The sequence below is a fragment of the Pteropus medius genome, unplaced genomic scaffold (assembly GCF_902729225.1).
Source record: "Pteropus medius unplaced genomic scaffold, Ma_sr-lr_union100, whole genome shotgun sequence".
Classification (NCBI taxonomy): Eukaryota; Metazoa; Chordata; class Mammalia; order Chiroptera; family Pteropodidae; genus Pteropus; species Pteropus medius.
In genome coordinates, this window is record NW_024350319.1 from 21,045,225 (window position 1) to 21,117,313 (window position 72,089).

Consider the following 72,089-nt stretch of genomic DNA (forward strand, 5'->3'; position numbering starts at 1 on the left):
CTATACATACAACACATCTGTCAACTAAGGAAAAGATAAGACTTTCAAAGACTAAAGATAAAAGGGATTCTAAGTTATTGCCTGATGACTGTTTAAAATGTGGTGGGATAATATCTATGTAGTATTAATAGAATTTTTTCTTTGACACTTTCCCATATTTTAGCACTTGCAATTTTTCATTGCCTCAGGGAAGGGGTGTTACAGAAGAAAGCAGATTTAAAACGAGCCTCTTCTTAGCTTTTGAGTTTCAAAATTGTAGGTCCTGAGGTGAACTGAACAAACTCAGAGCAGTTTTTTTTAAAAAGAAGAAAAGAATCAAAGATAAGAATCTGACTTCAGGCCTGGAGGGTGGAAGTAGATGGAAAGAGATAAGACTCGAGGGATGCAATAAGAGCTTAGAAGCTTTGGGTTCTTGAGAAAAGGGCATTAGCACATCTTCATCCCATCCCTTAGGTTGAATTGAGTCCTGAGGGAGTCTATAAAAACTCTGGATAGCTTCAGGAGAGTCAAGAAGAGAGATAAGATCCTGCAGGTGGCCCTGAAGAAAAACCGGCACCTTATACAGCCTCACCCACATGCCCTAGTATGATGCAGGAACCATGAAATGCCTTTGATGTGCTCCAGAGGGCACAGAAGTGATGAATGATCCTAATACTTTACAGGATTTTTAACTATCCAGTATGTCATGGGAGCACATGACTGAACATCAAAATGATTGCTGCTGCCCAAAAGAAGGGACCTGAACCCAAAGAGGGCTTTAGAAATGAGCTTGAGAGGTGACTCAATGACAGCCCACATGGAGCATGGACTAAGGACCTAATGAGGTGACGGTAGCCATGGCCACAGAGAATGTCAGCTTGGCCAGATGACACCAAAGATCTAAGGTCTAACCCCAGCTTCACAGCCTGGCACTCTTAGAACATAGGTACAACCTTGGGAAAGTGAGAAGAAAACCTGATTTAATGTAAATTTTGTTTCTGCCATCCAAGGAGAAGGCTTAAAACAAAACTTAAATTGAGCTAGAAAAAAAAGAAAGGTATTTTTACTTTTCATACATCTGTGTTTACAGATGGAATTTGAACCCAGTACCTCTAGACAAAGATATGCAAGATGGCAGAATTATAGTGGGAAATACTCAGAACAATCGAAGAAGAATACAAAACCAGCACAGCTTTGAATCCAGACCTCCACTCACCCAGTGAAATCAAATAGCTCCCCTGCCCCTCCATTCCTTCCAAAGCCATGTTAATACATACACTCCATTAATGAGTCATTTTGATTCCACTTCCTTGACATCATCCCCTTCTATCTCCACTGCCACCACCTTAGCCCAGGCCCTCATTATTTCTCTTTTGCACTAATATATAATTAAAATAAAAATGATAACAATTAAGAACAACAACAAGCTAAAATTAATTTGGGCCTCATTATGTGGTAGGCATTGAACTGTTTGCTGTATCTCTATTAACTTTTAACTGTCACATCAATCCTATGAGGCAGGTACTATCTTTATCCCCATTTCACAGATGAGAAAACTGAGGCCCAAAGAGGTTAAATAAATCATCCATTGCCATACAGCTAGAAGACAGTGGCCAGAAAACCTGATCCCAGGCATCTGTCTCCAGAGCTCATATTTTAAACCACTACATACACTGTATTGCCTCCTCTTAACTTTGTAACTCTCCCTGACTCTAATGCTTTGCCTTTCCCCTTCATATTAATACTTATGTAATCTTTGTAAACATAAATATGAACAGAATACATATTTCATAAACTTCTTTCATGGTTCCCCATCACTTTGAGGATAAAATTTTAACTTCTTAGAAAGGTATACAAGAACTGACATGACAGCTATGCTTGCCCAACAGAATTTGGATGTCTTTAATGGTATGAGCTAGTCCTGCTAACTATATATATACAAACCCAAATATATACATGTGTTTATACAGATATATATGTATGTATATATTTATATATTATATATAGATATATATCTGTGTGTACATATGTGTATAAAACAGAGTCTCTAAATTTAACTAGATCTCACTGTTATAAAAATCAGCCTTTCAGTATGGAGATGTTCTGTTTCTTAACTATTATTTCTACACATAGTTTCTGTAATACCATCATGACTTAGGCTAACATAACCTAGATACCTAAAATAGATACCAAATTTAACCCTATGAATTTCATGCAGATGATATTATATTACCCATAAATCAACTTAAAGAAAAAAGAGCTGACATGATTCATCTCCTGCCTATTTGTTCAGTCTTATTGCATGGGCATATTTTATTCTCGCCCCTAGATGAATCGACAGGACAATACACACACACACACACACACACACACACACACACACACGAGATTCCCACTTGCTTCTTTTAAAAGTTTACTTATGCACTTCTTGGCTTTGGAAGCATATTTTTTAGCACCCTAATCCTAAAATATATAGTATTTAATTTTGATCAGTAACATTTTTGTCTGATCAGTGACTTTTTTTCTGTCTCTTCCACTATACTGTGAGAATCCTAAAGTCAAGGCTATATTCTGATTCTGTTGCACTGGGCCAGAATGTAGCAGGCCCTAATACAATTGCCAAATAAAATAATCAATCAAAATATCTTTCTTCTCTTCATCTTTCTTGTCTGATTCAACAATAATTTCACGAATATAAATTGGGGACCTGCTAAATGCCAGGCACTTTGCTATATACTTTTAAATTCAATTCTCCCAGCAATATTATAAATATTATTCTAGTTTTAAAGATAAAGAAAACTGAAGCTGAGAAGTATATAAACAAGATAGTAATATATTGTCTTGCAGTATTTTTTTGAGAATTAAAGATAACATAAATATGTATCAAGCACCGGATCCTGAACATAACAGGCACACAATAACTGGTGATTCTTACAATTATTGATCAGTGGTTAAGTGCCAGGGCTTATTAGTGTCTCCTAACATTATGTCAGTGCTGGTCCAGATACACCACAGCTGCTCATAATTTAAAATTAATGGCTCATCTTCTTTTTTTTAAGACAATTACTTCCTCCCTTCAGTGCGCACCCTAATCCTTGGTGCTATCCTTTAGCTCCCACAAGGTCCACATTTCTAATTTCTAGAGATCATTTTATAAAATGAGACACAGCTCCCTTCTCGGGACTTCCTGACCCCACTTTGGGGAACACATTTTTACATATTTCCCAGCATTGTACAAGTATTTCTTTCCTGGCTTTAAAAAACAGAATACTGCCCACTTGTCATTTTTAGCATTGATGAGTTGCAGCCTTGCCTAAGCACAGCTATGGAGGACTGCGAGCCAACCAGCTGGCTCTACTCAGATGAATCAAGCAAAATTCCCTTAAACTTCAATTTCACTTTCCAGCCTTTCTCAACTGGCACCTGGAAATGCTCATGCTCTCAAACGCTAATGCAGTACTATAAAATATTTACGTCCCACCATAGGGTGGGGTTGGCACTGCCCAACGTAAATGAGCATTCTCTTCTATGATGTCAGTCCCAGTTATGCCCCAACTCTGACTGCATTCTTCTCTTCCTTGGGGATTTTGGTAAGAAAAGAGAAGAAGAGAGAAAAAGTGAAAAGGGAAGAAAAGAAAAGCCAGGAGGGGGTCCCAAATGAGCTCATACTCACTCAGAAAAGCGGATCTAAATGTGAAGATCCTAATATTAGAGAAATATAGTAGAAATGGACCTTGAAGCCAACTAGTTCACTGATAAGTAAATTTTGTGTGTGGGTCAATTCAGGAAAAATGAAAATGTTTACAGATGTGGCAGGAATAGATCTTTGCAATTTAATAGACATTTTTTATTCCACATTTTCTCATAACCTTATAACCCTTCTCTTTACACAGTTGGCAGGTAAAATATGAGGTATGCACTGCCTCAAATATAAGATGACACAGCAGGCTGCAGATAATAATTCTTGGCTTATGAATTTCAAAAGCCTAGGCCTAGGCTTAATAATAATACTGTATCAAACCAAGCATTTTACATGTATTCTCTTATTTAATTCTCACGATAATCCTATTATGTGATATGGTAGACAGAACAATGGCCTCTCTTAAAGAGCTCCATGTCTTAATCCCTAAAACTTGTGAATATGTTATCTTTACCGCAAAAGAAACTTGTGATTAAGATGTGATTAAGTTAAGAGTCTAGAGATGGTAGATGTGATTAAGTTAAGAGTCTAGAGATGGTATATTAGCCTAGATTATCCAGGTGAGTCTAATGTAGTCATAAAAGTTTTTATGAGAGGGAGGCAAAAGAGTCAATGAAGGAGATGTGATGATGGAAGCAGAAGTGAGAGGAAGGGAGTGGGGAGGGACAAGAGAAGAAAAGAGGGAAAAGGGAGGGGTGAGGAGGGAGGGGAGTTCAAGCAGTCACTCATTTGATTATTTTTGTGATTTAGACAAGGTTCACATTTTGTTCTGATAAAAGTGGAGTGGTTTTGTTTTTACCTTGATCCATCCCAGTTGCAGAGTGGCCTTGTCTAATGTTGCTATTTTGTGAAATTGTTTATGTTCAACAGGAAAATGGTGAGGCCTAGCTAATAGTATCAGGCCAGCCCTCTGATGTCAGGGGATGATTTTTTCTTTCTCACCCATTACATAGTTTCTATAATTGCTCATATTTGAGGTTTCACTCTTTAACTATTCTCCTTCTGTTGAACATATAGGTTTTTTCCTGTAAATTTAAACCTGTAAATTTAGGCCTCAAATTTCCTTAAACAATAAAGGAACTCATATGTCAAGAAAATGAAAAGGCCAGTCAAAGACTGGTAGAAAATGTTTGCAAATTAAATATCTGATAAAAGCCTTTGTGTTCAAAATACATGAAGAACTCTCAAAACTCAATAATAAGAAAACAACCTAATTTTTAAAAATGAACAAAAGCTTTACACAAACACTTTACAAAAGAAGATATACATTTGGCAAAAACAAACAAACAAACATGAAACTCTGCTCAAGGTCTTCGGCCATTAGGGAAATGCACAGTGCAATAGTATTATACACTTATTAGAATGGCTAAAATGAAAAACATTAATCATACTAAGTGCTGGTGAGGATGTAGAGTAACTGAAACTCTCATAATTGTGGGTGGGATGTAAAATAGTATAACCACTTTGGAAAAGCGTTTGGTAAGTTTTTTTAAAGTTGAATATATACCTACCATGTTACCCAGCCATTCTACTCCTAGGTATCTATCTAAGAAAAAAAGAACGTATGTTCATACAAAGACTTAGATACAAATGATCATAGCAGTTTTATTTATAATAGTCTAAAACTAGAAACAACCCAAATATCCACTAACAGATAAATGGATAAACAAATAGTGGTACATCCATACAATGGCATACTACTCAACAATAAAAAAATGAAAGAACTTGTTATAGAAACACCACAAATAGATTTCAAAATAATTATGCTCAGTGAAAGAAGCCTGATCAAGAAAAGTATATCTATATAATTCTGTTTATATAAAATTCTGAAAATTCAACTAATCTATAGTGAAAGAAAACACATCAGATATTCCCATCAGGAATGGGAAGTGATTACAAAGGGGCAGGAGGAAATTTCTGGAGGTGATGAATAGGTTCCCTATCTTGTTTGTGGTAATGGTTTTACGGGATGTACATATGTCAAAACTCATCCAATTATACACTAAATAGATGCAGTATACTGTATGTCATTATACCTCAATAAAGCTGTTTTAAAAAGTAGGGTAAAAGTAGGGTTTCAGTGGGGCCAGAGACTGTCATTAGAGATTTAATTTCTTCACCTTTCTTTACTGTGCCTCCTGGTTTGGAAGACAGAGAGCTTGGGACTAATAGGAGATTTCCAAGCAAGAGACCTGAGGCCTGAAATTCACTCTGATTGTATATGCTTAGGTCACGTGGCTACTTTCGAAACAATTACTACAGCCAGAGGAGCAGAATATAGTGACCAGGGCCCACCTCTGGGGTCGTAAATCTTTGTAGCTCTGAATAGAGGTAGAATTTCTGTGCAAAGAAAAAGTATGAAAAATTTTAAGGCTAAATGTCCTAGGAAAAATCAAAAAGTACAGTCAAAAGGGTAATTGAAGAGAATTTAATGAAGGACTATTTACAAAGGCATGAGTAGAATAAAGGGCTAATGAAACTGCTGGGGACTAATAGCAGCAGGAGAGATGGGGTGAGGGGACAAGAAACTTTTCTATTTTTTGGACCATAAGGGTGAATGGAGGAACTATTCTTGGAACCTGGTAAGAATGAAAATTGTGGGAGAAGAGCTATATTGGGAGCTGTGGCCTTAGGAACACAGCCCAGCCAATTTGGGTCCCTGAAGGAAGGGAACTGGAGAAATAAAACTCCAATCTCTCTCTCCCCGTCTTCACCTTTCCCCTGCCAGGCAAACAAATTTATCCAGAGTATGAAGAGTAAGGGAGCCTGGGTGATGTGGTCCAATTAATATAGGGAGGAGGCAATAGAACTAAAAGTTAAATCAAGCTATATTCAGAGGCTGCAATGCGCTGATCAGCTCTATAGCCAGGCCACGAGGAAACCTGCAGAACAAAGGAAGATTTCTGCTGGGATTACTAACAAACAATTCCCCCACACTGTGAAGGAAAAACAGGAAAACAGAGTCTTTAAATCATGCCCTACACAAAATAAACACTTATTCCTTATGGCTAAAACCATGGGGAACCTTTGAATCAAAGATGGGATTGTGGCAGTCTTTTCACACTACATACTCATCTTTCATGCTGTATTCCCATACCATCAAAGGAAAATGGGTAAACAAAGTCTTTAAACTATAATTCACAGAAACTAAGAATGACATATACACTAAATTCCTTGAACACTCAGAGTCCCTCTCAATGTCTTTTTCCCTTTCCCTCTCATTGTCTCTGTCTCTCTGTCCCTCTGAGTCTCTCTCAGGCTCTCTCTCTCTGCCTCTGAAAGGAGACCATGCTCTGTCTATGGAGCATTACTCCTTCTCTAACAAACTTTCTTTTTAACTCTAATTCTGGCATGCATTTGAATTTCCTATGCTCAGTCAAAGAACCATTTCTCTCTGGTGCAGGGCTTGAGCTCCCTCCAACTTAGGGAAATTTGCCCTGTCCTGTATCACAGTCAGTAGAGATCAGCCTCCCAGAGCACAAAGCAGGGTGGAGAAGGGTGGAGAGTAGATGTGGAATAAAGAAAATATTCAGCACAATACTTCTTGCTCAATTGCTTCCACAATGCTACTGTCTATAAGTTTGTATTTTTCTTTCTTAAAATATTGCTGGGAGGTGATTAATGAGGAACTGCCATGCTCTGCTAAGGAACAGCCTCCTGTACTAACCCTGCTCTTACATTGTTTGCTAAATGTTTGATGTTGTCCTACAAAAACTGAAGTTCTCTGAAAGGCAGTACAGCTAGGTATCTGGCAGGCTAATGAAAAATGGCTTTTTAAAAGAATGTCTTAGTAGCCCCAAAGGCAAAAAGCACCTTAAGTCAAAAGAAAATCTAGATAATCTTTCCTGTAGGATTCCTTCCTCTCCCCACACTCATAAGTGGGACAGTTCTAATTGGATAAAAATATAAAATAGTAGTCCCCTCAATTTGTCATAAAAATATAAATACGTTGGAAGTGCCACCGAATGAAAAAGAGATAGGATGTTCTACTTGAGAAAAAGCCATGTTAGGAAATAGGAAAGCAACTGAGAAAAGATAGTGACTCCCTCTTATTATAAAACAAAGAAATTTCTACTCTTAGTTTCCAAGATTTGGTATCTATTATAAAGTCATGTTGTTTTTTACTGGAGTAGTAGGGGGAGCAGTCCAAGCAATAAGTCCCTCTGCAGATCAGACTTGTCTGGGTGTGTTTGCAAATTACTTGGGCCAAATCCTATCAAAGAGGACTATGGAGCCTTCAAGTGGAGAACAAATCCTATAAGGCAGGGTTTCTCAAACTTCAGTGTGCACAGGAATCATGTAAGATCTCTTAAAATGTAGATTCCGATTCAGTAGACCTGGAGTGGGGCCTAAGAACCTACCTTTCTAACCAGTTAGTTCTCGGGTGATGCTGAGGCTGCTGATACCTGGAGCACATATTGAACATATTGAGCAAGACTGTAAAACAAGTTGGAGTCCAAGCCAGTAGCAGATGTGTAATGTAGGATGTAAGCGAAAGAGAACCAGGAACACTGAAGCCCAAGTGCAGGAGAAGATGGATATCTCAGCTCAAGCAGAGAGCACAAATTCACCCTTCTTCCACCTTTTCATTCTACTCTTTGTTCAATGGATTGAATAATACCCACCTAATTTGATGAGGATGATTTTCACTTAGTCTACTGATTTAAATGCTAATCATTTCTGATAATTAGATACACCAGAAATAATGTTTTACCAGCTATCTGCCCATCCTTTAGCCTAATCAAGTTAACACATAAAATTAACCATCACACTAAGTTAGAAAAAAAGAAAAGAAAAGTAAAACCTACTTTATTATCAGCCTAACAGGATTATGAAATAGTACACTAAAAACATTTATGTAGGAAAAAAACAAACAAACACAATGCCTTGTTCATAATAGGCATGTTAGTTTTCTTTCTTCTTTTTTACACTGTTTCCCTGATGAATGCCCCTATGTACATAAAATCTCTTTTCATCAATCATAGGAAGTTGTTTTTAATTACTCTCTCTTTTTTTCCTGCTGTTGCAACTTGTTCCAAGTAGACCTCAACTAATTTTGTGCAGAAGCAATTTAATGGTACCCTTGCTTCAACCTGTGAAGTATCCCCCTAGCTGTCTGCTCTGGTGAACCTCTGACATCCCCGTGTGGAACACCCATAAGAACCCACTCGGTAAGTACTCTAACATGTGCCACCTGGAAGGGTAGAGGGAGTTGATCAATGAGGAACAGTATTTAGCAATGGATAAATACTTGCTGCTTCTTCTAAACCCAGGTAGAAGGTTCTACAACACATTTCAAAAGCACCCTCAGAAGATTCTACAGGGTCACATTCCAATTACCCATAGGATGGCCAACTCCATCACATTCTTGTCTTGGCTTCTCCTCATTCTTGCCTTGTATGCCTGCTCCCTGGAGTCTCAATGTTTAAGAAATATTACCAGCCTTCAGGAGGACCCAGGAAAAGACTTCATGCCTTGGCTTTAGTAAATGTTATTTTATCATAAGTTAATGTACAGAATATTTGAATAGTTATTATTATATCGGTCTTGGGTCTAAGCTGTTTAGTACAAAGAGGCTGGGATCCTGGGTTTCAACAGAATACCAATGCTTTTCAGGTGCCCAACTAGAGTATTTAGTCCCTCTGTTAATTTCTTTCATAGGGCCTCCTAACCTCATTGAAAAAAAACAAATATAAAATGATAGCAAGGTGGCATGGAAGAGGGAAGTGGGCATATCCCGTGAACACATTCATTTCTGTAACTGCCTACTCAAAGTTTACTTAAAAAAAAAAGAAAAAGGGATAAATTTGGAAGGCTGGTTGTTAGACCAATTTTGCAATAAACTACTCACTTTGTTTCAGCAAAATGCAAAGTTTAAGGAAACTTATTCTTCATTTTCAATATTTATGGTGACTATCCATGGGTAAACTACAGTGGAAATGTGGTGGAAAGAACGCGTTGGCCAGGGGTCTTGCTACAAGGAACTATCTTGTAAAGTTAACTCGCTTTGACAAGTTCCAGATGTGCTACATCTGACCAGAAATATTGATAGTGGAACCTAGATCACAGAGATGTGATTTCTTGCTATATAGAAGATAAATGTTTATAGAATCAATTGTTTTCTGCTTATAGTATCTAAAATTTTAATATATTGGTTTTTTTATTTGTATATTTGTTGGTAAGACTGCTATTTATTTGCAATGTTATGCTTTATCATGGCACATGTAAGAAGGCACCAACCATCCTTATTTCTGGGCCTCTATTTTCTCCTTTTTTAAATTTTTGATTGTCACCCTCAGCCACTCTCTTAGCTCTTTGATGACTGAAAGAGATGGTGACTACATACTCTTAAAACATATAGCACGACCTCTGTAGAAATGGCTAGTAGGCAAGGGGTCCTCTTTAGCTCCCTATAACATATTCTGAAATCCTAGTTACCCTCTTTTTGAGGGAAGGCTAAAGGAGATATTTGTAGACAGTGAGGATATAACCCTAGTATTATAATGAACAGAGGCACTTCTGGCTTCCTAAAGAGGTATCATAAAAACTCTCAAAAAAAGTTTATGATGTGACTTATTTTAATTTGCTCCAAATTGTAAGACACATATGCTCCTCTAACCTTTTCATGGAGCTAGTGAGAGAGAATGTTTTAGAATTGATGAATAATAACATAAGTAGGACTTGAACTGATAAGAAAGATTACAATTGTTGTTATTGAAAGATGTCAAACTAATTTTACTGGCTCACTCCAACCCATTCTCAGCTATATAAGCATAGGAAGGAAAGACTCAATGAATTTTTGCCTTTACGTCAAAAAAGGCACTGGGTATTTGCTGGCCTCTCCCTCCTCATATCAAAATTAAACACAAAGTCTCTGTCCATGCATTTTCATGCTGTTAGCAAAGACTTCAGCATATGGATTTATGCCATATTTCCTCCAACTCTGTCTTCTGTATTTTTTTCCCATGGAGAGGGTGGATTGGAGATCGCTTGTCAAGGAAAACAAAAACAAAAAACAAAAACCTCCCATTAGAAAGCACTAGTGGCAATTCTTAACTGTCATAATTAACAATGCTAAAATATTTGTGTCCTTTCTTTCTCCATATTAAATAGCTGATTTAATGTACGGTAAAAATTTATTCTGCACTCCTTAGTGACATTTGTTTAATTTGTATGTTCATGCCACAATGCAAGCTGCCTTTATGATGATCCAGAAGTTGGCCAACTTTTTCCTTAAAGGGGGAGGTAGTAAATATTTTAGCTTTTGGGGCCACACATCTTGATGGCAACCACTCAACCCTGCCATGGTAGGGCAAAAGCAGCTATAAACAACATATAAACATATGAGCATGGCTGTGTTTCAATAAAATTTTATTTATGGACACTAATGTCTGGTTTCATGTAAACTTCATGTGTCACAAAATATTCTTAAAAGATTTTTTCCAATAATTTAAAAATGTAAAATCTACTCTTAGCCTCCTCTATGTACAAAGTTAGGCAGCAAGCTAGATTTGGCCTACAATATCTAGTTCACAGATCCCTGATGTACCGATATCAAATTTTTGAGAGTTAAATTTTCCATTGTGTTTAAAGCTTCAGAGTAAATTGTGCCTGTGCCTCCATTTTAAATCTTAGTTTGTTATTTTGGGGGAGGAGCAGGGATTCACAATGTAACTGTAAAATTCTTCTTTGGGATAAAATTTGGTATTTAAAACCTAAAACAGAGAAGACAGTTCTGAATCTGAAAAAATTTGGTATTTAAAACCTAAAACAGAGAAGACAGTTCTGAATCTGAAAAATAACTAGTTAATTGAACTCCAATTAACATTGCTATATTAAACTACATTTTGATAAATTGTCTTTAAAATTATGGACATTTACATTTTTAAGTTTTTAAAGTAAAAGTTGACTAATAATAATCTTAAAATTCACTCTCCAGCTTGTTTCTTTTCCAGCAAAAGGGCCTCAAGACAAAGGCCATGAACTTGGAATTTCTAGGGATTTTTCAAAATCTTAAATCATTTTATTTAAAGATAACGAGCAATTGGAAGTCAAATCATTATGACTTCATTATTATGGATATTTTCCCCACTAATGGCTGAACTGAAGTTGTCAGCCCATTTCAGAGTGGTACCAGATGCTAGCAAGTCTCAGTCCCTGGAGATAAAACTTGACACATCACAGCATTTGCTTTTTGACCTCCCAGTCCTAATAGTGTTTTACTTTATATTGGAGCCCTGTGAATGTAAAGAATATCTCAGCTTTCAGAAGTTTGTGTTTAAATTTTAAAAATATGACTTTGGTTGTGTGAGTGTCTCTAAATTTTAGTAATGAGAACAAGATTTATTCCAGAGTGTTTGAAGTTTGTATGTTTGAGAGGAAAAATATGATATTTGTTATCTTTGTAAGTTGCAATCATTGCAAGTATAGAATGTTTATTTCATCATATACATATCTTTCTCCCTTGGTAGATTTCCATAGATTTCTTACAGAGTTTCCCACCCTTCATGTTTTTAATTTTGAAACTGGGCTACAATTACCCTACAAGTACCACAAAATACATTGATGAACAGATAGGTAAGACAACAAGATAGATATATAATTATTATACTAAATAGCTTGGCTTCCATTTCTGTTTGCTTTTACTTAATCCTGAGAATTTTGTATCTCTTTAAACTATGCTATAAAACAATAGAAGAAAAATCAGTATCTTCTTTCCACTAATAGCACATGCAATTACTTATACTTTCGAGTTGAATTTCAAATTAAATTTAATCTGAGCCATTTATTTGCTAGATATGTTGAACAAAACTTTTTTAAAAATATAGTTGAGGTCTACTGGAAAAACTGGATATCCACATGCAAGAGTGAAGCTGGGATGCTTGACTAACATCATTTACAAAAATTAACTCAAAATGGATCAAAAACCTAAACATATAATCTAAAACTATGTGTATCTTAGAAGAAAAACAAAGTCAAAATTTTCACGACATTAGATTTGGCAATAATTTCTTGTATACAACACCAAAGGCATAGGCAACAAAAGCTACAGTAGATAAGTTGGATTTCATGAAAATGAAAAACTTTTATGCATCAAAAGATACTCTCAACAGAATAAAAAGGTAGCCTACAGAATAGAAGAAAATATTTGTAAATCATATATCTGATAAGGGGTTATATCCAGAATGTATAGAGAATTCCTAAAACCCAATGACAAAATCCAATCTAAAAATGGGCAAAGGGCTTGAATGACATTTTTTCAAAGAAAATGAACAAATGGCCAACAAGAACTTGAAAAGATGATCAAGGTTGCTAATTATTTGGAAAATGCAAATCTAAATGACAATGATGCCACTTTATCCCATTAGGATAGCTTCTTTTAAAAAAAAGAAAAAGAAAAGAAAGAAAGAAAGAAAGAAAGAAAGAAAAAAAGAAAAGAAAAAAGAGTGAAAGAAAAGAAAGAAAGAAAAAAGAAAAAAAAAAGAAAAAAAAAGAAAGAAAAAGAAGGAAAGAAAAAAAGAGAAAGGAAGGAAGGAGGAAGGAAGGAAGGAAGGAAAAGGAAGGAAGAAGAAGGAAGGAAGGAAGGAAGGAAGGAAGGAAGAAAAGAAAGAAAGAAAAAGAAAATAATAGATGTTAGCAAGCTGTGGTGAAATTAGAACCCTTCTGCACTGTTGGTGGGAATGTAAAATGACACAGCTTCTGTGGATAACTGTATGAGGATTCCTCAAAAAATTAAAAATAGAATTACTATATGATGCAGCAATTTCATTTATGGGTATACACCTCTAAAGAATTGAAAGAAGGGTCTGAGAGAAATATTTATACACCCATGTTCATAGCAGCATTATGTGCAATAGCTAAAATGTGGAAGCAACCTAAGTATCCACCGACAGATGAATGGAGGATGAAAATGTGGTATATGCATAAAATGACATACAGTAGTCCCCCCTTATCTGCCATTTGGCTTTCTGCGGTTTCAGTTGCTCTTAGTCAACTGCAGTCTAGAAATATTAAATGAAAAATTTTAGAAGTAAATAATTTATAAGTTTTAAATTGTGTGCCTTTCTGAGTAGCATGCTGAAATCTCATGCCATCCAGCTCCATCCCACCCAGGACACCAATCATCCATTTGTCCAGCATATCTGCACTGTATATGCTGCCTGCCTGTTAGTCACTTAGTAGCCATCTCGGTTATCAGATCGACTGTCACAGTATCATAGTGCTTGTGTTCAAGTAACTTTTATTTACTTAGTAATGGTCCCAAAGTGCAAGAATAGTGATGCTGGCAATGGGGATGTGCTGGAGAGGAGTCATAAAGTGTATGTATGTATAGAAAAAAACATAGTATACTTGTATATAGGGTTTGATATTATCTGCAGTTTCAGGCATCCACTGGGGTTCTTGGAATGTATCTCCCATGAATAAGGGGAACTGCTGTATAATTCAGCCTCAAAAAGGAAGGAAATTCTGGCATATGTCCAACATAGATAAACCTTGAGGTCATTATGTAAATAAAATAAGACAGGCACAAGCAAACAAATACTATATGATTCCACTTACATATGGTACCTAGAGTCAAATTCATAGCAGCATAAAATAGAATGGTGATTGCCAGGGGCTGGCGTAGCAGGGAATATGGAATTATTATTTAATAGGGAGTTTCTGTTTTACAAGATGAAAAGAGTTCTAGAGATGGAGGTGATGACTGCTGTACAACAATGTGAATGTACTTAATACTACACACTTAGAAATAATTAAGGTAGTTAAAGTTATGTGTATTTTACCACGATAAACATTTTTTACAAAATATATAAATATGATATAAATTTTAAAATATAAATTTAGAAGGTCTAATATAAAACAAGACCTTTGTAATCAAAGAGTCCTGGATTCAAATTCTAGTTCCACCATTTACTGGCTTGTTTTTGTCAACAACTTACTTAAGCTCATTTTCTAAATGAGCTTTTCTAAAGCTCATTTTCTTGGTTTATAAAATAGGTCTAATATTTAAAAGTGTTAATGAGATAACACATAAAGATCTTATTACAGTACCCAAGTCAATGCCTATGGCAGTGTCCATTAAATGTATCCCCTTCTCTTCTCATTATACCAATAATTCAAAATTTACATCAAATGGGATTGAGAGGGAATTCTTGGAGGCTTTCCCTTATAGCACTGCTATTGAACTTTCCAAATTTCTGTTCAGAATGCCAGGATAGGAGGAAAGTCCCCTGTTTGGCCACTAGAATTTACATCCCACAGTGGCAGTACTGTGTTCTTTTACCTATAAATGCTCATTTCCCTCACTATTCTAATGCAAGACTAAGCTTAAATATTATCCACTTACCTCAATTACAGCTGAACCCTGAGGAAAAGATTGGAACCACTTACTCTTATTCTCTCTCAACCATCCACCATATTCTTAGAAACAAACAGGCCTATTTATTCAAAGAACAGTCAAAAAAAAAAAAAAGTAGTGCCACCTGTTGTCAGACTCTTGTTGTGAGCCTACACCTTGTATACAGGGACTATCTCTTCTGTTCATACTCCCACTGTTAACCCCAGAGCAGCACACTCTCTCGTTTTGGGTGTTTTCTCATAAGAGAGATGTGTCTAGAGGCAACTACAATGTTAATACCCTTTTTGGACCCTGACTTTGCTGCTGACTCTCATCTTTGGGGAAGCCAAAAAAGGCAGAATCAAGTCTCAATCCATCACCTACACAAGGAAGATACACATAGGAATCTCCTCCTGTGTCCAGGGTTCAGGCTGTTCCATTCCCCACTCCGCTATCCCCTACAAAGACCCACTACTCGCTAATTCACCTCTCCTAATAATGGCTACACCAGAAGAAGAGATGTATTCTTCATTGACTAATTTGTTCCTACACACACTCATTACAATCACTGACCTAGTTATGATTGCTTCAGCTGTTTTCTCTTGCAAAGGAGACCATGTTTGGCAATACTAGAAGCTACATTCTTGTGGTCACATCAGCAATGATGAAAGCAGGGTTTCAGGGAAAAAAAAAAACTACTTTTGCTTTCTTGTAAACCTTTTAGTTTATAAACAAACTAGATGCTTGCTCTCCTTTCAGCATCTATCTAGGAGATATAAACGCAAAATAGAAATGGTTTGTATGTGGCATAAAGCCCCATGTAGAAGTAAACTCAAAAAAATTGAAGCCTTTCCAAAAAAAGACCATTTCAGGTCACCTATTTCAAGTTCTCACTCTCATTTGCTCTCTAAACATTTATTGAAAAGCTCATCCAGGTTATAGCCTCTTCTTCCTATAGTTTATTTTCTATACTCTTCCCAAAGTGATTTCAATAAAACTCAAGTTTATTTTCTCTCTCCCTCATTTAACACTGTTTTTTAGCTCTCTATCACGCTCATTTTTAGAACATCATAAACAGAGGGTTTATGATGAGAAGCCTGTTTACTCCCTAGCTCATTTTCTACCAACCTTTCTCTATTTGTGCAGAAAACAACTTATATTTTCCTGAACACATTTGTCTGTTTCAGCCCTCTTAGAATACCTAAGGGCATGCTTCTTCTTTCACCTGGTGAATTCCTATTAATTTTTCAAAACCCAGCTTGGACTTCAATTTTTTCCAGAAAAAGTTCCCTGACTCAGAGTTAATAACTCCCCTTCCTGTGCACTTATTTCATTTTACTCATTCATTTATTTGACAAATTCGATAACATTCAACAAACAGTTACTGACCTAGTTAATACAAGTCAAGTGCTATGCTAGGGAATCTCCTCATCAGTGCTGTCATCCTAACATTCACATGTACCAGGCACTGTTCTGAACGATATACATTTATTAATTTATTGACCTGAATAACAACTCTGTGAAGTAGATACTCATACTATCGTCATTGTATCAATGAAATAACTGAATCCATAGAGAATAAGTATCTTGCCTGTGGTCACCCTGGCAGTCCACTTTCACAGTGCATGTTCCAGACAGACTCTGTCCATACTGTAATAGAGATAACAAGTCTAAGGAAGAAGATCGACATTAACAAGCAATTATAACAAAATGTGCTAAAAGAAGGAATATAGGATGCTATGGAAATGTTTACCTGGAGACGTAACCTATTCATTTGGTGAGGCTTACCTGAGAAAGATAGGCTTAGAGATAGGTTGTGGAAGATGAATATAAAAACTGTCCATTTCAACACCTAGATAGACTTCAGTCTACTTAAAGGAGGAATCCTCTTCTTAGTCATTGCCATATGACGGGACCTATCCTATTGCTAGGTACACCAAGTGTGAGAAGCTTTTTATTAAATGAACAAATCAATTTAAATAAATAAATCTATTAAAGCTTCTGAGCTCTACCAGAAGCTTTAAATATTTTATTATTTAATCTGTATATAATAACCCTGCATGGCAGCTATTTTTATCTCCCACATTACTGATAGAGAAGCTGAACTTCATTCACAGACATTTGTGTATTTCAAAATCCCTTGCTGTTTCATTGCAGTTTCAAAATTTATTCATGAAGCGCTTTTTGACTTTTAAATAATTTATATTTTTATTTTTAAAATAAATGTTATCCACCATGAAGCTCTAAATGTTTTGGCCTATGCATATTTTACAACGAATGTCTAGGATTTTGTTTTATAATGTGAGAGTTTATTTCATTTACCTGACTATTTCTGCTTTAGTTCATTCAGGCAGGTGTTGTGGCCACCAGCCCCCGAAAGACACACGGACCACCAGAAATCAGTGAGTTATAGGAAACACACTCTTTATTCAGCCAGCTGGGTCTGCCAGAAGTACACAGACCCCAAATTAAGCAGCCCCGAAATGTAGAGGTACAGGGTTTTTAAGCCCTAACTCCCATTCCTCATTCTGTCTTAACACAAAAGTCTATTTTTCTTCTCTTTACTAACTGTCAACCCACAGGTAGGTTGTGCAAGCGGGGGTACAGAAGCAGAAAGCTTATTGTTAGAATGTTATGTTCCCATGGGCGATAGCCAAGCAGTAATTTTCCAGCCAGCACAAAAAGGTATAACAAAAATACCATAGATCAAGTGACTTAAAAAACAAACATTTATTTTTCACAGTTCTGGAGGCTGAAAAGTTCAAGATCAAAGCAGACACAGATTGGGTGTCTGGTGAGAACATGCTTCCTGGTGCATACATGGCTATCTTCTTGCTGTATCCTGACCTGGCAGAAGGGGTGAGGCAGCTCTTTGGGGTCTCTTTTATAAAGGCACTAATCCTATTCATGAGGCTACAACCTCATGACTTAATCAAATCCCAAAGGCCCCCACCTCCTAATACCATCACATTGGCATTAGTATTTCAACATCATGTGAATTTAGGGAGGTGGGGATATAATCATTCAGCCTACAGTAATTGCCCTAAGATAAATTTTCTGTTTATATTCAAAAATCTATGTATTTGCTTTATCTTTATCCTAGGTTGTCTCTCTTGAGAGAGTGTCTAAGAGAATGCCTCAGCTTAATAGTGGAGGTAAAAATAAAAAGTGGGGAGGGAAAAAGACTTCCAACAAATTTTCTTTTTGTACATAGACATTCTTTCCTCTCTTCTTTCCTTCCTTCTTTACTGCCTTCCTTTTTTCGTTCCTTCTTTCCATCCATGAGCAGGTGCCTCCACAGAGAGAGAGAGATGAACAGAATTATTTGAAAGTTGTACTGAGAACTTATTCTGCGTTGTTTATACAACCAACCAGGGACTCCCTGCTTTTCCTAGAGAGACAGGCTATACCCAACTCAAACTTCCACAGGCCCAAGGTCTGTACTTGCTAAGCACCTGGTTTTCCCAAGATGAGTTGTCTGTAATCACTTAGCACATAAATACAGATCACCTGGTGCCCAAGTAGCTTGAACCCTACCAATAAAATTGTTTTCATGAGTTCCCAATATAGCAGTCCCCAACTTTTTTGGCACCAGGGACTGGTGCTCCTACAGGAGTCTAATGCTTGATGATCTGAGGTGGAGCTGAGGCGGTGATGCTAGTGCTAGGGAGTAGGTACAAATACAGATGAAGCTTCACACACTCCCTCACCGCTTACCTCCTGCTGTGTTGTCCATTCCTGACAGGCCATGGGACAGTACTGGTCTGTGGCCCAGGGGTTGGGGACCCCAGCATACGAAAGAACAATAGGACAGCAGGAAAACCTTTGCTGCAGCACAGACCCACAATCTCACTGGCAACAGCACGTTCATGGCTTCTTTTGCTAACTTTTAGTTAATAATATCTCCCAATAAAGCTTTTTCTTTCACCCAGACTATGTGATTCTGCCACTGTAGAATTCACTTCTAGCCACTTTGGAGAACAACACTAAATAATTCTTTATTTGTCAAATGAAAATTTCTGCTGTCGTAGGCAATTAGGAATAAAAGATTTTTAGAGAGCGCTGCGTTAAAGGGTAGAGGGGTGTGAAGAGTTCTGCTGACAACGGCTTCAGGACAAGTTAGGGATTTTTAACAAGAGGACTTGGGGCCATATGGTACATCAGGCCCCATCCAGGTAGAGAATGGCTAATTGTCTCTTTAACTCACTCATTTCATCAGAAAGTGCACAAGTTTGAAGACATAAAAAGTATAATTGAAAGTCCTAACTTGTCTACAATTGTGTGAACTTGTCAAGCAAGTTTAACAACCAACCCAGCTGTTTTTTTGTTGTTGTGTGTTTTTTTTTAAACCACTATTTATCTGAATCAATTTAATTTACCTCTGAGCCACCATTCTGCTGAGATGGTAGCAAATGCATTCTCTGCATCCCCTCTAACCCTTGCAGGATCATGCAAAGGTCCACAGATGTGTCTTATGTAGCACCAAAGCACTAAGAAGGCCATTTGTTAGTGACAAGGTACTCATGGGTCCCTGCAACAGTGCCGACAGTGATGGGCATCTTGCCAAGACTGGGAGCCAGTCTTCCAATAAGCACTGCTCAGTCTTATCTCCACTTGTCTTCCACTTCTCCGTCCAGTGGACAGGACCTACCAACCTCTGTCTTCATCCCCATTTGAAGGACTCTATCCCCTCCCTCATCTACTTTTTCCCTTCCCCACAGAACATCTAGGATAATAAGACTGAAGTGAGCAAAGTGGTCTGTATTTCACATTTCGATTCCATTTTCTTCTTCTACTTTCTCTTTTTTTTATTGCCCTTCCATCTCTTTCTTTTGAAGATGAAGATTCAAAATCATTACTTTACATATTCATTATCTTTTCTATGGCATTGCTTGAGACCACAGAAGGCTCTAATACCGCCCTGTTCTGATATCAGTGTCTAAAACCATTGCAGAGCTTTCTTATTTTTTTAAAATAAGACTACTTTCAGATTCCTTCACCCATTGGTTTCTGCTTCTGTCTTTTGTCAGTCTCCAAATCTTTTTCCCCTTCTTGGTAATCTGTAATTGTCTCCTTTGGAAGTAGAAGAAAGAGACAACAGTCTATTGAATGAACAACTCCCCCCCTCCTCAAAAAATTAATCAACTAGATAGAATAAAAAATTCTGTACATGTCGATGAGTGCAAAAAGATACTAAGCATTAATAAAACACTTATTCGATGCCTAGCACTGAACTAAGTACTATGAAGAATAAAAGAAATCTTTAAAGAACAAGGTCTTTCTCCACAAGATTACAGTCTAGTTTAATGTAAAATGCACAGAAGTGCAGTTGTAGTGTTCATTGTCAAAGAACATGACAATATATTTAATAAGAAACTAAATTGTTCAATACGGTTAATTAGACAACAAAACAGCAAGTGATAAAATTACTTGTAGTTGGTCTCTAAGGAGTTAACCATGAATTAGGGGAGGGATAGGCTCCTGGGCTGAGATATTTAGAGAAATGGAAACTTTACTGACCTCAGAGGATGCATAGATAGAAACAAAAGACAAAAACAAGAAACACACACACACACACACCCATAGAGGCAGAATAAGCATCCTGTGAAGGAAAAATAGTGAAGGCATTGGCCTGACCCTAAGAAAAACTTAGTGTTATGTAGTTATCACCATCCCTAAGTAACAATTATTAATTCAACAATCAACCCATCTCCAATCTGCTCCTGGAGATATAAGTGCAGCTAATCATTTAAAACCTAAATTCTCATTATTCATTAATCCCATAGCCATTTATTGACTCTCTAGGGATAGTACATAGGGAAAGGAAAAAAATGCCTTCTATAAATTAAATGAGCTAAGAATATCAAGTCTACTAGGCTAAGCACTTTAGGTCTCTCATCTCACTTTACCAAGTTCAATTCCCCAGCACAATTAAGCAAGCATTTTGTTGATTTTAGATTTTTGAAATAGATTGTCAGAGGTATTGAATAACTCATCCAGGTTACATAGCTAGTATAAATCTTATAAACGATTTGGGAAACAAGATTCAGTCATTCAAATAAGTAGTTACTATGCACTTAATATAAAAGATACAAAGAAAAAGTTAACTATACAAGTAAATATATGGTTAAATGGAGGAAAATAACTATGGCAAGAATTATGATAACATGCTTTATAGATGAATGTGACCAACTTCTAAATCAGTGTTTTTCACCCCTGTTGCACATTAGAGTCATATGAAGGAGTTTTAAAAGAATCTGATCCTTGGATCTCACCCCCAGAAATTCTGATGTAATATTTCTGAAGTACACTCTGGGCTTCAGGATTTGTGACAGCTTCTTGAGTAATTCTAATATGCAAGCGAGGTTGAGAACCAATGTTCTAGAATAGTGCTTCAGAAGCTTTAAAATTGGAGTCAGAATAGTCTGCTCTTTTCATACCAAAACAGATCTTTCTTCCAACAAATTTAACTACCCTCTGGATTGTTCTAATCTCTGAAATCCCAGTTCTCACTACTCCATGCACCATCTACTACCTCTGTCCTTCTAACTCAGCCTAATACCTCCATTACGCCAATTCTTAGATTACAGAGAGAGTTCTAATTCATCATTTCCAGCACTTTTTATCTATCAATTGATCAATTTATCACCTTCCTAAACCCTTTCCTTCTTACCTCCCAAATAATCCATGGTGCATCATTACAATCACTTTGAGGACTTATAAGAACTTTAATTTCATAATTTGTGACCCGATATTTGGATTTTTACAGCTTGAGCTCTGAAGCTGCTTGCAGAGCATAACTTCACCCTTTTGGGCTCCAGAACTGCCTGCAGAGCCAGCAGCCCCACTCTTGCTGATTGTACTGTTTGATAAATTTTATTCCTTTTGTTGTTTTTAAATAATACTCCCTATACCATGATTGCATGATCAATGACAGCTTTTTTGTTCTACAGGCTTGGGCTGAAACTAGGACTTGATAAATAATCATATAGTACCCACTGTTCTCACCTACAACCCCATTTGCTTGATCACTAAGTCAGCCAACCATTGAAAGTCCAGTTGCCCCCACCAATCAGAAAACAAATGATGTAATTTATAGTCTCGTTTCCCCTAGCAACCCATCTCTTTGATCTACAGCTCCTTGCAACTCTTGCCTTTATAAACCCTACTCTATCCCCTCCATTTTGGAACATATTCTAGGTTCATACTCAAGGGCTATGTTTCCTGGTTTGCAAATCATTATCTGAATAAACTCTCTTTAAATTTCTTTTTAAAGACGGTATCTCTGGACTTTTGTTTACAACTGCCTTACATCATGTTCAGACATGATTACAAAGTGATTTTAGTTTTGTCTTGATCCACCGTGGTCACAAAGTGGCCTTGCCTGATGTCGATGTTCTCTGAAAGTTTTCGCCCTTTAAACATACCAAGCTTATTCCTAACTCTGCACTTGTTCTATCCTTTACTTGGTAATCTTTATCCCTATAGGCTCTCATCATGGTGCCTTCTTCCTACTATCACCTACTTCCTTCGGAGCACTAATGAATATCTGAAAGACTGTCCATTTATTTGTTTGTTGATTGTCATTGCCTCACTGGAATTTAGCTTCATTGTGTGTGTGTGTGTGTGTGTGTGTGTGTTTCTGTTGTGTTCACCTCTGTAAGCCCAGTCTCCAGAAACCTAACTTTTAGCCAAGGGCTCAATAAATACAGACTGATTGACTAAATGCCACTGGGCTCATTTCTGCGAATAAAACCACAGCCAACCAGAAATTGCATTTTTTCCTCGTTTTTAAGGGAGAAGTAGGGCACTCGACAAAATGAAGTAAAAATAGGGAGTCAAAGTGAGTCTTTAAACAAGAGTGCTCAATGTCTTTTGTGGCCAGAATACATCGGGATGTATTAAGACTCCAAGATCTGAGACTTCTTGTTTCTGAATTATCTTCTTTCCTGAAAATTGTGTTGGATCCTTAACCTTATGGTTCATTCTTTTTCCTAGTGAAAGATTATTCCCGGGCTTTATTTCTGTAACCGCTTGGAGCAGCCAAGGCCTTGGGGGAGAAACCCAACGTCCTTGCGCAAGCGCCCAAGAGAGTATTCCGCTGCGCCGACGGCTTTACAGTGCGCATGAGCAACTAGAAGCAGCGAGGCGGGAAGTGTTGCGCAGGCGCGTTTGGCAGACTCGGTAGGTGGGCCGCTCTTGGAGTCGGCCGACCCAGGCATCTCGGGAGCCACAGAAGTCGTTTTCCCTTAAACCGTGAGTTTCCGACGGTTTGTTCCATGGCGCGGGATTGTGAGGGATTAGAAACGAATTCTGGATCGTGACTTCGGTCTTGTCTCAGCGTAATACTGCCGACCCTTTTAAGATCCCGCCGGCCTACGGCGGGAAAGTCGTGCGCCTGCGCACTAATCATCCCGTTCGGTCTCGGATCTGAGGGAGGAAGGGCCTTCCCCACTTAGCTCGCGGCCCGCGCTCCCCAAGGGATCCCATTCATTCCCTCTTCCCTTTTTCCTTCCGGCCCTCGCGGCCAATATGGTATCAATTCTCCAGCAACTTGCGTGGGGCCTTGGACGAGCTTCCTGGCGCTCCCTCTCACTAGTCAAGCGATTTCTTCAAGTCCTCTTTCTCAGGTCAAACTGCTCTCCTCACTGAGGTCTCCCTCCCACTCCCCATTCGCCAGATGTCTGACCCCGGGGCAAGGTCGGTCCCGGGGCACCGTGCCCTGCACCCTGACTAGGAATTTACCTCCAGCTTACTGCCCATATTTCTGGAAGGTGAAAGTGAAGCAAATGGAATCCTTAGAAATGGCCCACCGTTTTCCTCCTTTGGGGATTTGAGCATACGGTGCGTTTTAAAATGTTTGCCCCTTTGAGGGCAGTGGCATATTTTAATGCTTGGTTCAGTGAGTGATTTAAATTTCTCATCTTCTCCAGTATTCTAATTTTCACAGCTGCCTTGCTCCTCTGTGGACATGACCCCTTAGCTGGCATTTTGCATCCCAGTTGTTTTGTGATGGAGGCGTCTTTAGGAATTCAGGTGGACGAACCTATGGCATTTCCTCCCCTGCGTGAGGGGTTGCAGACCGATGGCTCGTTAAAAAAACATGAGCAGAATTTTAAACCACCAGGTATGTGTTTAATTCCAAAGATGTACATGCAACAGTTCTGTAATTTCTATTATTTAAAAAAATTTACTGAATCTTAAAGTGAGTTGTATGTATAAATAAAAGCACGTTTACAAATCAGTAAAGCTTCCTAAGATCTAGATTTAGGACTGGATTGCATTTTAGGAGGATTGTAGTCCAACATGCCATTTTACAGATGAAGTTGCTAAGGTCTAAATATTAGTGATTGTTTAAGAACACAGTTTGTTGATACCCAGACCAGAAGTTCTGTACTCCTGCACCTATGTTCTTATGTCTCCTCACCATATTACATTAAGCTTGGATTTAGAAATTGACATGGGAGAGATTTTCACTTAAGTATCCAAAGGCAGTATTCAGTGACAAAATAAATGAAATGTTTATAGCAGTAATACAACACTATGTTACAGTGTACATCATGAACTGTTGTTTGACCCTAAAAGTGAGAAGGAGAGGGTCAAACAGTACCTGACCTTGTACACTAAAATGTGCACTGTCTAGCACAGTCCCCGGTATATAGTAGGCATTTGATAAATATTGGTTAGAGGAGTTCCAATTGACTATTTTTTCTTAAAAGGTAGCTAAATCGTTTTCATCGTTGTCTTAATAAACATATGTAGTGCTTGCCCAAAGGATATTAATTTTGACCTTTTGTCTGTAATATATACTTAATATACCACAAAATAAACTTTAACCCCACTCTAGAAAAATATGACACATGCTTTTGCTTTCTAACTAAAATTAAACTCATCTTTGGTGTCAAAATGAGTACTCTTCCTGATATCCCTATTTTTGGTAATAAAAGCCACTATTATTACATTTACCTATACTTAAAACTTCAGAGTTGTTTTCAATTTATGCTTTGTATTTGCTTTCCATATCCTGTCAAGCAACCTTTTCTTTTTTTCAATGTGTGGCTTTGCCTCTTCCTCTCATTCCCACTTCCACCACATTAATTCATTCCCTTACACTTTGCTTCTGAATTACAAGTTTCTTACCTAAACTAAACTGCCTGCTTTCACTTTTTTCTTCCTCCTGTTAATCTTGTACACTGCTACTAGAATAATCTTATTTTATTTTAATTTTTTTTAGTTAAACTTATTGGGATGACATTGGTAAATCGTACGGATTTCACATGTACAGTTCAATACGTCCTGTGTGTATTGCATTGTGTGTTCACAAATGCAAAGTTAAAATGCCACTTTTCTTACGATGCCACCTTCATCCAATTTCATGGATGCTGTTTCTCTTCCCTTTCATTTTTCTTGTAGTTACCTATTTCTCATGGTCATTGGACACGTAATACAGTAACACAGTCATTGTATTATTCTTGTATTGTTTAGTACTCTGTGTATTTTGTCTCTTCAGTTATACCAAGAGCTCCTTAAAGGCAGTATCTCATATAGGTCTTGATGTATGTTGTGCATTAGGCACAGTATAAATGGATGAATCTGACTTGATTCTGGCATTATGTTCAAGTGAAAGCTACTATTTTAATGTGCCTCTGAAAATCTGGGAAATAGAGTGGGGTGAACTTTAAACTTCTAAAGTTTTATGGCTTTTATGTACTGGAACATTGAACATTATAAACAGTACCTTTGATAATTTATAAAACATATTGAGATATTGTCTCTTTCATTCCCCGAATAAAAGCTAAGGTTATATTAAAAACGTAACTTCAGTAAGGAGAGTAAAGCTGATGAGGTCCAAGCACATAACTGTCTTATGACCCAATGTAATTTACTTTCCCTTGGTGGAATAACTGTTGAATGATGGGACTTTTTCTATATCTTTGTATTCCCAGAACTTAACAGTGTCCAGCACATAGTAGGTGCTTGAAAATATTGAATGAATGGTTTAATGCAAGCATATAAAGTAAAATAGTGTAATAGATGAACAGCATGGCCCTTTGGGGTACTTATCAGCTTTTTATAACTTTTTTTTTTTCTGATAAAAATTACACATGCTTATTGAAGAAAATTTAGAAAGTATAAAAGGCCAAAATAAGAATATATTATCCAAGCATCACCATGGTGACATTTTGTTATATATTCCTTTAGTCTTCCTGTTCATACAGATAAATACAATTTTGTTTCAAAATTTATCAGTTTCAGTGTACAGTATAGTGATTAGACATTTATATAACTTATGAAGTGAACACTCCAATGAGTCTAGTGCTCACGTAACCCCATACATAGTTATTACATTATTATTGACTATATTCCCTGTGTTGTACTTTATATTCCCATGACTATGTTTATAACTGGCAATTTGTACTTCATAATGTCCTCACCTTTTTCACCTATCCCTCCAACTTCCTTGCTGTCTGATAACCATCAGTTTGTTCTCTGGAGATACGTTTTTTTCAAAAAAACTAAATTGGGATCATAGCTTACTTATTTCTAGTCTCCATTTTTTACTTAGCAATATATATCGAGCATTTTGTATGTTAAATATTCTACAGCTTGATTTAAGATGACTGCCTAATGTTTCATTGATAATATGCCATAATTTATTTAATTTCCTTTTCTTATTGAACTGATTGTTTTCCTAATAAGAAAAAGTTAAGAAAAATGCTGCAATAAAAAGTACTTGGCATAATATTGGACCAAATGTTTACTCTTTCAGCAAGTCTTTTTTTTTTTTTCTTTTTTTAAGTACCTACTATATGCCAGGTTTAGCAAGGGATAAAGATCTATTCAATAAAAGAAAATATAAACTATATATACACTGAATGTCTTATCCATACTGTTGAACTGAACTGGAAGGTTTGCTTTCAGTGTATTATATGGATGCTCTTAGCCCATGATTTTAAAATGGGTTATAGATACCATCTTGATTTGCCTGGAACAAATCTATTTTATACCTGTTGTCACTCTTACTCTCAAGAGTGCCCCATTTTAGGTTAAATTATATGGTCTCCCTAGTTATAGACAGTGAAAATCAGGCAATACATGTAGCCCCAGAATAGGCATGATATATATTCCTGGACTGTCAGTTTTACTCCATGGTAAGTAATTGAAAGTATTTCATTTATTTGACTATTTATTAAATGTCTGTTATGCCCATTCACTTTTTTGGGTGCTAGGGATAAATTATGTATAAAACAGACAAAAATCAATCCCTTAATCTATTGGAAAGAGATAGACAAAAGAAATGTTCAAAAGTGATTAATGCTGTAAAGAAAATGTAGAAGAGTAGGGGAAATAGGACGTATTAGGGGAAGGGATTGTAATAATCAGTTATTGGTCAGAGAAGGCTTCAGTGTAGCAACATTCAAACTAAGACTTGAAGGTGGTAAAGGATTGAACTTTGCTCTTATCTGGGAAGGAGATAACACTCCCTGAGATGGGAGGGAGTGTGCCTAGCATTTAGGAATAAGCAAGGATGTCATTGTGACTGGAAGTGGGAGGGTGATGTGAGTCAAGTCAGAGAAGTGTGAGGAGAGGAGGTAGATCTTTGGCTTTTCTGTGGAGCAAGTTCTGAAACTATTAGTAGATTTGAGCAAAATAGTGATATCGTGACTTAGCTTTAATAGAATCACTCCGGCTGCTGTGTTACAGATAGACTATAGGCCAGCAAGGGTGAAAGCAGGGAGCATGGTTAAGGAGGCTATTGCTTGTTTAAAGCCAACTGTATAAAATGGGGACATTTAAATAATTTTTTAGCTTGTGGACATTTCAGGGTCTTCCCCCAATCGTCAAGATATGTATATTGGTCTCTGCCTTCAGGAATATTTCCCAGCTTTTGATATGAATGCTCTCGTGTGCTGGTTACTCTCATCTCTCACTTCAGAATTTGAGGGTTTTGCATTCATTTTGGTTGTCAGGAAGTTTTACTGTTGTTTAAAAATGTCATAATTGTTCTGTAGTGACAGGAAACCTTAATATAAACATATTTAGAGATTCGTAAAGATAGGTAAGTACATAGTGAGTAATGGTGTGGAAGCATATGAAGCTTACATAGTCATTCACATGGCTTGTGTATTATAGTATTTTATTAGATATATTTTCTTTCTGGTGATTTCTAACAGCTAACCAGCATCTCTACTACTAACTGCCAGCTCATACTTAATACAAAGGGAAGTTCCAAAGTGTGCAACTCATGGGAAAACCATAGATTATTATAGTTGGAAGGTAAAGTTCATCTAATCCAACCCCTTTTCAATTTTACAGATTAAGAAACTGAACACTGTATGGTTTAATGATAGGATTAGAATCTAAATCTTTATAGATTCCAAGCTTTATCTATATTAGCACTGTCCAATAGAACTTTCTGTGATAACAGAAATTTTTCTTTGTTGTCATGTGTGGCTAGTGTGACTGAGGAAATTAATTTTTTAATTTAAATTAAATTTAAGTAGGCGCACAAAACTAGTGGACAGCACAACTCTACTACAAGGCTTTTGGTATTATTAATCACATACACAACAAAAATATGTACATACATACTTCATCAATACATTAAATAATAAAAAACTACAAAGAAGGTTCCTAGACTGTTTCATCCTTTCTAACCACCATTGATTGTAAGATACACCATTTTATGGAAGATACACCATTTTATATACTATTCAGAAATGCTGCCCTTCATACTATGATTCAGTGCTTTATCACCTAGAATTTTTTTATTTTATACTTATTGAAAGATTTTTTAGACCTATTAGACAAATAATTGTATGTCTCTGGAACATACTTAAAAAATAAAATAAATGTTTCAGATCTCTTTCTAAATCACTTTTTATTCTCAGTCATTGATGTTCTATTTTCCCTCTCACAATATTGACATTAGTGATCCAGAATTTCTTTGAGAAATCCATTTTTTTAAAAGCCATTGTTAATGGGTCCTCAAGAAGAGCCCAATTAGGTAGAGTTGGCCCACATTTGATTTCTTCTCCACTACCTGTACTCTTCCTCTCTACCACCATTTGGTACTTATGGATTAAATGTGAATGCTTCTCTGTGGTTTCTTGGATTTGCAAGTCACTGACACCTGTTCTTTAAGTTTTGATGCTAGCGGACAACTGTAAGTTGCATCCCAATTTTAGAGTCATTAAAATGTATCTCAGAATCAGATGAACTATTGAATATAGCATTTTAGTATCCATTCATGGTGCCTTTCCTGTGACGCTGGAATTTGAAGCTGGTTGGAATTGACACTCATTAGGAAAGGTTCTAATGGACTGTGGCAACTGTGACTATTAGAAAGCCTGCCTTTCCCCCAGGCCTTGGTTTTTATTTCTAGAGTGAAGTAGTGGGGTAGCTGATAGTGAAATAGCTGCAGCTGTCTTTGGCTTCACTCTAACTCTTAAACTTTTGCTTTTTTTTTTTTTTCCTACAGCTATCTTTGAGAGGCCATAATGATGGTAATATTTCATTCATTCAACAAACGTGCCAGGCACTGTCTTAACGTAGAGTTGAATATACTGTGCTGAATTATATAGATAGGGAACTTGTATTGGTGGAATTTATATTTTAGTGGGGGAGGGCACACAGCAAACAAATAAACAGGATAATTTTATAGTAGATAAGTATTCTGAAGACAATAAACAGGATGCTGTGAATAATGAGAGGTACGCTAATTTAAATAGAATGTCAGAGGGGACTGTGACAGCTAAGCCAGCCACATGAAGTTCAGAAGGAAGAGGATTTCAAGCAGAGAGAATAAGAACAAAAACGTTAAGGAAATAATGTTAATAACAATAAGAATTACCACTATTATTTAATATTTACTATGTCCCAGGAATTGTGTTAAAAGCTTCTCTTACATTATATTATTTCATTGCATCCTCACAGTATCTCAGTGGCATGGGTACTCTTATTACCCTATTATCCCCTTTTCTATAGATGGGGACACTAAGCTTACAGAGATAAACTGTATGCCCAAGGAAGGTCATACTGGCTGGTTAACAGCAGGCTGGGATTCTCCCATCTCCAAAACTGGTACATGTAATTACTGTTGTATTGCCTCTTGTTTTGAAATGAGGAAGCTTCTCCAGTTCACTTATGAAGTAGACAGACACGTGAGGGTAATTTAAGTAAGTCTTCCTATTTCCTTAAATGAGCCGATATAGTGGAAAGAATACTGGACTAAACCTCTTGTTTATTCTCCAGCTCTTAATATTCTTCTCTCTCAAATTACCCACTTGTCATCTTCCTGCTGAAAAAATTCTATGGCTTTCACTTGCATTCTCTGCCTTTCCATTCCTTTACTACATTGAATTTCATTATCTCCCCACCCTACGCTCTCCCTTTTCCATGTCTTTGCATATATAGTTCCTTCTTCCTAAAATGCCTTCTTGTACTTTTTATACTTGGTGAGTGCTTCAAAATACAGCTTTAACTGTCACTTGAAGCTTCTTGGCACCTTCAGTAGTATTCATTTCCCTCCCCACTTCTACCCGGTAATATATGCATTCCTCTATGATTACAATTATTGTATTATATTAATAGTGAGATTTTAACATCTGTCTCTTCCACTATACTAAGGTCTTAAAAGTAACAGGGGCTGCACCAAATCTGTTCATTTTTTTTAATATGGCCATTCCTGAGGATTTGTTAAAACAGTGTTTGTTAAATGAATGAGTCTATAGACTTATCGGCAATACCTCTGTGAAATTGGGCAAATGATTTAACTTCTCTAACTAGGGTTTCCTTATTTTAAAAAATCGGCGCAATAATTCCTGTTCTGCCAATATCACTGAGCTATTGTGAAGATCTGAAAAGATAATCTATGTGAAAGTGCTTTGAAAATGTCTTAAAGTGTTATACTATGCAGCGTATTATGATAACTTAAAAAGTAGCTGATGTTTGGCCTAGATATCAAAATAAAATCTGATGACTCAAGTACGTAGTTCTCTTTTGTATTCAGTAGTTTATTGCATTTTGTATAATTGCCTCTTTTTATTTTAACAATGTATGTTTTTGTAGAGTTTACATTTAGTCAAAAGTGACAATTTATCTGCTGTCAGGGAGAAAGAATGCTATTGTTAATGGGGACAATTTTTTAAAAATATTTTTAACATGCCTGAGAGCATTAGTAGACCTTCTCTTTGAAGAAATATTGTGAATATGCAATACGTAAAACTTTCCCAAGCCTGTAAGATTTTATATCTTTGGGGGAAGGAAATAGTTTTAAAGAAGATTGCACTGTGTCCTTTTCATGCCATCTAGTGATCGTAGCACAAATTGTTTAGTTATTTTTTAAGTTTAAATTCTTGATTGTGTGGTACTGTGGGCAATGACAATGTATCTGTTAGTATGTAGTAATTCCAGAGTAGTAGAAATTAGGTGTGTGATTCTGGGACTTATCAGTTTTTTCTCTTAGTTCAAGAGATGTGAATGAGTTATAGCAGCTTGATGGGGTTTTAATTATTCTTATGTCTTTAAGGCATATTATACCTGTTTATTTGTAACTTATTCATGTTTTAGAATTTATTTCATTAAATTTTTTAATTTAAGAAAGTATAAAATATACTCTCATAAATTGTAATTATAAATTGCTTTTTCCTTGATAGGTGTTAAAAAAGATATTGAGAAGCTTTATGAAGCTGTACCACAGCTCAGTAATGTGTTTAAGATTAAGGACAAAATTGGAGAAGGTAATTTGGGGATATACTTTATTATCTTTTTAAGTTTTTTTTTTCCTTTTCTGTTTTCTTTGTTTCATCTTGATGTTCATTATTATTATTAAAAAATACACTCTTTTTTAAAACATTAAGACTGTGTTTATATTACTAATTATGGTAACAGCTTTTCTTTTTTCCCTGGAAAGAATGACAGAATAAATATTTAAGTAAAATGAACTATTTTACTCTTTATACTTGTATGCTATTAGAACTATTAATATATCAGTAATGTTATTAATGATAATTATTAAAAGTAAAAAATTTAAGATTCAGCTGGGGAGATTTGATCAAGAGAAGCCAAATCTTTTTCCCCTTTTTCTATTACAGTTAGGTAGAATTGTACTTTGAAACATATGTGAAACCTAAGATTGCAAAATGATGAAAATGAAGTTGTACGATATTTATAGGATGGTAAATATTAACAAATACTATTGAAAAGACTGACGATCATTTTAATTGAAAGATGAATTTGGCAGACAAATGTGAAGGGAATGAGAAGACAAAGGTTAATAGAATTTTTTGGTGGCTATGTTGAGAAATGCTTAAATAGTAAAAAAAACTTCCATATACTTCGTTGCTTGCTTTTCACAATCAGAAGGATCAAATGAGAAAAGTCTTGATGATTGGGGGCAGAGAAGTTAGAAGATGAGAGATTTGGGATATAAGAAGCAGATCTTTACATCTTATTCCTTACCTTTTTTAAACACACTTAGCGTTCAAAACTTTGTTCTGGAAAACAGTGAGGTCCTCACAAATTGATAACTGTTTCTGAAGGAGGAAGGGGATGAGTGTGTTCTAAGACTTAAATAAGTTTGGGAAATGTAGCGTGTATAACTCCCTTTTGGTTATCCATGATGAACACATTAAAGGCTCTGCAAAATTTTGTAGTAAAAAAAATACTGTTTTAACTCAGTATTTCTCAATTTAATTGACCACCAGATCTTTTATTTTTTCTTTCTCTTCAGTTCATTGCTAAATTTAAAGATCCAGGTGTTTTTGTAGACTATTATTTCTACTTTTTTAAGAGACCTGTATCCAAATCTTAAAGTAATTTTAAATGACAGTATTATAGAAAAATACTTATTAGAATGGCAATATATTATACTAACCTAGTTAAATAGATTTACTATAGAGCTTTGGTTAAATTAATATAGTATCCCCTGAAGAACTAAGGACAGATAAGAATTTATTAAAAATTGAAAAAAGTTGTATTCACGGATGTTCGCTCTTCGTGTTTATTATTAAAATATTAATGATAGATTCTAGTTTTATGTGTTCTAAACAGTTTTTATGACCAGTTTTAGCATTGTTTTATTAACATTTCTAAAAACCAGTTATTAAGAAATCTAATAAATTGTCTTACAGGCACTTTCAGCTCTGTTTATTTGGCCACAGCACAATTACAAGTAGGACCCGAAGAGAAAATTGCTTTAAAACACTTAATTCCAACAAGTCATCCTATGAGAATTGCCGCTGAACTTCAGTGCCTAACAGTAGCTGGGTAGGTAATTTAAAGACTTTAATTGAACTAGCTGTATATAATTTTTAAGATTTTTAATGATGAGATTGTCCATTAATTAAACATAGTTGTATACAGTTTACTAGTACTTTACCTCTAACCTTGAAATGGTTATATTTATATTAATTTTTCTAGTAGATTTCCCTCGAGGCTAAACTTGACTTCCTGTTTTTTTTACCATTTCTTTTCCTTTTATTGCCAAATCATAAACCTTGGCATCCATGGTCTAGATTTTTTTTTAAATGTGGGAAACTCATATTTCACTTCTCCCCCAGCGATGGACGGGCTCATCTCATTTTTATTTTGAACAACAGAATCCTCTGGCAGGTCTTTCTCATTGGTTTCTCTCTGCTAGATCATTCCTATTGTGATCCGGACATGATCTAGTATCTCTTATCTCCCATGTACTGCCATCCCACTTCCAACTGTTCCATCATTTCTTTGCTTCCCTTCACAGTCAGACTCCTCAAAAATTATCTACACATGCTGTTTTCACTTCCACACACCCCCTTTCACTATACATATATTATGGCCACTCTTCTCTCTGGTAAACTAAAACTTCTTGACTTCATTTTGCCACTTCCTTTTTTTGTTCACAGGAACTCTGGGCACTGTTTAACGTAATTGATTTGAATCATTATATTCTGACTTCTTTCCTGCCACATACTCCTTGTTTTCTTCCTGCTTTTTGGTGTTTCATTTTCAGTTCTTCCTCTTCTACCTGACACCTAAGTGTTGGAATTTTTCAGAGCTCGATCCTGGGCTTTTTTTCTCTAGACTTTTGCCTAAGCAGGGTCATGTATTTTCCACATGACTTTAAATACCTGCCTATTTGACATTTCCACTTGGGTACCTAATAAACATCTCAAATGTTAGTATGCCAAAAACTAAATTTTAATCTTTCTGTTTTGCCTACCAAAAGAAAAAAAAAAACAAAAAACCCTATTTCAGCAACCTGTTTTCATCTACTCATCTCTGCAGATAGTACTATCTAACCAGTTGCTCAAGCCAGAATCATCCTCAAACCTAGTAATCATCTTTAATTTCTCCATTTCTCTCCTAAACCACATCCATCACCAAGTCTTGCCCATTTTACCTCCAAAATGTCTAAAAACTCATCACTGTCTTTCTTCTCAACCACTATGTTAGTCCAAGCCTAGATCACTTTAACTCTTTTCCTGTTTAGAAAAAGAAAAGTGCAGCTAGCTGCCAGCATTCATTTAACATCACATGTGAGAATGCTACATTTTCTAGGATCTGACATTTTCAGCGATCGAACTACTAAAAGCAGAACGCTGTAAATAGAATGATGTCATTTGTTTCCAAAGACTATCAATATACTAGAGCAATGCGAAAATAATAATAAAAGCAAGCTATTTCATGGCAAACTTTGGGGGTAAGGTTAGGATTGTAATCCTCAAGTTACTTCAGGGTGAATGCTGCATCCAAAAGCACTGCGGGCAAGTATTCTCGGAGCAGACAGGAGAAGGGTTGGTATCCATGTTGTTTTGCTCACTTAGGCTCAAAACCATGGAAATCAACTTTACCCTATTTTTATCTTTTGTGAGATGCAGTATAACATAGTGGCATTAAGAGTGTAGATCTGGAGCAAACTGCCTGGCTTCAAATCCTGGCTCCGTGACTTCCTAGTTTAATGGGGATCTTCCTTAACCTCTCTGTGCCTCAATTTCCTTATGTGTAGGAAAGGGGTAGGAAGTAATAGCACCATTCTCATAGAGTCATTATAAAGATTAAGTGACTTCGTTAATAGATGTGAAGTGCTTAGATCAGAGCTTGGCATATAGTTAATGCTCAATTTTTTAATTCATTCATCACTATTACTATTTTATCTGCTACTAAATCTTGTTAATTCATTCTTGTTATTCATCTTTTCATTCTTACTCTGTCACCTTTCCAGTTAAAACTATAATTATCTCGTGTGAACTGTTACAATCTCATAACTGGTGCTATTTTTGTTTTTTTGTTTTTTAAAAAGCTTTATCTTGTACAAGTCAGTTAAATGTGTATACTATCCTATATGATGACAGTTTTAAGTTAGTCTTCTAGCATTGTTTATTCATTGCTAAATTGCATTAAAAAAATAAGCATAAAGTTTCAGTTTATTTGACCTTTCCTCTAAAGTTCACTGTGCATTTTTCCACTAGGGGGCAAGACAATGTCATGGGAGTTAAATACTGCTTTAGAAAAAATGATCATGTGGTTATTGCTATGCCATATTTGGAACATGAGTCTTTTTTGGTAGGTTTTGATATTTCTTGAATCTTTATTAACTGAATATTTAATTGAAAAAAATTATGACCTTACTCATAACTTCATTTTAGGACATCTTGCATTCTCTTTCCTTTCAAGAAGTACGGGAATATATGTTTAATCTGTTCAAAGCTTTGAAACGCATTCATCAATTTGGTATTGTTCACCGTGATGTAAAGCCCAGCAATTTTTTATATAATAGGCTCCTGAAAAAGTAAGTATAGAAAGTTCAGAAAATATTTACACTTAATTGAATTTATGCTATGAGATCCATCTCTTAGACATAGAACATACTGTAGCAGCCATGCACAGGTTTTTTTCTGTTTCAGATTTTCATTGTGATTGAGGAAAGAAAATACATTATAGGAGAAGATAAAATTGTATTAGTACATCCTTAGATGTTTTTCATGGATCAGTGGAAATGGCACTTAGCCAAAAGAAACTTAGGAAGGGTCTAGTCTTTTTTGACCTTACACATTTTTCTTATCTCTGGCCCTCATTTTTTTTTTCTAGCAAATGAGGGGATTAGATCACGTGATAGCCAATTTTCTGTTTCAACACTGTTTTGTGTTTGTATTTTTTATGCTGATTATATGCATGGAGGCATTGAAAGCTTAAATACTGCTGTTTATACAATGGATCATATAAGTGTGGTAAGAAGAATAGTACTCTAACTTCTTTCCTTAGGCCTTCCTACTCCTGACTTTCCTCTTTAGCTTTAATTAAATCATATTTTAAAATTGATTTTTAATTTCTTTTAAATTAAAAATTATCTTATTTAATTAAAAATTATCTGCTATGATGACATCTGTCACAATTAGAGAAGAAAGGATTTTGTTTATTCTGCATTTCTTGTCTGCTTTGTCAGTATAGGCCAATGGAAAAAGGAGATAAAGATTTTGTGTGTGTGTGTGAGAGATACCTATTTTCTTAATTTTCAATTCTAGTTAGGTATTAAATACTTACCTTGTCCATAGAACTTAACTTTTCTTTTTTTAAGAATGTTATAAATCAATTCTTAATTGATCCCGAAAGAATTGCAGTTTCTATATGAATATAGTTTGAACATATTGTGATATTACCAAGCTTCAATTGTTATAGAGAAGTAAAAAATGCTTTCTTTTGTTTCTTAGGTATGCCTTGGTAGACTTTGGTTTGGCTCAAGGAACTCATGATACGAAAATAGAGCTTCTCAAATTTGTCCACTCTGAAACTCAGCATGAAAGTTGTTTACAAAATAAATCCCATCTAATCACCGGAAACAAGTTTTCATTAAGCAGCCCAGCAGCACCTAAGGAGCTGGATCAGCAGCCCACCACAAAAACTTCTGTTAAAAGGCCCTACACAAATACACAAATTCAGATTAAACAAGGAAAAGATGGAAAGGTTCTACCTTTTTTATTTCTTAAGTACTAACACATAAGTACTAACACAGTTTTAGAAATGTACTCCTTTGTCCAACAGAGGGAGGTATAATACTAGGATAATACTTGCAATTTAAAATATTTTTTGTTTACATCTGTTATATAGTCAATTGATTCGATTTTAACTAAGTTTTGTAATGGATTGTGTTACTGTTTCAAAACTGAAATTTACTTGGTAGATTTATAATGTCTTTGTCATTATAAATTACATTATATACGAAATGGAAAATAATAAATTTTCCCTGCATGTTATAAAGTTAAGATTAATTATCCTTTTTAAAAGAAAGCATTAGTTTCAGGGGAAAAATTCTGAAGTGTCTATCTCCATTTTAGCTGCACAGCAAAATGTAACATCCATGCAGGTGGATTTTGAATTTTTTTAGTTACACATATTTGTGGACTACGATAACATTGTATGGGTGTTAAGAGTTGTGTGTAGACTATTTTCTCCTTTCACAGAAGTGTTTTGGTGCCTGAGAATGACTCGGATGCAGCTGTTTTTGTTTCATGTCACTTAACTCTTTCAAAACTATGGCAGAGTACAGCTGGCAGAAAGTGTTACAGATATAATCCTTATTTTCCTTGTTTTTGTTGGTATTGTAGGAGGGATCTGTAGGCCTTTCTGTCCAGCGCTCTGTTTTTGGAGAAAGAAATTTCAATATACACAGCTCCATTTCACATGAGAGCCCTGCAGTGAAAGTAAGTAATGTAGCTTAATAAAGTGCATTCATTAGTCATACACTGAAGAGAATTTAGAGAATGGCTAAATTAGCATTTATTATCAGTAAGTTTTTAAAAGTAGAGTTTTGTTTTGGCAGAAGGTATAACTGCTTTGAACATCTAGTCAACACTTTTATTTTCTCCAGCTTTTTTTCTTGAACTTTCCTGATAGAATTTTTCATTAGCTATTGTTACTCTTTCTCTAAATGGAATGTTTGGAACATTAAGGCCTTTTCTCTCATTGACTAGAATGTGAATTCTCAACAACTGACACATTTCTGTCACACAGTTGATAGTTTAGAAATGTTTATAAAATTGTCATCAATGTTAAATGGTTTTAAATCAACTTAAGATATCCTGAAACAGATAAGTAGCATGAGCAACAAATTAAATCTCTAATTTTAGCCAATGTACTTGTGCAGTTTACAGTTCTGAAATGGAGTTAGACACTAGAACGTAACTAATTTTTTTGTAACATATTAAGAAAAGTTCTAATAAAGTGTAAGTCAAATATTTACCAAACTAGGATTATTTAGTATATTTTAATATGTGTATTCAACAGAAAAACCTAAAAAGACCTTAAATGTTTTCATAGACAACTATTTGTTTACAGTCAAGTAGTATATTTTGCAATTTTTAAAGTTATGCATCCACTATTCAATTGCCATATTAGCAATTGAAGGCATCATGTTAAATGTCATGAAAATTGAAAATGAGACTTTTCTTTTATAGCTTATGAAGCAGTCAAAGACTGTGGATGTACTATCTAGAAAGTTAGCAACAAAAAAGAAGGCCGTTTCTACAAAAGTTATGACTAGCGGTGTGATGAAGAAAACTACCAGTTCCTGCCCAGCTAACCTGACCTGTGACTGTTATGCAACAGATAAAGTTTGCAGTATTTGCCTTTCAAGGTAATGTGTTTTGATGGTGCTATAAAATCACCAGCATGATGCCAGACAAGATTAGAAATTGCGTCGATTTGAGTGGACAGTTGTTTGAGTGAAAATAAATAATACAGTTCTGTGAACTACATAGGCACTGATGCCAAGCGATAACTTCAAGAGCAAGTGATAACTAATGTCACATATTATTCATTTGATGTGCATATGCTCTGGAAAATACACTCATGCAAATAATTTTGGTGGAGGAATAGCTTATCAGGAATCTTAGACTTGCACATGTTGCTTGCTGATTTAATCTTTTGGTTTTTTTCTTTATTTTTGCCAATGTAGAATAACCAGAAAGATTGTCATCTACTCTCATCATCTACTACCTCTTTTTTTTTTTTTGCCTGAAAGTTACCTTAAAACCTATCTGGAATAAGGCCTGGGAACGAGTTGAGGGGGTGGAGAGGGATCCATAGAAGCAAAAATCATTTGCTTTAAAATAACATAGATATCAAGGCAGAATTTCTTATGAACTAAATTGATAAATGTTATGTTTTGGTCTTAACTAATTAAACTTTTAACATAACTAGAAAAATCTTATTTCATCATCTTAAGGCGGCAACAAGTTGCCCCTCGGGCAGGTACCCCAGGATTCAGAGCACCAGAGGTCTTGACAAAGTGCCCCAATCAAACTACAGGTATGTTGCACTAGAAATACAGAACTCAAGTAAAATTGATTGACCCAGGTGTATTTTATGTATTTTATTTTATGATCTTTATCTGTTTATGACTAATATTTGAGCTTTTCTGCATTTAAGTTCTAGCAATGTGGTATTGCCATTTTTAAAGATAATACTGTTTATTAAAGTTTCTAATCCTTGTGTTACTTTTTTTAAAAAACTGTTTTAATAGATCACATTGTGGTTGTCCATTTACAAGATGATTTTACCAGAGATTTTGTTAACATCACCTTTGTGGGGGAAGAACTTGTGTTTAGTAGTCTTTGCTAACTTAAAACTTACAGCATTTTTTCTGTTTGCCTAATACCTCAGATGTTTTCTGTGATGTCATGTGATTGTGTGTTTCATTAAAATTATTTTTTGTTGTTGTGAAAACAATATAGTGTTAAAAAGATTTTCGAAAAAGGAAAAAGTTGTCATGGAGCTGGGACCCAGGAAACATCGAATAGGCGAATTCTATCATTCACTTGGATTATGGACTTTAAAGAAACACATTTATTCATTATGTGTATTCTGTATTGCTAACAATACAAAAAAAATGAAACTATCTGCTTACACTCTAGTTAGGACACACTCTCAAATAATTATTAAATAATCCATTGAGTATAGATATTTAGGGATTTCTAACTATCCTTACATGAAGGGATTTGGAAGAAAGTTTATGAAGAGAGACCCTCTGAGAAGGGGGTTGGGAGGTTGATATTGAGTCATGAGCAGAAAAACCACATGGTCTAGTCATACAGGAAACAATAAAAGTTTAATGTAGCTAGAATATAAGACAGAAGTCAAAGACTGATGAGAAATAAACCTATAAAGAGGTAGACAAGGTCAGATCACACTTGTTAAATAGCTTGGACTATATCCTATGGGTTTTAGAAAGTTATCAAGGGAAAAAGATCGTAATAATTTTTTGTTCTAGATGTATTCTGGCAGGTGTGCAGAGAGTATAGATTTTGGAGAGAGGTGGCCCACAGTGGTCCAGGTGAGAGAGGATAGCCTGAGTGAGGGCATTAGTAATAGGACTGAAAAGAAAAGCAAAGGATTGGAAAGGCAGAGCTTAGATAATTGGATGCAGGATTTGGGTGTGAGGTGGTAAGGGAAAAGGCATCTTGAATGTTTATCAGATTCCTAGCCTGGGAGACTTAGATGGGTTCCAGTCACCAAGGTGGAGAATAAAGAAGAAGCAACTGGTTTAAAGGAAAAGATAAGATTGGGGGCATAATTAGTTTGAGATATTTTAGGGATATCCAGATAGAGATGTCCAACAGAATAAAAATAAGTCAGAAGCTCAGGGACACCTGGTTTGGAAGTTAAGTGTTATTGTGATACAAATGATAGTCGAAGCCAAGAAGTGGATGAGCCAATCAGGGAGAGTGTTAAGGGGAAGAGGTTGGAATTCTGGAGACACTCAGCACTTGAGGCTCTGAGAAAGCTTTGAAGAAGCAGACAGAGGTACAAAGGGAACCAAGAAAGGCAGATGGTGATACAGTGGCCAAGGAAATAGGGAGCAAATCTGGTGATACTTGGAGGTCAACAATTGGGACAAAGATGCCCATAAAAGAAAAAAAAAAATGTTTTTTTAACACGAGGCTGAGCTGGTCTTAATCTTAACTGTCAGAATTCTGGATATTAAAGTTTCTATAGCAGAAGTTAGGGTTAGCACCTATTTGAAAGAGCTTCTGATGTTAAATACTTTTCACTAAAATGAACCATTTTTACTACTATGGTGTATAATTTTTGAGGAGCATATAGATTTTTTCCCTACATAGCTATTTTAAGAGTTTTTTGATCTTATAAAATATGCATTTATTTAGTGTTTTCTAATAATGAAATAGTAGGCCTGGTCATCAGAATTTTTTTAAAGCTCAGGATGATTTGAATGTACAGTAAAGGTTGAAAACTACTGATGTAGATGATAAAATTATAGATTTGGGATTTTTTTTTAAAGTTTGTTTTCCATTACAGCAATTGACATGTGGTCTGCAGGTGTCATATTCCTTTCTTTGCTTAGTGGACGATATCCATTTTATAAAGCAAGTGATGATTTAACTGCTTTGGCTCAAATTATGACAGTTCGTGGATCCAAAGAAACTATCCAAGCTGCTAAAACTTTTGGTAAACAGTTTTATATTATAGAACAAAACAAATGTCTTTGATTATATCTGACAAATTACTTTATAAATTATTATGAAATTCTCTTTACAAACATTCTATTTCATAAAGTTCTCTGGTATTAGAAAATTTCTCAGTTGTTTAAAAATTAATTGCATTATATAAGAAAATAATTTTCATCACTTCTACATATAATTATTTAATCTTATCAAGCACAAAGTGCTACACTTCTCCAATGGTTAAAGTTTAACTTTATAATCTTAAAAGAACAAGGGATAAAATCTTAACTCCCTATAGTTGTAGTTTGACTTTATTACATAAATACTAATAATAATATGTTTTAATTTGTTAATTGATTATTTATTAAGCATCAGGTGCTCTTGGGCCGGCTTTAAATGGTTTTAGTCTATTGTAACAAGTAAAGAGTTCATTATAATACAGAGTAATAAGGACGACAGTAACAAAGATAATAGAATGTGTGTTGTCAGATGCCTTAGGGTTCGGGCAGCAGAGAAGAGATGAACAGAACACCTGTACTGATGTAGTATTACTATAAGCATATATTGGACGTGGGAAGTCATCTCCTTAGCTCCACAAAGTTCTTCTAGTTCAAGACTGGGATATACCGTGTACTTTGTGAGGCACTTGAGAATTACCTCAGCCTTGCTTTAGCCAACAGCTTGAACTCAAATGCCCACCTTGTGTTTATTCTCCATGCGCAATTATGGTTAGTACTTTCCAAAGTGCATGGGTATGATTGTGTCAGTGTGCTACCACACAATATAGAACACCCCTTTGGGACAAAATTTCAGTCAGCCCACCTCAAAAGTAGCTTAGCTGCCTTGAGCCCAATCCCAAGATCAATGGGTCTTAATCAGAGATGCAATTGGAATTATCTGAGGAACTTCAAGAAATATATATATGCTTGTCTCACCCCCACCCCTTCCTGGACAACATGATTCAGAAAAATATGTGTATATGGTCCAGAATTGTTAGTTTAAAAAAACAAGTGATTTTATATATGCTAGGTACTATTATAGAGTCTCTGTCCTTATAGAGCTTAAATTCTAATGAGGAAGACAAAATAAAATATATAGAATCAGTAGTATTGAGAAAAAGGGGAAAGGAAGTGAAGAGGGCTCAGCTATTTCAGATAAGTTGGTCAAGAAAAGCATCTGTCAGGATGTGATAGTTGAATAGTTACGTGAGATGCCGAATAATGCCTTTGTCCAGTCCAGCAGACGTTAATTGAGAACCCAGTATGTACCAAACATTGTCTTGGTTTTGGGGATTCAAAGGTAAATAAGTTGGTCCCTATCTTTAAAGAGCTCATAGTCTAGTAGGCGAGACAGACATATGTTTTATCAGTTATAGTATAGGATAGCAAAAGTAATAGAAATCTTCATTGGATACAACAGAAGTTTAGAATAATCAGGTCTCTGAGAGTGTTAAACCTCACAGAGGCAATTTTTGAGCTAAGTGTAGTATCCTGGGCACATGCGGGAATGTGAGGCATCCTAGGCAAAGACAGAAACCATGAAGTCAAAAGCATATAGAAGCTTAGTATGGGGAGAGGGAATGGAAGCTGCAGTTGATTAAGGATTACAGAAGGATACAATGAAGCTAAAGAAGTTGGCAGAGTGAAATGAGTCCTTACTTTAGTAAGTCACTGGTTTGTACTTACTGTCTCTCACTTTATGATTTGACCTTCAACTATGTAGTGCAAAACAACTTAAAATAGCATATGGTGCTCTATCTCATCTTCAGTGTAAATACATCCACAAAGTACATGCTTGGACTTGGATGTTTCTCGTGAGAGAGGCTTCTGATTTATTCAAATAATATAAAATATGTGTATTTTTTCTCTTTTAGGCAAGTCAATATTGTGTAGCAAAGAAGTCCCAGCACAAGACTTGAGAAAGCTCTGTGAGAAGCTCAGAGGTAAAGAATCTAACACTCCTAAATTAGCAAGTGATATACAAGGGCCTGCTTCTCATGACCCAACTTGTTCGGAGAAGACTGACCATAAAGCTTCTCACCTCACACAGACACCTCAAGCACAGCAGTCGGGGAATTCATTGTGTAAAGGGAACAGAAATGCCTGTGGGGGTCGTTTTGATGTGCATACTACCAATCTAGAAGGCTGGGACGAGGTACCTGATGAAGCTTATGACCTGCTGGATAAACTTCTAGATCTAAATCCAGCTTCAAGAATAACGGCAGAAGCAGCTTTGTTGCATCCTTTTTTTAAAGATATGAGTTTGTGATTATTGTTCTTCGTTTAATGTTTGCTGTTGTGTATTGTGAGGTGGGGTGAAAGAGTTCTTTGTATAGCCATAAGTTCTTGATTAGAGACCAGGGCAGGATGAATAATTTATTTTAAAATTTTAGTTTTTCTTCTCTTGGCAGATTCTAAAATATGGATTAAGATTACTTAAGATGCCTGGAGTAGTTCTTTGGACTAACAACATGATCTTTGAGTTAGAGTTGCGCAAGGAGAATCAGCTCTTAGTTTCCCTAATTACTTGTCACTGCCATATGCAGAAAAAGGAGCATTTTTGGACTAGTACGTAGGAGTTCAGAGTGCAAGTCTTACAATTAATGGGTGTTTTAGAGATTCAGTGAGTCAAAAAGCTTTCTTTATTGGTTTATTTGAACTATGAGCTGTGTGTACTTTTGGAAGATTCAACCTGGTGCTGGTGCTCTAACCATTCTGTATGTTAAGAAAATAATGTCCACTTCAAGAGGCATAATTTCTTCCTTTTATGAACACTAAAACAATTAATGAGAAAATGTTTGGGGGGATATCACTTAAAGTTAAATTTAATTTATTCATTTTTTAAAGTATTTTGTGAATTTATTGTGAGAATTGCCATGTTTTTCTTAATGGTCTCTCTTGATTTTTCTGCCTTCTCTACCTCCACTTTACAAATTACATGGTGCTTTCCACAAGGTTTCTGGGTGCTTTGTTAAATATTGTGTGTTTACAGTTGAAAACTTAAAATAATGCGTACATTGGTTGATAAAGGGAAGCCACAGGACCAAAGTGATGATTGATAGTCCAAAATTTTTTGTTATTCTCTGAATGTTTTTTTTCACACCACCTTCAGTATAATTAGGTAGCTGCTAAAAGGAAAAGTGAACACAGAATTGAGACTACTATTGGAGATTTTTCCTCTGCCTAGAGCCATCCAGATCTCTATATTCTATTTTGACTAAGTTGGTCTTGTCCAGAGAGGTTAATTACCAGAGTCTTGGTTGAGGTGGGAAGAGAGAGAATGAAGTAGGCAAAGTAGGAAAGGACAAAAGAGAGAGGTTTATGTATTATTATATTCCAAAATGATATGTATCAATGACAGCATATCACACTTCCTATGAGAAATAAGTCTGAGAATATTGACCTGAGAAGTTTCTCATTTAGTAGTCATAGAGTATAAAAACAGCTTAATGATATATAACATTTATTTGGTTATTTTGAACATGGAAGTCCGTACATCTACCTGCTCTGTTTGGTAAGTACAGTATATATATGAACCATTACCATTGATCTACTCTCTCATCTTATGCTGTGGTCTTTTAAAAAAACAAACTTCAATGTTCTTGAATTTATATGTTTAATAAAGTTATCTTTTTATATTTTTTATGTCAGGCTACTCATTTGAAAAAGACCTTTTAAAATAAGTATTGACCACTGGAAGTATTTTCCTGGTGAGATTGATGAATGTTCTCTCTTCAGCAAATAGTAGGTAGTAGATTTTTTAAAAATTCTCTTGCTCAAGTAATATATAGAAGATAGAAGTAGATTTTTTTTTTTAATAGAAGAGGAGATTGTTGACTTCATTTATAGGATGTTTGTTACGCGTAATAAAGCAGTAAACCTTCTCAGTAACTAAAATGAAGTCTTAGCTAAACAAAATTTTCTAAATGTGACTCACAATCAAGTTAACATTCTTAAAAAATTAACATGAAGAAAAATTTAACTACCCAAAGGAAGTGCAAGGAAGGAGAAATTCTCTAAGAAAAATTAATATTCAGGGCTGGCTATTTTTCAAATTCTCATTAATGTCACTTTTAGACTAGCACTTGGTTGATACACAAGGAGAGGTAAAGGAGGCTAATGTTTTTAAAAAATATATCCAGTATTACAAATTAGTTCTCAGGTAATTTTAGTCCCACTAGAGAATATTGCCTCAGTTTGGGGTTCTATCTAGGTAAAATTATCAAGGAACTTCCATACACATATCATTTAGATTTTTTTGGCCTTCCAAATACCATTTTATAATGACAGATATTTCCCTAAAAGATTTTAATTAGGTAAAATGGTCATTTTAAGGGAAAGATTAAGAAGGTAAATAGTTAATACCATTTTCTTTTATGGAGGTTACCAGAATATTCAGCTATTTTTCAATGTCAGCTTTTTAAAATTCTTATGGTACAGATTCTTGAAATTAAACTGTTAAGGGTGTTTTCATTTAATCCTAGACATTTAGAACTATTACTATAACAAGTTACAAGAATTGGTTTTCAAAACAGGCTTCAACTCTATAGCATTTTTAATGAAATGTTTCCTTATAAGGAGATGATTATGGTTGTCTTAATGACCTGAATAAAAATATGGCTCAAGAATGGTTATTCCAGAGAAGTAAACTTAGTTTATTTCAAAATCTGAACAAAAGTCATCAAGTGATGTTAATCTCATGTTTCTGGCATCTGCATTTTGGAAACAAAATGGTGTTATAGATGTCAGAATATTGATTGCATAAAATCTTGAAACCCACAAAACTCATAGGCTTAGGACTTAGTAATTTCTGCTGTTTATGTAATTTCAGCCCTGCACGTCACCGAAAAGTTATTTATCTTAAGAAACTGTGGCCAAATTTGGCGGATAATGCTGTCTGCCAGTGTCTGTAGATGTATTGTTTCCGCCTACAATTGTGTGTGCTGCCTGTGGTCTTTAAAGAACACTAGCTAATAGAAACGTCAATTCTATTCAGATTTTTAACTGTGTTCTTAGAACTGAGGTTGCCTCCATCCTAATTTTGTCAGATTATGTGTTTGAACTGTCTGCTTTTCTGAAAGGTAGATATCACCTATGTACTAGATAAGTAATCATAAGTAGTTAATGCTGTGTCAAATTAGAGCAAGATTTTCAACAGAGTTACTACAGAGGTCAGTGCTAAGGCAAATATTTAGTAAATAATGACACTTTAGATGTTTAGAGTAAAAAGACATCTTAGGAAAGCAAAGGCAAGTTGGGCGAGAAAATTATAAAAATAAGGTTCAGAAAAGTGATTACAGAATAATTTGAGCTTAATTTGACCTGCAAACTTTTTTTTCTCAGAAGAAAATGAACTAAAAGAATGCATTGTCCTTGACCTCCGTTTTGAGTGTTTTAAAAATTTAACAATAATATATGGAAAATAATTCAAAAGGATAAGCAAAAATTTATTTGGAAATTGTGTACATAGCTATTATAAGACAAGAAAGATGACTAGAAAACAGATGTCAGTGGTTTAGAATTTCGATTTAAACTTATACCATGCATAAAATGCCCTTTTAAATTTAACACATTATGCTGTGCCCTAGCTCTTAAGCAGATTCTATCTTGGGCCCTACTGAAGTAATTCTTTGAGGAAGGTAACAGGTTTCACACAAGAAAATTTAATGCTACTTTGTGAAAGCAAATAGAGAATAGTTTCTAGATTCATTTCTAGTTCTAGATTTAGAGAAGGCCAATATCACTCTAGTAGGGAACCAGGGACAAATCAAGGGATGGACTTATGACATCCTGAAATTTACAGTAATAACATTGTCAGCTGGTGGGGTGAGTAGCACAAATAGCAAAATAAAAGAGTCATTGGTAATTTCTTTCTAATCAGAATTTTTGTACATGTTCCTTATCTATATTCTGTTGGTGTGTTTTTATATGTGTGTATTTAATTATGTATTCACCCTTTGTGTAAATTCCTTCTATAACTTTCTGAAGTCTGTAGCATATGATCTAGAAATGACTCCAACTAGGACAAGACCAAGACAGTAAATCAGAAACAGATGCATGGTTTTGTAGCCTCACATTGTTGTTTTAGCTCTGTCCATAAGCAAAAGGAGCAGGGCCTGGTGAATCCTGCCACCTACGTATTTCTCTAAACATTCTTAGTTCCTTTTACTTGGTAGAAGTTTCTTCTAGCATGTTGCTAGTCTTCCTACACTCAAAAGTTCTGATTAAAAACAAAACCAGTTCCACTGTATTTGTATGTGTATGAGTAATCTTTAGACAAGTATTAGCAGTGCTGCTTTACACTTTTCTCAAGCTCGTGATAGAAGTCTGATATTCTGTGAGTGTTCTTTTTGTCATTTTAATGTTTTACTTTAAAACTTCATAAATGTCCATATTAAATTTGTTATCACTTCTTTGTATGAAAATAAACAGCGTCTTAAATCTCTTGTGTATTATGAGGAAGCATCTTTCATGTTTGTCCCTATACAGCGTGACTAGACTAGTACCTGGAATTATTGAGTGGGTGTTCAATGATTATTTGTTGAGTAAATGCATTTAAGATACATTTAATTAATTTTCTTTCTTGGCAAAATATTAAGCCGCAAACCTTAGTAAGGGTGCCTATTTGCCTAACTTTGGTGCAGTTATTTGATAGGGAGTAACACCAAATGGTAAGAAAAATGAAATGACTCATACCTCTTTATATAATCTCTTTCCAATAAATATGTAATTTAAATGAAGGCAAGAGTTTGATGCCAGGTTTTAGGTTCAGAAAAGCCTTAAAGGGGTCTTTGGACTTTGAGTTGCCACTCACTACAATGCCTTTCCCTCGTCTCTATGTATTCTAAATGTATTTGTTTTTATTAGGTTATCAAGAAATCCAGTCCTCCCTCTACAAAATCTTCCCTGATCACACCAATCCAAATGATCATTTCCTTGATTTCCTATACCCAGATTATAAATTTCTGGAAGGTAGAGACTACTTTATGTCTCTCCACCGCCCGTCTTGCCCCGACATTTCATAGCACCACATTAGAGACTCAAGTATTCAGTCAAAACTTTGGTGTTGACTAGGAACCTGACACCAGGGTGTATTTTCAAACCTCATCTAGATTAATCTAAGATTTCCCAGCTCCCACCCCCATCCCAGCCATATTAGTTCTAATTTCTCTCCATTCCAATTTGTCAATGCCCCTTTCTCATTGCTTTGACCTCAGTGGAGAGAGAACAGCTGGTGGACATTTTGTCTGTAATAACCCCTCATATCCTTGTATAAGAGGCAAGTGAGCAAAAATTTCATGATGATCATATTCATGTTTTTAGCTCCTACTCTGTGCCAAGCATCATAATCAAAAAAATCAATTTGTTTTAAGGACTCGTAAGTATGTATAAAGTACTATGGGAAAGGATTACACTTGACTGTGCTTTGCCAACACCATTCATCTTCATACATGCAGGACCCTATTCATCTTGGATTTTTCTGACACAGCTTCAATTCCCAAATGTCAGTTCTCGTTGATGTGTTCTGAGAATTCCAACATTTCTGCATCCAAATTGCATTTTGAAGAATTTCTCAATTAGAAGTGTGAAATTGTTAGAAATGCATTCCAATTTTTTAGCTCTGCAAATATGTCCATTATAACGTGGCATTTGAGGCTCTCTGTGCTTTGGGAACCAGCTGATACGTATGTTATTGAATAAAATGGAGAGTCTTCCAATGTCCTTTGAGCCCTGAATGGGGCCTTATGCATTTTCATTGCGATTCTCACACTTAAAAGTATAAACATAACAACTGGGGAATTAATGCCCCTTACTCATCCTTTGTCGATTAAAAATAAACCCCAATTACAGGCAGCATAACATGAAGGAGTCAGCCCAGGTTGGCTCTTCCCTGTACTGTGAGCCTCGGTTTCCTCAACTACAAAATGAGTTTTGTATGCCTGCCTCATCGTTTGGAGGAATAAATGAGAGCATGCTCCCTAACTATGGTGTTAACACAGTACTAATTATTTTTCTTCCCTTCTTCCTCTAGTTTCCATTCATCTCCCCCCCCCCATAGGGGAGCATGGCCTGAGAATACTCATACATATTTCTTCCTTAACTTTTTTTTTAAGCACATCAGGGATTTTAAACTGTTGAATGGAAAATTGCCAAAATCTGGGATGCTATCACCCTTAGAGTAGCAATGCCAGTTTTCTACACATTTTGATGTCCTATCTGTCCACCAGATGGCAGGGGTTCCTTTGGCATGTTCTATCACCTGTCCAAACACGTTTGGACTAGTGTATCAGTAAGAAAAGAAACAGAAAAGAAGGCACACAAAAATACTGGTCCTTAAAACAATTTTACCAGGGGAGCTAGTGATCATCTACCACACCTACCACACCCTCATCTTTTCCAGTCATAAACTCATGTTCTGCTCTTTCTCCCCTGAGCTTTTGCATATCCTGCCTGTATATCTTGCATATTCCCTTGCCTATAACACTTCGTCACCAAACCTCAGCATCCGTCACCTAGATTACTCTTCAACCTTCAGGGCTCAGTTCAGAAACCACTGCCTTTGGGAAGATTTCTTTGACTTCTCATTTTGATTTCAGTGCAACACACCCTTCCTCTCCGACTCCCAGATCCTCCTCATCGTTCAGTACCGGGCTCAACTGTTGCCTCCTCATACAGGCTTCCCAGTTTACTTATTTATCATCTCTTCCTCTAAAATCTAGAACAGCACTGGGACAATGAGACACTCAAAACTCTGTGGTAAAGAATGACTGCTCCCACAGCACCCTGCAGCCTCATCTTTCCTATGTAACAGCATATATTCTCTTAATCTGTATCACTTACTAGACTGTAAACTTAATGACAACCAGAATCATGTCTATTTTATGCACCATTGTATGTCCAGTGCCTGGCCGATAATCAGGCCTCTAAATATTTGTTGAAAAATAAGCAGACGTAATAATAATATATGCATATGCACGTACTATGACTATAGTGAAGTGAATGATTTTGTTTGTGTTTTCTAAGGAGATCAGTGAAATAAAGGAAGAATGGTAGCAGGGATTTATACATACTAAGGCTTTTTTTTTGCTACAACAGCATCTGTACATTCAGTCAGCCAGGTGGGCTTTTGATAGCAGCTGCACTAAATAAATAGGTATTATGTTGGCCTGAATTCTTGAATAAATTTAGAATTAATGTCAAACTTCGTAGGCAGTTAAACAGTTTGCAGAGAGGGGTTTGAGAGGCCACAGAAGATTGGAATAGGTAGAAAAGATATTTGTGAGCAGCTGTCTGATGACCAAACAGATACGGTGATAAAAAAAAAATATGCAACAGGAGAACCAATGTGGATTTAGACAGTTAGCTATGAGAAATGAGGCTGAAGTATAACATTGAGGGAAAAGACACTCACTTGAACATGAGAAGCATTTCTAAAGATGTGCTCTGGGTTTTGAGCAGCACTTGATGCTCATATAGATGTGTGACAGAGACCTCTTCTGTGAGATCCCAAGATAAAGATAGAACCAAGCTTTAGCCAGAGTCAAGAAAGGCCTAGGTCAGTTCAATTTTTTTTTTTTAAAAGATACCAATATTTTAAAAAGAATGACAAGATGACAAAGGTTCATAAAAATGGTCATTTTTAAATATTTCATCTAAGTAATATCTTTTAACATATATAATTTAGAATGTATATTATATGTTGTTAAGCCACATGAAATTAGTATTCCACCATTTTTTTACCTAGAAAAACAACTATCTCATGTAGTTCAGCCTAATGCAACCTCACCTGGAAATAAATGTCAGCAATGTACATCTGAGGCCCTGCCTTTCCTTTTCATGACTGTGAGGACTGACCTAAGTACATCCCTGCCCACCTTGACTGCCCCAATACTGCCTGTGGCTTTAAGATTGAAGGTGTCTCATCTGTGTGTGAGTGGCAACTCTCAAGCTCCAAACAAAAGCATTCTAAGCTTTCAGACCCAGGGGTGGAGGCTGAACACCTGACTTAAAGCTACATTCTAAAGACGAAGCCTATGTATGTTTGAAAGGTAAAGAGGTGTCTGCTATATCTTTGTAAGTACAAATGCTGGGGGCTTCTCTGTCCCTAAGTAAGTTCCCACATCAAAGAAAATTCAGTGCCTGACACACAGTGTCTACAGAAATATTAATTCACTAGTTAATTTTCTCTCTCAACTGATTACCTCCTCGCTCTCTATTACTAAGTATGATTCCGTTTCACTTCCCCTCCCACTTCGATAGTGAAAACCATGCTAAACAACTTGAGTCTTTCCATTCCCTTTCCCGTGTTCTCAAATATATGTACTCTCCTCCTTAATCTTCCTGCTCCCTGCTTCCTTTCCTTCCTCTGCATCCCTTTTGCCCCTGCCTCCTCCTGTAACCGCCTACTAAAAAGCCAAAAGAATTGGTCATGTGTGAAGAAGCCATTACATTTCCCACCCCTATATCAGATCCTAAGTGGATCTTTCCTGACTCAGAGGTACACCTGGTGTTCTCAATAACACCAGGTTGTTTTGATAATCCCAGTGGGACCAAGATGTTTAAACTCTTCTCACTCTCACCACCACAACCTGAGATGGAGCCAAATATGTTGTGACGCCATGGCCTCGGGCCTGCAACCCTTGAGTTAGGAAACTTGTAGCAAACTCTCGTTGTACAGCAGCAGTGTTATCAGCAAAGGACGCTGCCCTTAACCCTCTGAGAACTCTAGAGGGCTTTTTCCTTGTCTGTGCTCATAGATTTTCAGAAGTGCTTCCCTGATGGAACAAACATCTGAAATCTTCACAGGAGTGTAGGCAGGACTCCTCCGGCAATTCCCTTTTTCCTTCCAACATACCATGTTTATACAGTCCATCTAAGTGGGGTCTTGGCAATGGCACATGAGCCCCCTGAACCTGATGCTTCCCTAAATGAACATTTAAGGGGTGACAGATGTTTGACTTGGCAGCAGGGCTGCTGTAGGTGGAAATAAGAACATCGTGTTCCTTTCCACGTGGAGTCATGTATAGCTTCTCCAGCATATGATGAAGTGACAATAAGAAGGGAAATCTGGACTTTAGTTCTTTGGTTTCCCTCTGGAAATTTTAAGGACTCTCTCCATATTGTAAAACCCCATAGCACCCTGTTCTTCTTTTGGAGCATCACTTCCTTTATCCTGCCTTGCATCGTCATGATTTATATGCCTATCTTTTCCTGAGCCAGGTCTTATTGATTTTCACATTCCGACCTCATCGCTTTCCCTCCCAGGGTCTAGCATAGTACTTTGCACAGAGTAAGCATTCAGTGACTTTGTTAAAATGTTTAAGTTGCTTTGGAGCTGTTTTCACCCAACCCTTCTATTACCCAATTTCATTTGGAGAACTTAGTATTTAAAATATCAGAAAGATGGGTGTAGGAACTCAGGTTAGGGGTATATACCCAGATCTCAACAGTTCCTTTTTCCTTTGGGAAACTGTCTAATACACAGATGTGTTCCTGCAGTGACCACATCAGTGTTCTGTTACCCTGCCCTCTCCCAAATGCACCCCACCATAGCTGACTGATCCAGAGCTTATACCCCACCAGACAGGATCCCTCAAATTTTCTCTTCCAGGTATTTGAACCTTTAAGGGAATGGGCTTGAGCTGAGTTCTATTAAAAACTGGCATCTTGAAGGACTATTCAAAGACATCACTGGAGTTGCCCTTGTTCCCACTTCACCTGGGGTCTGGTCCTTCAGCTCATCCTTCCAGAAAATTCTTTTTGTGCTCAAGTTGGCCAGGGTCAGTTTGTGTTGCATATGCTCAAAAGACCTGAGCCAATACAATTATCGAAAAGGGCACAAAGAAAGCCTACTGGGCTTCGAGGTCTGATACTGCCTTCTACTTGCTGTGTGATACAAGTCACAAACCGCTCTGAACCTTGCACACTTATCTTTAAATCACCAGTGATTCAAGCCAATGCTGGTGAAATTACATTGAAGGATGGGTAGAATTGTAAGATGCAAAAATGGCAGACTGAGTTTTTTTGAGAATGAGGAATAGCACAGGCAAAGAAAATCAGGGGCCTGTTTGCGAAGCAGATCTCTGGAACATATATATACCTTGTTTTAAAGTCTAGGTTTTCTTATTTTGTCTGGCAAGGCCAACAGATTGAGAGAGGCCTGCTACTGAAAAAATAGTTACACTCACAGATCCTAGGAGAAGGGGGCACATCATGCCATGGGACCACACAGGGAAGCATCAGAGTTGGTCAGGAAGCAGAGGGAACAGGGGAACACCAGGGCAAGAGCCTGTATCGTGGTTTCCAAGGGACAGAATGGGCAAGACAGGGTAAGTGGGTTTAGGATTGGTTAGTATGAATAATTCCAGTGGGCTCAGGGGCATGTGAGTTATCCCTAATTGTTTGGTACCTGGCCCTGGGGAAGAGCGGCCCTGTGTATGAGAACCTGATAGAAGAGGAGGTTGAGGCTATGGGCTCTGGATTGATTGGATTGCCTTTGAGAGGAGCATTCAAGGGTTAGTTGTTTACTAACTCTAGGGTCAGCAAGGCCCCAAATGTCAATCAAAATACAAAAAATAAAAGACATGGTTGATAACATCCTGTAGGAGAGTAACAGGCCTTGAGGGAGGAAGGCGGAGTTGGGAATACACCATGAGGGCCTGCAGATGTTAAGCTAAGGAGATTCATTCTACAGATTCTTCTGTAGCACCCTGAAGGATTTTGAGCAAGCAAATCAAAGCTGTATATCAAGAATACTACCTTGGTGTCTTCGGACAGGATGAGTTAGATTTTAAGGATCGAATCAATAGGACCTAGGGATTAATGAGATTTAGAGATGAGGAAAAGACAGGAATAAAAACTAGCTCCAATATTTCAAGCCTTTATGATTGGAAAATAGTATTACTATTAATAGGTACAGCTATCTGAGGAGAAGCCACCTCCAGTAAGGGACTTGAGAGAAAAGTGGGCAAAAATGATGAGATGGATCTCAAAGATGTTGAAAGGGAAATGGCACCAGCATATCCATGTGACCATGATCAACGGGCAGTTCCCGTGTATTGTTGCTTTGTGCTATGCTATGGCATGGTGTGTGTCTCAGCTCCCCAACTATGCCAGAAGAACCCTAAAGGACTGATGTCTTAACTATCTTTGCCCCTCCCTAGTACCTAGCACAGAGCCTCACTCCCTTGGCTTCTGTCCTTTGGGACGTTAATCTAGATTATTTCTAGATTCCACCAGGACTTATCCACATGAAAAAGGAAACAGTCCGGGCTCTCCCACTACTTAGTATGGGTCTAAAAGTGTCACAAAATTACACACCCAGGATACAGATAAGAGACTTAATTCCAGTGAACTTTGGTTTCCTCATCTATAAATGAAGGAGCTTTCTAAATGTTCTCTAAGTTCTTTTCTGGAACTAACATTCTGTGAGTCATTTTTGAGACTTTGTGATGATAGAAAGGTACCTAATGAATCAGAGAAGTTTCTTGCTCTTGTTTTGTCAATATCAACTTTAGGCAAGCCTCTTCTGTCTAGATTCCTGCCAGACCTTGTTAGCATGAGAAGCAGTCATTTCTAAAGGTGTTAGTGCTTTCCTGTTCCTTTCCCCATACTCCTAACCTTGGCCTCCCTTTATGCCTGTGTAAGCCCTTCCATCCCCACCAAGTTGGCCCATCTATTAGGGTAAAATTCTTCGAATTTCTGCTTCAAACACAATAGGCAGATGTTCAGTCACTGAATTAAATCAGGATTTCTCTGGAGTGTCCTAATTCTATTATAAGGACATGGATATGAGTGGGCCATTCAGTGGCAAAGGTACCATGATGAAGAAGAAAACAGGGTAGTCACATTTATTAAGAGCCTTCCATGTGTGGCCCTCTACTGGATTCCTTGGATCTCTTTATTAACCACTCACATAGTCCCTTGAATATCATCAGACTTGTAAATGTATGTTTAATGTCTCTTTTCCCATTAGTGTGTATGCTCCATGAAGACAGGGACTATACTATGTCTGTCTTGTTCACATATCCTGGTTCCTCACAGAGTGCCAAGAAAATGGTGGCTGCTGGGTAAACATTAAATGAATGAATAAATAAATACATTTAATCCTAATAGTTCTGCAAAGTAATAGTATTTCCGTATTACAGAAGAGGTTGAGGCTCAGAGGGATTTAGTGACTTGCCTGTCTGTGGTGGTGTAGTTAGAGAGGCGAGGAAAACTACTGAAGGTGGATGACTGAAATTGGGCTCTATTTACTACTCTTTCATGTTCCTCTATGAAAACTGCTCAAGCAACTGTATCACAGCCATGCTCTATGTCTGTTCTTTGAAACAAACAAACCACAGCTAACTTAATCAAAACAGAATTTATTGGAATGATATCAGTGGCTCACAAAATAGAAGAGTTGAGAAACCGGGACAGAGCTAGTATTCAAGTAGCAGGTGTAAGTAAGTTGAGTGAGGGCCATGGAGTCATATCATCTCCAACATTTTTTTTTTTTCCATTCTTATCCATCACTCAGCTCAACTTAGAGTCCAGGAGGGAATGTTTAATAGGCCAGGGGAGGGCAGTGTACCTATATTGACAGCCCATAAAGCGGGGAGGAGTTCCACCAAAAAGGATCCAAGTGATCTTACCAGGAAAAAAGTAGGAACAGGTTAGGCATTCAAAAATATAACAAGTGTCCACTAGAAACTGTTATGTGGAGGACTGCCAGCATCCTGAGGCAGAAATGAGTTGTCCCTTTAAACTACTATTTTTCCCGCTGCTTCTCCAGGAGGTGTTAATGGAGAAGGGGAAGAAAGTGTGGGGAAAACTATCACAAAGCCATCTTTGAATGCCAGCTAGTTTCCCCCTTAGAAGTTACTAAAGTGTTGAAGAAAGCAAGAACTCACTTATCTCCCAACCCAACAGTCCCTCAGTCAGACCTGGCTTGGCTAGCTTTGTTTGTTGCTTCTGTTGTTATTCACACCTTCCTGTGGGATCATTTCAAATCCCCATTTCCTGATGATCCAACATCCTTCTGCAATCAACTGGCAGGGGGTGAAGCCTGCCAAACCTCAGGTAGCAGCCCTACCCGGCACCATTTTCAGCAACATCCTGTGTTCACAGCTCCAGTTCAGCTCCAAATGCCAATTTTAGTTTGTGAAAATTTCCATGGCCTCCTGCTAGTACGATGTTCGCATATCCCAGCCCACAGGCACAGTGACCTTGGCCAGATTATATTCCTCTCACACGGGGCCCCAGTCCTCAGTCTGTTCTCAATGCCATTATTACCTACACAGTACACATTTAATGTTGTCAGTGAGCATCCAACAACCTCGTTTGAGAGATAGAACATATCTTAAGAACCCAGAGAGGTTAAGGAACCCCACCCAGTTCCATAGTGTGTGATTGCAGTAGAACCAGTTTTGGAAACCATGGCTTTTGGCCCATGGTTCCAGGCTTCTTCTTTAGTAAAGATAATAAATCAGGTCAGTGAGAGGCTTGTAATTCAGCTACAATACACCCAGAGAGCTCATAATTCTGCAATTGCAACAAAGTCCAAAGTTTTCTGTAGAATTAACTGGTCCAGAATTTTCCCTTAGCAAGTAAATACTATGTTGTCAGGCTCTGGGCTAAGCACTTTATATACATTATCTGCAATGCTCACAACTGCCTTAGTATTTAGTATTAGCCCCACTCCACAGAGGCTCGAAGAAGTAAAGTAATTAGTCTCAAATTCATATAGGTAGTTAAGTGGTAGAATCAAGATTCAGACCCAGCAGTCTGGCTCTAGAGCCCCTGTGTTTTCCTACTGCACTGAAATTCATAACTATCTCCCATAGGTGTTTTTCTCTTTCCGTAACAACTATTCTCTCTCTCTCTCTCTCCCGCCCCCACTCCCTCCCCACCAAAAGATCTCTCTAGGAGTCTTCCTGTCCTTTGTTTTAACAGCTTTGTTGATATATAATTGGCGTACTATAAAATTCACCCATCATATGTGTACAGTTTGATCATTTAAGTAAATTTATACAGTTGTAAAATCATCACAATTATCACAATAATTCAGTTTTTAGAACACTTCCATCTGTCGATGTAAGAAACGTCCAAACCTGTAGAGAATTTTTATGAGTTTATTTGAACCAAACTGACAGCAATTGCCGGGAAGCAAAATCTCAATGGATGAGAAAATGCTCCGGAGAATGTCAGTTTTGCAGCTTATTTTATACATTAGAATAAAAGGAGACGTAAGAACAGTGACATGAAATTCATCGGTGGTAGATTAAGTAGGCAGGAGAAAACAAAGTGGAGAAATCTCTGGGATTGAATAAAAAGGCAAAATAGAGACACACTTCTTTTACATTGGTGGGTACAGGATAGTTAATAATTAACATTTACAGCACATAGAAATGGTATTTGGGGAACAAGGTAACAATGAAGGATTTGTGGTCTCTGTGCTGTGGTATGCAATTGTGCCCTGAGAGGTCTGGAAAAGATTACTCTTATGTTTCAAAAGTATGTTATCTTAGATGCAAAAAGATAATAAACAAACTCACTGAGGCAAAGATTGACCTTTGTCAAGGAAGCTACAGGCCTAGGATGTGATTACCTGCCATGACCCACCATTAGTTAGGAATTTTTGTGTTCAGACCATCCAATGAGGTTACTTTAGGTCTCTGAGTATGTAAGGCCCATCATTCAGGCCTCTCTTGAGCTTGTAAGGTTTAGCATGTGGCCCCTTTTTTCAACCACATATCCCATCAAAAGTTTCCTCCTATTCTTATGCAAACAATCCCTATTCCCACTTCCACTCCCCTGCTCTGCTTTCTATCTATATACTTTGTCTTTCCTAAACATTTCGTATAAATGAAATCATACAAAATATAGTCTTCTGTGTATGACTTTTTCTACTTTGCATGTTTTTGAAGTTCATCCACATTGTTGCATGTATCAGTAGTTCGCTCCTTTTTATTGCTGAGTAGTAGTCCATTGTATGGACATACCAGTTTTGTTTATCTATATTCCAGTTGACAGACATTTGGATTATTTCCATCTTGGGGTGTAGGAGAGGAAACATAATTTTTCCTCTACTCTTCTGAACTCTTAGCTGAGTCTCCTGTAATAAAAGATAGATTAAAGAAATAAAAACAGTTTATTGGCACGTGTGCCTCATACATACATAGGAGAAATACATAGGGGAAATTGTACAACATCCCAAGGTAGCCTAAGCCACCAGCTTAAATGCCATTTTCAGCTAAAGACAGAACAAAGTTGTGTGTGGCGGGGAGGGGGGCAGGAATCAGTTATGGAAGGTTACCAGGAAAAGCATAGTGAACAAAAATAAGGTTTATTATGCAGCTTGAAATCAGTGCCTTCTCCACTGATATGATTCTCTTGTGATTTAGAGTCATCCTTCTCTTCCTGGTACAGAAAGGAGACACCTTTACAAATGGAAATTTTCTTTAGAAATGTAAATTTTTCTTGCAAAAGGGTAATTTCTGCTCTGTTTTCAGAGCTTCTCTTGTGTCTTCTTTTCTCAAAATAATCCATATGCCAAAGAGGCATATTTTGGGATGGCATATTCTGCTACCCTTTGTGGCTATTATGAATAATGTAGCTATGAGCATTTGCATATGTGTTTCTGTAGATATATGTCTTCATTTCCCTTGGGTCAATACTGAGGAGTGGAATGGCTGGGTCATGGTAAATATATATTTAACATTTTGAGAACTGTTAAACTGTTATCCAAATTAGCTATACCATTTTGTGTTCCCAAAGTTAATGTATGAGAGTTCCAATTTCTCTACATCTTTGCCAATACTTGTTATTGTCAGTCTTTTATTATAGCCATTCTAGTGATCTATAGTAGTACTTCATTGTAGTTTTAATTTGTATTTCCTTATGACTAAGGATGTTGAGCATCTTTTCATATGCTTATTGACCATGAGTATCTCCTTGGGTGAAATGCTTATTAAAATCTTTTGCTCATTAAAAAAAATCAATTTATATTTGTGTGAGTTGTAAGAGTTCTTTACATATTCTGGGTACAAGTTTTTTTTATCAGATATATGATTTGCAAATATTTTCTCCCAGTCCGTGGCTTGCCTTTTCATTTTTTTCAATGTATCTTATGAAAAGCAAAGTTTTTAATTTTGAGAAAGCCCAATTTCTCAATATTTTTCTTTTAAGGGTTATGTTTTTGGTATCATGTCTAAGAAATCTTTGCCTAATCCATGTTCACAAAAGCTTTTTCTCTGTTTTCCTCTGGAAGTTTTGTAGTTTAGCTCTCAAATTTAGGGAACTGATTTATTTCGAGTCAGTGACATGAGGGAAGGAAAGAAGTTGTTGTTGTTGTTGTTATTATTATTACTACTATTCTTATTATTGGCATGTGGATTGTTTTAGCATCACTTATTGAAAAAACTATTGAATTGCTTTTGCACCTTTGTCAAAAATCAATTGATCATAAATTAAAGGTTTATATTTCTGGAGTTTATTCTGTCTCATTCATCTATATGTATATCTTCAGCTCAATACCATACTATCTTGATTACTATAGCTTTATAATAAATCCTCCAATTTTGTACTTTTTCAAAATTATTTTGATTTCTCGAGGCCCTTTGTATTTTCTTATAAATTTTATGATCAGCTGGTCAAGTAGTACAAAAAAAATAGAAGAAAACCTGGTGAGATTTTGATATAGATTGTGTTAAAACAATAGATCAATTTGGGGACAATTTCTATTTTAACAATATTGAATCTTCCAATCCATGAACATGGTATACCTCTCAATTTGTTTACATCTTCTTTAATCTCTGTCAGCAATATTTTGAGGTTTTCAGTGTATAGGTCTTTTACCTCTTTTGTTAAAATTATTCCTAAAATATTTTATTCTTTGTTTATGTATCATGAATGGAAGTGTTTTCTTAATTTCATTTTTGATTGTGTGTTTATGGTATATCCTGCAACTGTACTAAATTTGTTTATTGGTTCTAATAGACTTTTTAGATTCCTTGGGCTTTGTTACATACAAGATCATATTTCCAAATAAGGGCGGTTTTACTTCTTCCTCGTCAATCTATATGTTTTTAATGTCTTTTTCTTGTTAGGCTCTCCTGTACAAAGTTGAATACAGGTGCAAGCATTGTTGCCTTTTTTTTGTCCTGTTCTTTTAATAGATCCTGGATGCTCTCTTTTCAAAGGGAACTCTGATGCGTCTTCTAGAGAAGGAGAAGGTATTGCACATACCCAGGATTTCACAGTACAGCAACTTTCCAGCAGTGGTCTGAGACTCTCTTATTATCTCTCTTCTCCCCAATCCAAGCCCCCTGACTTAAAGCCCAGTTTCCTGCCCCTACAGCCAGTCCTGTGCTTAAAGCCTTTCTTCTTCTTTAGGGTACCACGTCCTGCCCCATATCTCCTCCTGCCTTCTTGACTCCATGCCTAAAAGACTTGAAACTCATAAAACACCTATATTTCTCTCTCAAAAGTCCCTCTGAAGCAGCCTCATCCTCTCAGCACCAGAGTTTTAGTACCTCAGATGAGTAGTACCTGCCTCTTTGACCTTCCATGGGGATTCAGTGAGAGAGAATTGAAAAATCAACTAAACTGCTTGGAATGCTGATGAAAGTTCTCCCTAAACCCCAGAAGAAACTGAGGATGAGTCTCAAGAGAAGACTGTGACAGCTGAGACCCTCCTAGGCTCTGTGGGGTCCTACAATGAGCCCCTTTCGAAACTCCAGCTGCCAGTGCTCTCTTCTCTCTCACGCTCTTCAGAGCACCTGCTAAATTCCAAACAGCTCAATCCTCCTAGAGCCTCTAAACTCACCATGTTCATCTCAGGGTCTTTGGTTATGTTGCCTTCTCCCTCCTGAATGCCTTCTCACTTTATTCTGTCTGTCCATAGTCTGCCCATCCATCAGCACCCAACTCCAGTTCTCCCTCTTCCACAACACTTTTCTGGATCACTTTGGGCCCCAGAGATCTCTCCACAGCTGTACTCAACTGCCACCCAATTTTGCACATGATCACAGCAGGTGTAAACTATGTAATTCATATGGATTTTTCCAGACCACTCAGATGTAAGAAACTTCACATTCCTTTGTTCTAAATCATGATCTCTGGCTTGGCCCCACCCACCAACAAGGCCCTAGGGCAGACTATCTGAAGAGAAGTCTAATATATTCCACTAACAGGGATGTCTTCACCTCTATGAGGTTTGTGTGGTAGTTGGAGGGGCAAGTCTTCAGTACACCTCATCTCTGCTAAGTTATTCACCATCTACACCTCAAAGGCCATAAGTTAGGCAGTACAAGACAGTTCAGCCACATGCTGAGCCCAGTGCAACCCACCCAGTAAAGCCTTCTTGACCAACTGACAGATGAGGTGCTCTGGGTTCTCTCCTTCCAAACCCCCTGCCTTGTTCTTGGTAACTTCCCTCCAAACAGAGCAGTCTCCCAGGCCTTCTTGACATTCCATAGGACCCTGCAGTCACCACCTCGGATTGGCTAACTTTGTCCCACATGATCATAGAAGTGGGCCAAGCTGGTACAGCCACTCTAGCCCAGTGATGGTGCTACAGAAGGGGTAGATTCCGAGGCCTGCAAGGGCAACCAGGCCTCCCTCACCCAGCAGTGCCTGCCTCCCTAAGTCTGCCCTAGGGCCTTGGGCAACCCCATCCTTGACCCTGGAGCCAGAAATTATCTCATGGGTCATGCTTTTTCTGCCTGCAAAGTGCATGCCTGTCTCACTGCCTTGCCAGCATTTCCATAGCACGCAGAGGGCCATGAATTACAAAAGTTACTTTTCTCCAGTCAATTCAAGTTAGCCTGGCATGAGTCCCTCATTATCCTTTGTCCACGAGGCAAAGACACAGTTGTTCACCCAGCTTTGTCTTGCAGCAAGGCAGCTCTTTCCCTGCCCTTCCTCTCTCTCTCAGAGGCCCTGATCATGCCTTTTACTTGACCCTGCTCTGAAATGTGTGGAAAATCTGCTTTTTTCTATCTTTCGCTTCTGCCACTTTGGGATAGTTAGGAATAAGGCCAGGGAATGGAGAAGTAGATTGGAACCGTTTGCAATTGACAGCTCACTAGTTGGGTGTTATTTTACTGCTGGGCAAGAATGATCCAGATAACACCCTTGGAGAGGTCTCTAAAAGCCCAGCCACTATGTGTTGAGGGACCATCCTGGTGCTAGAGGCCAGGATGTCGTCAGACCTCACCGTCAGAGCTGTTCAAGGAGAGTGCCCTGTGGGTCCTTGATAAATTGAGGTATTTCTGATTGTTAAAATCCACCAGCTTTTAAGGAGGCCCCCCTAGAGTTTATTCCTTATTCCCTCCATACTTCTACCTTTCAGTCCTTCAACTCAGAGACCTCCTCCATCCACTTCCACTAATCCCCTGGATTATCTCCTACAAAACACAATGTGAGATTCACTTCTACCTGGAAATATCTCTCTTCTAACCCCAGGCAGTTCAGTTCCCTACCTTTATTTTTTTCAGCACCCTGGTGTTCCGTTTGGTTTCTTTTGCATGTGTTCACTTGGGGCTTTGAAAGGATCTGAAATCTTATCCCTTAATTTAAAATTCTCTGAAGCCAGAGATTGCTTTTTTCTACCTCTTTTCTCTACCCCCACAGTGCCTCCTTCAGTTCTTGGCCCACAGTATACAGTCATACCTTGTTTTATTTGTGCTTCACTTCATTGTGCCTCACAGATGTTGCAATTTTTACGAATTAAAGGCAAAACCCTTCACCAGCAAAAAGATTACAACTGGCTTTAATGCCGTGGTCTGGAACCAAAGCCACAATATCTTCAAGGTATGCCTGTACTGACCAACTCCCACAAAACCACACATATGCCTCACAACTAAACCTTGGGAATGTCCAAAGGAAAAAAAAAAACTCAAGAATGGCTCCTTGGACCCAGAAGAGCTGCTGCCCCTCCCAAAACCCCCCATCTCAGAACTGCCAGGTTCCCTGATGCCTTCGCCTGTGTTTAGACTAAAGTGTGTTCAATGATTAATGGGTTGGTTTTCTGTTTCTACTCCCTTAATCCAAAGAAAAAGTTTGGTGGAAAAGATGTGTGGAAATTTCTGAAGGGGAGCTATTTCAGAGCAGGTCTTTCTGAGCCCCTGAGGCACACCGGATGGGTGACCGATGCCTCAGAGTCTGTAATTTAAACAAACAACCAAAGTGATGCTCACAGATACTTACTACTGTTAAGTGTGGTCCTCAGACAAATGATATCAGCCTCATCTGGGAGTTTTTTAAAAATGCAGAATCTCAGGCCCCACCGAGACCTACAAAATTGTAATCTGCATTTTAACTAGATCTCTAGGTGATCGGTATATACACTAAAGTGTGAGAACTCCGGCTCTGTTGATTGCATTGGGGCACAAGCTTGAACTCAGACAACCTGGACTTATGGTCACCTCCCTTATGGGACAGATGGTTGATGGGGATCTGGAAGAGACAGAAGCAGCCACAGCTCTGGTTTGGGAAAATGGTCTCAAGAACCTATCTTTCTATACTCAGCTTTCGCAACAGGCAACTAATAATTGAACTGTTCGTGCTGCTAGTTAGCTGTGTTTATTATTATAATCATTAATGGTTGCTAGAAAAGTGGCAGAATGTGTTAACAGCCTGTGGGGCTGGTCTGAGAGGGAGACCCCAGTGTGTGTCACAAATCTTTATTCTGTGCTCATGCACACATTCACCACCTCTTGCAGAGGCCTCCCCCTCAGTAACTTTAGTTACTATGGATGTTCTGTTCCTACATCCTCTTTCTGCTTTTCCTAGTTCTTGACATTTTGATTTTTTATCCTGTTCCAAACCCTTAGCTTGCTTCCTGGCCTCCAATATGTCTCTTCCATTAACCTTCAAGCCTTCGACAGAAAATTCTTTTAACATCTTTTGTATACACCAGTAAACACTGAGGATTCAAAGTGAATCCAAGATGCAACTCCTACCTCGTTGGGCTCACAGCCTCGGGTAGGTGCCCTCACTGCCGGTCATGCTTCACTTATGCTTCACTTATCTAATCTAACTTAATTTTCACAGTCATAACTCTGAGGTTTTTAGTTGAAGAAGCTGAGCTCAAAGAGTCAAGTAATTGCCCCAGGGTCACAGTTAATTAGTGACACAGGCAGGATTTAAGCCCCAGTCTGATTGCTTTAAAAGTCTGTCTTAAATGTAGCTCTAGGCTCAGGACAATACCTGGGTTTGTGTCACCCAATCAACATTTGTGGAAAAAAGGAAGAATGTTGTTTTGAATCATCTCTTGGGCTCCACCCTTCAATCACTGACCTCCTCAAAGTCCTCAGTACCTCTGGACATCACAGTCTTCCTGACCCACACACCCAGTCTCGTGCCCTCCCTCCCTGATTTACCTCTGCCTCTCAGGGGCAGGCAGCCAGACCAAGAAACCCCTCTCCATCTTGTCTGAGTATAATGTATATAGAGTTAATCCAAAATTTCTGCCTTGAAAATACCAAAGAAACATTATCCTGAAGGTTTATAATTTAGATAGCAGATAATAAAAATGTTGAAAGAATTTAAGTAGTTGATGGATATGGCACAACCTCTGCTCTCTTGGCATTTTATAGGCTGCCACACTATGCCAGCTGCCTCCCAGGATGGTTGTGAGGTAAGAACCTGGTCTCCACTCCTCCAAGCTACTTCATGCTGCCTCCTCGGCATAGATGTTAGGACTTTCCCTTTTCTATTTCTCTAAGGAGAGAAAGCACAACAAAGGCCACGGAGAAACATTTAAGTTTCCTGTCGTGCAGATGAGATTTTGATTATGTTGTGATTATATTGTGATATTTCTTTTTTCTGTGTACCTAGTGGGCAGTGAAAAAAAATGGGAGGCTAAACTGGATTAAAACGTTTCGCCAACCTAAATTAGAATCTTTCCTTGTTGGGCCTTTCAGAAAGCTTTCTCAGGACTGGGAAATATAGGGCAGGGATTAGTCCCATCCTATAGACTAGGAAACTGAGACAGAGAGTGGTGAGGGACCTGGAGTGATACTAATGGTTAATGCAGGAATGAGGCAGGGCACAGAGGCTTTGACATACTTTACTCTTTCCACTACACCACATATTGTCTCCTGAGTTGAACATTTTGATCCTATTTATCAAAAGAAGATGTAAATAAAATATATTTATGTCAATGTTTTTGTATCACATGCTTTTGCCACTCTAGAAGTGTCACCACTTTTCATGACATTCACAATGAATTTAAGGTTGGCGAGGTTGTGGTTAAAACCTTGATTTTTAAAGTCAAGAAAGTCTGTACTTGAGCAAGTTAATTAACCTCAGTGTTATGGCCTGTAGATAGAAATTACTAATCCCTCCCTCACTGATACATGTCATGAGTAATTAAACGAGATGATGCATTTAAAGCACTTGGCAGAGTGCCTGGCACATAGTAAGTATTCAATAAATGTTAGTTGTTGTAACTGTTACTAAAGCTATTACTATGTGAGCCCCTCTTTAATACTTAATTGTTCATCTCAGCTTCAATGAGCCCACTCATGGCTTCCTGAGGAGACCTCAACATCTGGTGAACCAGCAAGCCCAGTCTTGGTAGGGTCCAGTTCCATCCAGTTTGTGTTTGTCAATCTTTTTCTTGACTTATCTTCTGGCTAAAACTTCTATCTCCAGGATTGCAACCACATCCTTTTAGCCTTTACACTCATTTCAGACATGACTTTCAAAACTGAGATTTTAGTTCATTGTCTGATGACAATATTAGGTCAGAGAACAGACCCTTTACATATTCTGTGATTTCCTGATAACTCATCTGAAACACCCATGCCGCAGGGGCCGGAGCAGTTAGATCAGGTAGAAGAGGCCCAAGCCCAAGAATTCATGTCCTTTTTGAAAGAGAGATCTTGCATCCTTCAGCTTCTACAGCAAAAATTGCATCTTGGGAATCAAATGATTTGAAATATGTCATGATAAAGAGGTTTAATGTATGTGAACTACATTAGATTCAAAGCTATTTACATCTCTGGGACTCTGTCAAGTCTAAAGAAGGAATTCTCCAGGAATAGACTTGCTCTAGTGTGTCATTGCATAAAATTTTATTTCAACAGAAATGATGCTAATTGACACTGATTTTTCTCCAATGCAGAATGATAAATATAGCCCCTTTACAGTTTTCATTCGAGGCACATTTCAAGCTTGGCCATTCAGTATGTTGAAATCTGTTTCAAAATTTCGATATTCGCTTGTTCACTCCTGTTCACCCTCTTGCCACTCATTTATTTGATCAACATTTATGGAGCCCCTGCTATGTTCTAGCCACAGTTCACTGTGCTGGAGATCATGTTGAACCAAGTGTTCTTTCCTCCAGTCTAGTGAGGAGACAGTCGATAACAAAACAAACAAAATTCATAAACAGGAAAACTCTAAGATAGCGGGGAGCATTACTCAAAGGAATTAGAATAGGAGGATTCGATAGAGAGTAACTGGGTGACTGCTTTATATCAGGCTGTCAGGAAAGCATTCTATTAGGAAGCAAATGACAAAGTCTTCCTGGAAGGGGAAAACAATCTAGATCCAAGGCTCTAGAATGAACTTGAATGAACTTGATATTCTCTCCCTTCTTTCCTCTATTCTACTACATTATACCATAAACTCTAAATAGTTAAGAACTGAATGATTCCTTCTTATGAAGAGAAAGTGATTTCTTCAGCAAAACTGTCACCTCCTTCAGTTTTGTTAAACTTTCTAAAGAGTAAATCAGAATTTTTCAGGAATTTTCTACAATCTCTACTTTAATGAAAGTAACCACTATATCCAGTTGTTTAAATAGAAACCTGGGGTTCATCCAAGACTCTGGTATTTGATTAAGATTTTTGTTTGGTAAGCTGGCTATTTTTCATAGTTTTCTAGTTGAAAAAGATAATTAAATGTGATCACATTATCTGACATAGCCTAAATAATTTCTTCTTTTCTTTCAATCTTAAACTTAGACATCCCTACATGTAGAGAGTGTGTACAAGCATACCTCATTTTGTTGTGCTTCACTTTATTATGCTTCACAAGTATTGCATGTTTTTACAGATTGAAGACTCTCAACTAGCAAAAAGATTACAACTCACTTTATTGTGATACTCACTTTATTGTGGTGGTCTAGTACCAAACTCGCAATATCTTGAGGTATGCCTGTATTAGTTAGGGAAAATGAGGCTAAATTATAACAAACAAATTCTACACCACAGTCCTGTGATTCTCCTTCAAGTGATGACTCGGGGATCCACAGTTTTTTCATCTTATATTGCTGCCATCTGGATTCGCTGTGGAAGAGAAAGTGAGAAGCTGGACAATTGCACAAGGAATTTTATGGTCAAAGCTGAGAATAACATACATCATTTGTACCCTATCATATTAGGTAGAATCCAGTCATATGACCCTTATCTAATAAGTGGTGTCTGGGAAATGTAGTTTCCCAATATGCTTGGGAAATTTGTAAATAACATGAGATTTGGTGAATTCTGGGTTAGGTTTCCTCTTTGGATGTAACACAAAGTATGATTTGCAGTAAGCACTGAATAAATGTTTTTGGTTGGATGGAAGGAAGGATGAATAGATTGTAACCTAAGCTCTTATAGCTAGTAAAAGGGTGCATTAGGATAAATACGTGTTTAATTAATTAACAAATTAATAGGAAATTCCATATTAATTCTCAGGATGCCCAAGAATTATAGGAAGAAAGCAAAACCACACTGTTCAAAAATAGACTAGATTGGGGATCCCTAGGGAATTCTTTTTATTACTTTATATTATTTTAACATACAACCTTACCAGATAAAGTCACTCCACTCTCCTTCCCTTTGCATCACTCTGGCAATCACTCAGTAGTTGTTTCAAAGATTGGGAAATTATTCTGAAGGCAGCATGGCCTTTCGATGGCATTGACTTTGGCTCCCCTCACCATCTTTCTCAGTGTTGCCATAAGACCATTTTTAAGGCCCTGAAGTTGGCTGCCCTTGAAATGAAATGGGAAAACCTGAGTTTGTGGGCCAGTTTGGTCCCCAGCCCAGCTTTCCAGCCAAAGAGAGTGAACAATCCTGCATTTGTGGCACCCTGAGCTTGCAGTAACCTTCCGGGCCAGAATGCCAGAGGGAGCACACATTCACTGAAATGACAGTAGAGGAAGAACCAACCCATTGCCCAAGGACAGATGAATAGACCCCTCTTTTCGCCTGGACAGCCTCAGCAGGGCCCCATGTAGGGCTTAACTCTTCCCTATCTGGAGCTCTGTACATAGAGTCTCCATCGATTCTATTTCTTAGCTGAAAAACAATCAGTCTGGAAATAGATAATTAGTCTTCAGTGCTAACTACAGTTAGTTACCTGTTTAGGTGATTATTTGATAAATGTAATTCTCCACCTCTATACCATAGGGCAAATATAACGTCTGCTGTATCATTTTATCCTCTAGTACCTAGCACAGAGCATAGCAAAGAGCAGAAATATTTATTAAACGTAGAGTCACTATGAGCAAACCTTATCTCAAAGCTTAGGCTTTCATTTTGCTTTGTTTTGGCACCATCTTTCCTAAGTGATCATTTTCTCTCCTCATTATAAACACAAAATATATATCAAGTGGCTTCTGCTATTTATTTTCGATTCAGTGGACCTCAGAACCATCAAGATGGAAGCTTGGGGTCAGCCCCTTCATTAGCTTTCAATTTGGGCCTGGTGGTGAAAATTCAGTTTTTGAGTTGTTCACATATACACATATCTTAGATGTAATAACCAGTAGGATTGCTCCACAAACCTAGTGAACAAATATTGTCATATTTAGTTATTCCACACAAAATTTCCATGGTTTAAGAGAATGTGAGATAGGCAGAAAGTCCAGTATCTCTGTCTTGGGGCTGTCACCCTCCCCATGATGTGTCCAAAATCTCAAATGCTTACATAATGCAAAAAGAGGGGTCAGACCTATTTCCATACCCCAGTGTGAGAAGCTTTGCTGCTCACTGCCAGATGGCTGTGGAAGAGGCCCCACACGAGCCTTCAGATGATATTGGTTCAGGGCTATGCACAGGTTGCTGAAGGTCTGTGTGAGGGAAAATGACCCTCGATCTTGTGTTCGGCTCGGCCTAGAATGTCCTTTGCTTAGGTTCCCAGAATTGCAACTCTTAGTGCTAACTTTCAGTCCCTTATGTGACCTTTCCCCAAAGACCCGGTCACCCAGAGGGTCGCATCAGATTTTAACAGGCTGTCTAGCCGTACAGACCCCAATTTCTGTATATTTCCCATCCCCAGGGACCATACCACTGTAGGTCTGGCAGCTTTTCCTTTTCAACCCTTGAAACACAAAAGATCCTCATTATTTCTCATTTCCAGCAAACAGGTCTAGACATCACTTCTTAACATTGGTTACCCTGTTGCTCTCTAAGGGGCCCTATTGCCCTCAGGAGGAGGGAACTACTGCAGTGCCTCGGGACTTTTCACCCTCCCAGACTTTCTGATCCCTTTCCTGGTAGAAAAGAGAAGCAGTAGGAGGAGATGGAAAGGAGAGGAATGAGAACACTATCATTTATTTAGAAGCTAAATATCAGCAGATCATTCCGCTACATAGCTCTTCACACATCAACTGCATAGGCAAATTCCCTGCTTTTCTTGAGCAGAAAGCAGACTTCCTTCTCTAAATTGTACACACTCCAAAATTTGGGATACAAATTTACAGTCAGGAGGAAAACTCAAGAGACTGTTCTGTTGAGCTGTCTGGCTTCAAAATGCTGAATATTTGCTGGACATAAAGTCATTGAAATTTTTATGCAAAATAATATTTCAGGTGATGGATGAGGCAAGTACCTGGGGTGGAATAACAGTATTCTTGGTGGGGGTGGGGAGGATTCAATTTTTTCATCTTAGAATAAGAGTCAGTTTTATTTTTGAGGAACAAAAACAGTGGCAGCAAGACAACTCCTCCATAGACACCATGGCATGTACCAACTCTTGGTTTATCTCGGGGCTTTTTCAAGGCCTGTGGCGTGTCCTCCAGACCCTGTTGCATCTTAAAGATACCACTTACCACCTAATCATTACTACCAGTATCTGGCTGCAGTAGGGGAGGCACAAGTACTCATTCAGAGGCATGATTCAAAGCACTGTGACCATCAGTAGTCAGTTTAAAAGGAAAACAGTCGATGTGGAGGTGGGAGAAGTTGTCACAAGGTATTAATCACGGGACAAAACTTTAAGGCCAATAAAAATATCCAAAAACTTCCTACCCTTATGAGGCTGCTGTGAGAAGCAAATGAGTCAAGTGAAGAAAGAAATCAAGCGTAGAAGTCTTCAGATGTCACAGAAATGGTCCCCGCATTGTGCTTCTAACCCTAAGACATCAGAGCATGAGGCCCCTGGAAAGGAGAGTGACTGAGTTTCATGAGGTAAGAGCCTGTGAATAAAACCAACCTTCATTTCCTCCTGGAATGTGCCTCGTTGCTGAGTCATGCTGGCGAGTTATGTTTTTTTCTTTTTTCTTGCATGGTTTGCTTCTTTAACAATCATTTCAGAAGTTAAACAGCAACTACTACCTGTTTCCTCTTTTAATCCTGCAGTTGAACAGACAGACAAAAAGCAGAAGCCACCAGCCTCCCTGAGGATTTGCAAAGGGGAATTTGATGTGAGGGAGCTGTCACCATTCTTTGGTTGGTTAAATGTTATCTGATTCAATTCCATTCCAAAGCAGGAACCGAACATCTGGTGTGTGCAGACACTTACTAGGCACTGCTGGGGTGGACAGACAAGTAGGATGCTGCCAGCACCCAGGTGGGGTGCATCATGAAGCAAGAGCCACATATACACAGACAAATAACTACAATATGGAGCAGAGGAGGGAATGATACATTTTGTCCTGGGCAAGTCAGGGAAATCTGTAGAAGTGATCTTTGAGCTGGGTCTCGACGGATGAATTGGCCTTGTGGGCAAGACAAGAAAAGGCCAATATACCAAAGAAGAGCATTAACAAAGTCACAGCCACATCAAAGTGTGAAAGTGTAGCCTGGTCTAAAGGGAGCCAGGGAGTGGGGCAGGTAGGGGATGGGTCAGGTGCTAGAACAGTGATGTCAGAAAGAAGCGATGAGGGGAGGGGTCTTGGATCCTTGCTCAGGACATAGGCTTCTGGCAGAAGCTCACTAGTACTGGCTAAAACCTGGTCGCCCTCCAATGGTTCAGGATGGAAGTAATCTCCTCAAGACTTTGCCGCTGGTGTCAGAAATTCCCAGCATTCCACTCAATCCCCAGAGGCCTTCTAGAATTGTTCACGGACATGTTCTCTGAAGCAGGTAGCACTTTAACGACCTGACCCCGCACCCATGGCTCAATGTCCCTAACACGTCAATCACATACATTTCTGGAACTCAAATATAGGCTCTGGAAATAGGCTGCCCCAATTCGGATTCAAAGCGCAGCTCTGCCACTTGGAAGTGAAACCTGGGCATGTTACTTAACTCGAGAGATCAGGTGACAATGAGGCGCCTCATACTGCAGCAGAGCAGGAACATCTGCACAGCTGTACTCCTTTGCCCTTGGGCCCCATTCGCCCCAGGCTACTTCATAGCAGACTGCTCTAGAACAGGGTTTTCCAGCAGAAATATAATGTGACGCATATTTGTAATTTAAAA

At 37.4% G+C, this 72,089-nt stretch overlaps 1 protein-coding gene and 1 long non-coding RNA gene across 7 annotated transcripts; one reads left to right on the top strand and one right to left on the bottom strand.

Moving 5' to 3' along the window:
* The first annotated feature begins 23,129 nt into the window (after positions 1 to 23,129).
* On the top strand, positions 23,130 to 47,909 carry CDC7 (cell division cycle 7). 6 transcript variants are annotated; one of them, XM_039838816.1, is made up of 13 exons: positions 23,130 to 23,273; positions 23,951 to 24,144; positions 29,500 to 29,524; positions 31,676 to 31,759; positions 33,152 to 33,287; positions 35,471 to 35,564; positions 35,648 to 35,790; positions 36,710 to 36,962; positions 37,604 to 37,699; positions 38,453 to 38,631; positions 39,223 to 39,305; positions 41,313 to 41,462; positions 43,332 to 47,909. In XM_039838816.1, the coding sequence occupies exons 2-13, from the start codon at positions 24,121 to 24,123 to the stop codon at positions 43,724 to 43,726; spliced, it is 1,662 nt and encodes a 553-aa protein (XP_039694750.1). In that variant the 5' UTR covers positions 23,130 to 23,273; positions 23,951 to 24,120; the 3' UTR covers positions 43,727 to 47,909. The 6 variants fall into 6 exon arrangements, with proteins under 6 accessions (XP_039694750.1, XP_039694747.1, XP_039694752.1 ...); XM_039838813.1 differs by lacking the exon at positions 29,500 to 29,524; XM_039838814.1 differs by lacking the exon at positions 29,500 to 29,524 and having other exon boundaries at positions 23,147 to 23,273; positions 23,968 to 24,144; positions 43,332 to 44,261.
* Positions 47,910 to 67,532: 19,623 nt separating this feature from the next.
* On the bottom strand, positions 67,533 to 70,859 carry LOC120583328 (uncharacterized). The gene is made up of 3 exons (XR_005647771.1): positions 70,695 to 70,859; positions 68,251 to 68,434; positions 67,533 to 67,742 (listed from the first exon to the last, which is right to left on the bottom strand). It is a non-coding gene; the product is annotated as an uncharacterized LOC120583328 (long non-coding RNA).
* Between the last annotated feature and the right edge of the window lie 1,230 nt (positions 70,860 to 72,089).

Excerpts from the sequence above, each read along its gene's own strand:
- CDC7 (XM_039838813.1), top strand. The coding sequence starts at position 24,030 with ATGGAGGCGTCTTTAGGAATTCAGGTGGACGAACCTATGGCATTTCCT. Across the intron at positions 24,145-31,675 it reads GCAGAATTTTAAACCACCAG|GTGTTAAAAAAGATATTGAG; the intron begins GTATGTGTTTAA and ends TTTCCTTGATAG. Across the intron at positions 36,963-37,603 it reads AACAAGGAAAAGATGGAAAG|GAGGGATCTGTAGGCCTTTC; the intron begins GTTCTACCTTTT and ends TTGGTATTGTAG.